The 66,832-nt window shown below is 40.5% G+C and overlaps 3 protein-coding genes and 1 pseudogene across 3 annotated transcripts; all 4 read right to left on the reverse strand.

The window, feature by feature from the left end:
- Positions 1 to 4,996: 4,996 nt before the first annotated feature.
- Positions 4,997 to 7,370, reverse strand: LOC113029634 (zinc finger protein 239-like). Its single transcript, XM_026180609.1, has 4 exons — positions 7,353 to 7,370; positions 6,956 to 7,206; positions 6,022 to 6,709; positions 4,997 to 5,549 (listed from the first exon to the last, which is right to left on the reverse strand). Exons 1-4 carry the CDS (start codon positions 7,368 to 7,370, stop codon positions 5,454 to 5,456), a joined length of 1,053 nt encoding a protein of 350 aa, XP_026036394.1. The 3' UTR covers positions 4,997 to 5,453.
- A 12,106-nt stretch (positions 7,371 to 19,476) lies between these two features.
- Positions 19,477 to 21,601, reverse strand: LOC113029635 (zinc finger protein 239-like). Its single transcript, XM_026180610.1, has 3 exons — positions 21,371 to 21,601; positions 20,419 to 21,267; positions 19,477 to 19,969 (listed from the first exon to the last, which is right to left on the reverse strand). Exons 1-3 carry the CDS (start codon positions 21,386 to 21,388, stop codon positions 19,883 to 19,885), a joined length of 954 nt encoding a protein of 317 aa, XP_026036395.1. The 5' UTR covers positions 21,389 to 21,601; the 3' UTR covers positions 19,477 to 19,882.
- A 10,265-nt stretch (positions 21,602 to 31,866) lies between these two features.
- On the reverse strand, positions 31,867 to 45,020 carry LOC113029630 (zinc finger protein 595-like). Its single transcript, XM_026180603.1, has 4 exons — positions 44,997 to 45,020; positions 38,479 to 38,577; positions 36,288 to 37,136; positions 31,867 to 32,858 (listed from the first exon to the last, which is right to left on the reverse strand). Exons 2-4 carry the CDS (start codon positions 38,494 to 38,496, stop codon positions 32,364 to 32,366), a joined length of 1,362 nt encoding a protein of 453 aa, XP_026036388.1. The 5' UTR covers positions 38,497 to 38,577; positions 44,997 to 45,020; the 3' UTR covers positions 31,867 to 32,363.
- A 9,181-nt stretch (positions 45,021 to 54,201) lies between these two features.
- Positions 54,202 to 57,252, reverse strand: LOC113029637 (zinc finger protein 616-like; annotated as a pseudogene).
- Between the last annotated feature and the right edge of the window lie 9,580 nt (positions 57,253 to 66,832).

The raw sequence follows: 66,832 nt of genomic DNA on the forward strand, positions 1-66,832 counted from the left end.
TTGATACTGAAGGGGGAAACCTGAGGTGTAATCTTATGCAAAACATTAGGAGCTATATATAGGCGGTGTAAATTTTTGTATTGGGTTTCTCGTAAGCGGTTGCAAGTAAAAGTAGATGTAGCTATGGGAATGGCTCCTTTCCAAGCCTCCTCTGTATACTCATTATTAAGATCCCCCTCCCATAACACTCAGTGTGCTGCTACTATGAGCATATAGTAAAGAATAAAAGGCAGAAATAAAATTAGTTGTCTTTTTGCTTTATAAGAAATGTCTCCAAATCATCATACGTAGCTGTTTCTGCAGATTGTGAAACTTTGGAATGAACAAGATTAGATTGATTAGCTGGAAAAAGTTTCTTTTTGTTACAACTAGGCTCCAAAGTTAAAAAGGTGAAGCAGACCAAGAGTCTAGGAGGGAATCAAAATTGAGATAACCATGTAACCACTTCCATAAAAAAAAAACGGGTATGGCCTGACCATTTATAGAAAATTAAATTTGACAACCTATGCCTCTCCTATGTGTAGGCAATTGTAAGAGTCTAATTTCTAATCCAGGTTTCTTCCATGTCAGATATATTTTGAAAAAACCTTTTCTATATCCCGAGAAACATTCGGGGTTATCCATAGAGGTAGCATTTGTATGGGCTCAAATTGTGGTCAGAAATATTTTGTACTTGTAAATCAGGATTTGTATGTGTAAAAGGAATTTGTGTGTAAAAAAGATATTTGTGTGTTGTTAAATATATATTTTTAGCACTTATTTTATGATTATATTGTTTTATGCATTTTAATAATAAAGGCTTGTAAAGCAAGGCCAGTTTTGACTCATAAACCAAGTGCTCAGCCAGACTGAAAAACAGGAAGTTTAGTGTGGAGCTGCAGAGGCATATTAATAAAATACAGGAAACCAGACAAAGCGGAACTAGTAACATACAAGCAGTTGTTTTTATCGAAACTATGTGTGGCGTGTAAAGGACCAAAATAACACCTATATGAGACACATTTTAGCTTCTAAATGCTAGAGCTGGCTTTGGGCTGTGCAGGGCTCTCTCTTCCGGAAGATGATTGAATAAAGGATCATAAATGTTTTGACCACTCCTGAGTCGGGTTTTCTCCGTTCTATCATGGGGATCAAAGAACCGGGTTTAATAGTGTCGACTTAGCCAAAAAAAATACGTGTGAAACTCTGCACTCAAGTTTCAAGTTAAAAGTACAAATTTTGACCCTAATTTTCTTCCGTTCATCTGATTGGCCAATGTCATGTCAATCACAAATGTAACTATCCAATCAGAGAATGGATGGGTTTGGCTGTCGGAGGGGCGCTCTTTGGAACTGCCAGTCCACACAAAAATCTTTTTTACACACACACAAATTCTTTTTACAAGTACAAAACTGATTTACAAGTACAAAATACTTGTGACCACAATTTGAGCCCATACATTTGTACTGGATATAACAAACAAGGGAGAATATTGATTTTAATTAGGCTCACATGGCTCCTAAAGAGAAAGCAGCAAACTTTGGCATCTGTCCAAATCTTTTCTCTCTTTTTTGTTTTTCCAATGAGAACTGGGGACAAGTTCAGTTTCCATCGGTCTTTAAGAATTTTTAGCCCAAGGTATGTGAGACCGCAAGAGGACCATTGAAAATTGCAAATATCTGTCAGAGAGTTAACCTGATCACCCAGCGGCATAACCTCTGAATTCCCTAAATGAATTCTGGAATCAGAGAACCAGCTGAACTTACATATAATAGACATAATGTCTGATATTGATAGTTCTGGTTTTAATAAGAACAAAATATCGACAGCATACAATCCAGTTTTATGATTTGCTCCACCCACTGTTATGCCATGCATATCTTGGCAAATGGCCTCAGGAGAGGTTCAAGTGCTAATGCAAAGATGCCTCATATCTCTTTTGTAGTGTGAAATGGTAAATGGCCTGTATTTGTATAGAGCTTTACTAGTTCCTAAGGACCCCAAAGCGCTTTATTTCATTCATTCAGTCATCCACCCATTAACACACTGGTGATGGCAGCTACATTGTAGCCACAGCCACAGCGCACCGACAGAGGCGAGGCTGCCGGACACTGGCCCTCTGACCACCACCAGTAGGCAACGGGTGAAGTGTCTTGCCCAAGGACACAACGACCGAGACTGTCCAAGCCGGGGCTCGAACCGGCAACCTTCCGATTACAAGGCGAACTCCCAACTCTTGAGCCACGAGAGTTGGAAGACTGATGATTGTACACCATTTGTTATAACATAGGCTTGTTGAGGTTTGCAGATAGTTTTAATCCATCCAATAAAACCCTTGCCTAAGCCAAATCTTTGTAATACGGTAAAAAAAAGCATGTCCACTCGATTCTGGCAAATGCCTTTTCAGAATCTAAAGATATAACATAAGCCATATAATTTGTCTGATTCGAATATTGTATAATATTTAACAATCGTCTAATATTTATAAATGAGAAATGATTGTGGACAAAGCTGTTTGATCAGGGTTTATAAGCAATGGGAGAATGCCCCCCAGTCTCATCGCTAATAGCTTAGAGAGTAATTTAGAATCGACATTGATGAGGCTGATCCGCCTATATGATCCAAACCTATCTGGTGATTAATTTTTATTTAAAATTAACGAAATATTAGCCTAAGTGTTGGGGAAAGACATTCATTCTTAAAAGAGTCTAAAAAAATATCCGTCAATGATCTGGCAAGAAGATGATGTAGTTTTTTAATAAAATTCTGAGCAGAAACCAACAAGTGCTGATGCTTTTCCTCCTTTAAAAGAACTGATAGCAAGTGGCACTTCCTCCTCAGTCACTGGGGTATTTAATGCTTCCCTTGGATTCTCTGATAACGATACAAAAAGTGCTTATCTAAAAATCCTGCCATCTTCCTATCTGTATTACTACACTCTGATGAGTACACATTCACTTAGAACTGCTTCATAATCAAGTTGATGCCTTTTTCTGCATTGTGGTATATGAACTAATACTACCCCTAAGATGGGCTTTGGCATTTATGATTTATTCAGACTGCTTGGCTTTATTTATTTCCCTTAATACATACAAACATTTTGTTTTTCAAAGTCTGTTTAATGAACTAAAGCACTTAATTGTAACACACATAAAAATCAGGAAGGGAGAAAATACTTTGCAGCTTTTAAATGTAAAATCCTGTACCAGTTACTGCAAAAACTAGTGTGAAATGATTTGGAGTTTTGAAAGAAATGGATTTAAGAACAGGGATTACCAAAGCACAAGTTTAAATATAAAAAAAACATTCAAATTTAACTGAGGTAACACAAGATAAATAGATGAAAAACAAGTTTATTAAAAAAAAAAAAAAAAAAGAAAGTTGAAATGAAAGAAATTGATGCATATAGCCATACACTGATATTTGGTACAATATAAGTTTGGTTAAAAAAAAAAAAAAAAAAAAAACATATTCACATAGCGTTTATATTACTTTAAAAAGTACAACTACTAAACACTGTTGTGTTCTAATTGAACAAAGATTAACATTTAACAGGGATAGAAATTTAGAGCATTAAATCCCTCAGGGGAGAAAACCTTGATTTTCAGGTCTATGCTTGCAGATTCCCAAATTTAAGATCCAGGATTATTCACTGCCGGTTCAGAAATCAGAGCTACCTCATAACATCCAAGTGTGACATCAGCTGCACTCTTTACAGGAGACTCAAGATGAACTCTGTGGAGCCTGATCTCAAAGTTTTTAAGTCTGACCCTGAAACCAGAAGAGGATCTTTCTGTCTCTGCAGAATCATTGTGATCCAGTGATTTCAGTCCTGCATGATCACGCTGATGCCTTTGGTCACAGCTGAAGTTCTCTTCCATGTGTGTACGTTCATGAAGGTTATGACTGCTCGATCGTGAAAAGCTTTTGTCACAGTGTCTGCACTTGTATGGTTTCTCTCCTGTGTGGACTCGTTTATGCACTTTAAGCTCACCTGCAGTGGTGAAGGATGACCCACACTGGTCACACACGTACTTTTTGACTCCACTGTGAATGAGTACATGCTTTTTTAATGCACTTGATGTGGGGAAGCCTCTCCCACATTCTTTGCAGTAGTTCATTTTGTCTCCAGTGTGTCTACGCTGATGTAATTTTAGGCTTTGTTGCCGAGTGAAAGTTTTTCCACAAAGGTCACAACGAAAGTCTTTCCCACCACCACAGTGACGACAGGGTTGACTACTGGATCCATCTGTGTCGCTCTGCTTCTAAACAAAGACACAAAGACAGTGTAAGTCAGGGAATTCCTTCAACATTTTTAGAACTTTTATTGTCATTGTGCAGTTTCTTGCACAGCGAAATTGGGTAGCATGTGGAAGGGATTAAGCACCATCACAGATTACAAAGCCAGAGACACTGCGCCGATCAATGCAGACTCTGCATTTACCAATGAGCTGAACGCGTTCTACACCAGTTTCGAGGTTAGCCAGGTGGCTAATGCTAACTACTGCCTTACAACAGAGGACGGTGATGTCAACGGCAAGGGACCGGTGATCCGTATCGTAAAGCACGCCGTCCATGCGTCGCTGAGAGTGAACACAAGGAAAGCGGCTAAGCCAGATAGCATCACCGGCCATCTGCTGCGTCTGTTCTGTGGACCAGCTAGCAAGTAAGCTCACTTCCATTTTCAGTGAGTCTCTGGCAAAGTCTGTGGCCCCCACATGCTTCAAGAGATCCACAATCATCCCTGCGCCCAAGAACAACAAGCCCTCATGCCTGAATGACTACCGGCCAGTTGCACTGACTTTGGTGGTAATGAAGGTGTTTGAGAGGCTGTGGAAAAACATCATCTCCTTCTCCACCACAAATACCACAGATCCACTCCACTTTGCTTACCAACCCAACAGATCCACAGAGGACGTCATCGTCCATATCCTGCACACCACTCTCAGCCATGTGGACAGGAAACAGGGTAACTATGTGAGTAGAGCAGTGGCGAGAGAACACAGGGGTGTGTTCTCTCGCCACTGCTCTACTCTGTCTATACTTCAGACTGCGTGGCCACTCATAGCTCTAATACCATTGTGATCTACTGACGACACAGTGGTGTTGGGTGCCATCTCCAACAACGATGAGGCGGCCTACATGGAGGAAATGAAGAATCTGTCATTGTGGTGCCAGGATAACCACCTCCAGCTGAACGTCTGCAACACCAAGGAGGTTGGTGTAAGTATCCCAGTGTCCACATCTCCTCAGGTATGACATGGTCTGCCCACATACAAAAAGGCTAGCCAGCACCTGTACAACTTCTGACAACTGAGGAAGTTCGGTGTCTGTCCAGGGATCCTCAGAACTTTCGATTCAGCCCCTGTGGAGAGCATCCTCACACAGAACATCTCATCCTGGTATGGGAACGGCTGTACTAAGGATGGCAGATTTATATATTAGATTGCTGCTGAAGGACTCCTCTCCTCTCCCTACAGGACATTTACACCAGGAGATGCTGGTCCAGAGCAGCTCAGACACTGAAGGACCCAGTCCATCCCAACAACAAACCGTTGCTCCACGCCATCCTGTCAAGAACAGAGAGACTCAAGACCAGCTTCTGGTTCAGGACATGCAGGTTAAAATAATTCTTCATTTTTGCATCCAGTTTATTTAAAACAAAAACAACTGTATCTAAGCAAAAAGTTATATCATATTCTTCATAAATACACATGAAAAGTTGCAACCAAATCGGTCTCGCTCCCAATTTAAAGCAACAATAACTGATTTTAGTTAGTAAAGAAGATAATAAGTCATCTAACACTGGCCAAATTGTAGCAGTCTTAACTATGGGAGAATGGGGAGATTGTGACTACAGAAGAGTTATTACTTACTGGTTTTATGACTATGGAAGAAATAAATAATAGCTGAGACTAAAATACAATAAGCACTGCTTTTATATGCAGTAGAATTACTAAGGAGTTATTACAGAAAGTTAACAAATTGAATGAGCAGAGTAGTTCCAAACAGTCAGGCTAAAATTAAAAGATAAATACATACCTCACAGTAACTGCACTTGTAGAGTTTCTTTCTGGTGTGGATCTCTTGGTGGAGTTTCAGGTGACGTGGAGATTTAAAAGCCTTATTGCACAGGTCACATTTATAAGGTCTCTCCTCAGTGTGGGTAAGCATGTGGCTTTGTAAGTGTGTGGCTGTTGTAAACAGTTTCCCACACTGATCACAGCAGAAAACATCCTGTCCGGTATGAATCCGTAAGTGAACATTGCGGTACCCTGGCGTGCTGAAGGATTTCCCACAAATGTCACAGCTGTACGCCTTAACTCCAGAGTGGGTAACTAGATGACATTGTAAGTTACTAATTTGAGCAAAAGTTTTACCACACTGATTACAGCTGTATGGTTTAACTCCACTGTGGATGTTTTTGTGTGTTTTTAAGCTTCTAGGATACGTAAAAGACTTTCCACACAACTCACAGCTGTATGCTTTAACTCCACTGTGGATGAGTTTGTGTGTTTTTAAGCTTTGAGAATGGGTAAAAGACTTTCCACACAAGTCACATCTGTGTGCTTTAACTGCACTGTGGATGATTCGGTGTGTTTTTAAGCTTCCAGCTTGGGTAAAAGACTTTCCACACAACTCACAGCTGTATGCTTTAACTCCACTGTGGATGAGTTTGTGTGTTTTTAAGCTTTCAGCTTGGGTAAAAGACTTTCCACACAACTCACAGCTGTATGGTTTAACTCCACTGTGAATTAGTTTGTGTGTTTTTAAGCTTCTAGGATAGGTAAAAGACTTTCCACACAATTCACAGTTGTACGCTTTAACTCCACTGTGAATTAGTTTGTGTGTTTTTAGATATCCTTTCTGACTAAAATATTTTCCACACAACTCACAATTGTATGCTTTAACTCCACGGTGCATGAGTTGGTGTCTTTTTAGGCTTCCAGGCTGGTTAAAAGACTTTTCACACAACTCACAGCTATATGGTTTAACTCCGCTGTGGATGAGTTGGTGTGCTTTTAAGTGTCCTTTCTGGGTAAAACATTTTCCACACAAGTCACACCTGTACGGTTTAACTCCACTGTGGATGTTTTGGTGTGTTTTTAAGCTCCCAGACTGGGTAAAATCCTTCCCACACTCATCACAGCTGTATTTCTTCTCTCCCTTTCTTCTGTGAGGTTTGTCAGCCTCCTGAGAGCGCTGACTTCTCGCTCCATGTTGGTCCTGCAGTGACAGAGATACAAACAGAGGCAGTGAGTGAAATGCAGTCGTGGAACAAACTGAAACTCCATTAGTGGAATCAAAGATGTCAACAAACACCAGCTGTGCACACAGTTTCAATAACAGTGTAACTGTCATACTTTTCTCACCTCCTGCGTTGAAGTCATTGTTTCCTCTGTAGTGGCTGAGCTGAGTCCAAATGGCTGAAACTGTTCCTCTGCTGCTCCACCAGACTCTTCTCCTCCTGTTACTCAGCTGGGACACAAAAAGTATAGATATGTATTTTATCCCTGACAAGAAGAAGCAGAGCAAATAAACATTACTACACTCAGTGACAACAATACCTATGAAGCTTCAAGGTGAAACCCCAGAAGCAAAAAGAAAGTCATCAGCTGCAACAAGAACTTGAAAGGGAAAAAGCCACTGAGCTCCCTGCATACCACCACCTTTACCCGATGGATGCTGCACCCTGTATATATGAACTTCCATAGATACACAAAGATGGAGTCCCACTCAGGCTCATTGGTAGCAGCATAAACTCAGCCACCTACAACATTTCCAAGCACCTCATCACCATCCTAGCTCCCCTTGTGGGGAACACACCCCATCACATCAAAAACTCTGCTGACTTCACCAACAAGGTCCACAAACTTACACTTGATCCAGATGAAACCAGAGTGTCCTTTGATGTGGTCTCACTTTTCACTTGTACACCTCCAACCGAGGCAGTGGAGACTGTCAGGAAACAACTACATCAAGACAGCTCCTTAAAACCAGAACCAGCTTCACCCTGATCAGGTCTGCACACTGTTAGACGTCTGCCTTACCACCACATATTTTAAATACAACGAGGGTTTCTACAGACACAAACATGGATGTGCTGTGAGCTCCCCAGTGTGTCCCATTGTAGCCAAACTTTACATGGAGGAGTCAAAGGAGCTTGCAAAGAAAAGCGTCTGGACTTCTTTAAGTTGCTTGAAGACGTTTCACCTCTCATCCGAGAAGCTTCTTCAGTTCTAAGGTCAAATGGTGGAGAGTCCCAGATATAAACCTAGTGGCAGTTTCCCCCCACAGAGGGACAAAAGGACCCCCTGATGATCCCCCCTGATGATCCTCTAATCGCCTGAGCCAAGGTGGGAAACTGGGCGTGGGTCCCAATCAGCCAGAATTTCGGGTGTGTTCATTGTGAAACCTGGCCCCACCTTATCATGTGAATTCCTGAGGTCAGATGGCCCAGGATGTGAGTGGGCGTTAAGGCGTCTGGGAAGGGATCTCAAAACTGGATTATAGATGAAAGATTATAGATGATTAAAGATTATAGATGAAAGAAGTCATCTATGTCCACTGTGAGTGACCATCTTTGAACAGAGGCGGGGTTTACGACACCAACTCTCTGCCATCTATAATCCAGTTTTGAGATCCCTTCCCAGACGCCTTAACGCCCACTCACATCCTGGGCCATCTGACCTCAGGAATTCGCATGATAAGGTGGGGCCAGGTTTCACAATGAACACACCCGAAACTCTGGCTGATTGGGACCCACGCCCAGTTTCACACCTTGGCTCAGGCGATTAGAGGATCATCAGGGGGTCCTTTTGTCCCTCTGTGGGGGGTTACTCCCACTAGGTTTATATCTGGGACTCTCCACCATTTGACCTTAGAACTGAAGAAGCTTCTCGGATGAGAGGTGAAACGTCTTCAAGCAACTTAAAGAAGTCCAGACACTTTTCTTTGCAAGCTCCTTTGACTACGAGGACCTGGATGACTGAGAACCTTCACAGACATATTTACATGGAGGAAGTGGAAAGAAAGGCTCTTGGCTCTTTAACAGGAAGACTCTAGACTAACTTTTTGCCAAGATTGCCCTGGTGTGCCTAACTTTTTTTCTTAGGTGCACCACAATTTTTCAACCACATCGTTGAACACCGCAGTTTTAACTGTGACTTTTTCTTTAAATTGCTGTGCTTACAGACAATATTGATTTGTAAATGATTAACTAACAATCTTGTCAAAACAAAGTTCTTTATTTGGAACACTGCTCTACAAGAAAGATATGTTACTGAAAAAGTGCTTGTGCTTAAAGTGCTTTGGCAGTTTTAGGTAATATTGTAGACAATGTTAAACTTAGTCATCACATCGGCCTCCTCCGTCGACCTGTTTGCTGCTGCCTGCCACTGAAAGCAGTGGGGAGTTGGGGCACTTGGACAATGCATTTATCACAACATATACGGTAATTGTTTTCTGGATACACTGTGCTTTTTCAGCGTTTCAATTAAGAGTCATGAATACAGAATTGCCGGGCATGGTCTTTCCACACTCACGACAGTAAACGCTAGTGGTGCAACGGATCACGGTTGATCCGAAATCCAAACCGATCCCTCTCCACGGTTCGGTACGCACGTGATCCGAAGATTCGAAAAAGAAAAGAAAAAAAAGTATGTGTTTGGTGCGCTTGATCAGTCTGTCAAGCAGTAGTTATGGTCAGCGCTAGCGGTCCAAGTGAAGGAGCAGAGGAGTTTGCGGCATTTAAGCAGCCTTTTGCTGCCCGATCCGACCGGGCTAAAGCTATTACTAAAGCTATTGGGGTGTTTAGCTGCAGACGGGAGGCCGTATTCCGTTGTGCAAAACAAGCGGTTTAAACTGTGATGAACGTGCTTGAGCCACGCTATGATATCTCGTTGTGCGTCCACTTCAGTGTGACAAGATGGTTCCAAGCATGTATGAGCAGGAGAAGTTTAAAGTCATGGCTGAACTGTCCCAGGCATCTTCTGTTGCTCTAACTACAAATGGGTGAAGCTCCAGGGCAACGGAAAGCCACGTGACCATGACTGCTCGTTATATCACAGCGGAGTGGTAGATACAAAGTCCTGCACTGCCCTATAGATTACATTAGATTAGATGGAACTTTATTTATCCCTCGGGTGGGTTCCTCCGGGAAATTCAGTTTCCAGTAGCACAGCACCGACAGAAGTCGCAGAATGTGAGCAGAAATATACCATATTTACACATATATAAATACAGAGAATACAAAAGGGATAAATAGAATAAATAGGAATAAGAATACAAGGGAACGGCACATTTCAAGTATTGTGAGTCTATTACACCGTTGGATATTAACAAAAACTATTGCACAGTGAAAAGGCACTACAGCTACTTGTTCCCCCCTTCTTTGTCCCCGTTTCCCCTCCCTCTCCCCTCCAGCGAGGAGTTAAACAGTTTGATGGCGTGTGGGACTTTTTAAGTCTGCTGGTCCTTGCCTTTGGGAGAAGCAACCTGTCACTGAACAGACTCCTCTGGTTGTTTATGGCCGTGTGCAGAGGCTGCAGAGGCTGCCCAGCCTGGTCCATAATGTCCATATTGCACCTTAATTTGTTTTTATATAAGTGCGTGGAATGAGTCTTCAGTTGATTAAATAAGTAAATGGCGAGTCGAATTTTTGTCTTTTTTTCTATTTTTGATGATCCAAAAATCGATCCGATCCGTGATTTAAAACCGTGATCCGATCCGTACCGTGAGATTTTTGATCTGTTGCACCACTAGTAAACGCAGTGCATTATGTTGTCAGCTTTACTGTATCACAGCCAGGGAAATTGGTCAAGCTACTCTATTCGAAATGTATTCACGTTCCCCCTTTTACTGTCAGTGGGCTGTGGCTCGGAGTCAATCATATGTGGCTCATTATTTGATGCGGTCTCTGAACCAGTGTTAAAAATAAGCTGAAAGGTTGATGGCTCCGTGTCAGAGCACTGGCTATGAATTTCAGACAGATCAGGCCTTAACTTAATGAAAAAGTTATCAATTGTTCTTTTCATCTTTCCTCATCACCCACAGCTACATCCCGTTCTTTCGAGCCTCGGCCTAGATTTCTATAATCCATTTGATTCTGATTCAGCAGGTCTGGACTTGATTCAATTCAATTTTGACTCACACAGTCAGAAATATTATAATTCTAGTAATTTATCAGTATCGACATTTGTCAGACTTCATCAGAGGTGTAAGCATTATGGCAGTCAAAGTATTTGAGGATAAAACACAGGAAAACATGAAGGACATTTCCCTGGCCTGGCTTTTTACAGCAGATAACCCGTTTTAGCTGTTTTGTGGTTGTTGAAGTAGTTTTGTGAGTTTTAACCTGAGATTCTGGCATTTCTGGCAAAATATATTTATATTTCAAAATCCATTTACGATTTAATAAATAGATATCGCATTGTTCATGCTAAAATCAATTTGAATCAGTTTTGAATCGATTTTCTAAACCCACCCCACCTCACACACCAGGGTGAGTTGGGGTGGGTTTAGAAAATCAATTCAAAATTGATTATCACTTCAAATAGAAATGAGGCTGTAGAGGTTTGGTGCAGGCAGAAAAACAGCTGCAGGGACAATGAAAAGACTTTTCTGCTGCAACTTCTCCCAGCATGCTGAGCTAATGATTAGTTGGTGTTTTTCTCCAAACACTCTCTCACTCTTCTCTCAACGTGTTCACAATAAACTGTGAACAGACACCGAGGAGAGCAGCAGAAGACCTCATTCAGGAGCTAAACTCAACATGAACTGAACTCACAGTAAAGTTAGCTCGGTGCTTACCTTTAGATGAGCCCACAAACCGAGAGAAACTCCGCGATGAAGCTGCAACTCTTTCCAAACACAGGAAACAGATCAGGGAGCAGAGACCCACGTGGTTCACGCTGATCTCAGCTACGATCCAGGAGACAAGGGTGGGCAGATCGATGCAGATATCGATCAGGACGTTGGTAGTGGTTTATGATCGATGCTTTAGTTTGTTTCTCTCCTCTAACTTCACTACTTTACTTCCGTTTCGTGAAAAAGCAGCTCTCTCTGCTCCTCTCCTGCGCACACACTTTGCTCCGCCCCCTTCTTCCTGCTTTCCCGTTATTAATCTTGCAAACAGCAACGCAGTCAGAGAGGGAAAGAATATCCAGGTCGCTCATTTAGTGCTGAAATGAAGTTTCAGTCATACCTGTAAACTAAAAGCTGACATTAAAAATAATATATTTTTTATATATTATATTAATCCCAATCAAATCTACCCTTTCACAGGGTAGAAGGGGGAGTGGATGCTGCCGCTGCTGACAGACCACGTGACTTTCGCGCATTGCATTGTGGGTACAAGTGGCAAAAAAATCAAAACACTGCATCAAGCGCTAGTATTTCCAGCACCGGTAATAATTAATTCTGCGGTTTTAATCCCTACTTGCATTTTATTTGCCCCAAAAACAGTGATGTACAAAACGCCGGAGAACACGGCAGGTCTGTACAAAGACAGACTTGACGAAAAGGCAAAAAAAAGTACTTTTGGACATATTTACTGTCAGATATTAGCACCAGCTGTTAGCCACTGGGCTGTTTTCGGATAGCTGGTGTTCTGGGAATCGATCCTACCTGGAAAAACATCCTACCCAATGTTTCCGCGCAGACGTGGCGCATGCGCACAAATCCAACAACGAATTAACTTTTTTCTCTCACCCATCCGGAATACTTCTTAAGGTTATGGTTATAGTATAACGTCATGCTAAGGTGCTGTTCTTCCTTCTGTGCCATTGTAAGGTGACCTTGAGGGTCTTAAAGGCGCCTATATATAAAATGTATTATTATTATTATCATAATCATCATTATTACTATTATTAGAATGTGTTAAATTACCACTTTTATTAGAATTTAACAATCCAACTTTAAACTTCAAGAATAAAGATGTCTGAACATAAAAACACTTTTTGTTTTTCTAGTCAAATTATTCTTATTTATGTAGCACATTTAAAAACAGCAGAAGTTAACCTAAAGTGTTTTTCAGACAACACATTATTCTCATGTATATATCTAATGTATATCTCATGCACATATCTTTCTTTCTACATGGCACTTTAATTCTTATTGTTTGCACTGAAGCACCACAGCAAATTCCTAATGTTGTAAACCTCAACATCTGGCAATAAACCCATTCTGATTCTGATTCTGATTCTGACATTCACATTCCATGTCTCCAAAGATCACAGTTTCACAACACATGATAAACTGTGAAAGCTGCATTTGGTTGATTTAATCAACAAAACAAAACAAAACAACGGTGGAAAGCAAAATTCACAAACATCATACAATGTTGATGAAGCATGGTGATTGTGACAGGGCAGCAAACTTCATAATAACTTCATACTGTCACTGGGTTCAAACTAAAGGAATGCTCACAAGAAATCATCAGAGTATCAAACTGTAACATTATAAACATTATTACTTAAAAAAATATTTTGTAGTATTTAGTTACTTTTATAATAGTGTAAATCAATTGTTAACTCAGTTACTTTTTTGAAGAAGTAACTATAACTAATTACTTCTTCAAAATAACTTGCCCAACACTGAAAACAACCCGATGAGATCCATGCCAGTGCACACAAACTGGACCTCCACTAATGGTAACATGCGCAAAGGTGGTTTTGGAATGGTTAGCCTTTATTTCATTAGTCACTGTAAAAGCTGCTCTTTAGAAACACAGGAGTGCACACTGCACTAATATTTTTTTTCAGCTTATCTTCCTGTAATCTCACTTCAGGTATTAACAATCACACAGTTTTGTGTTTGGACTTTGGAAGGAAAAATCATCTTTTTAGCATCTCAAACACGCCCTCTGCAAACTTCATACCCACAGCAGGTTTTTGCAAAAAACCCTGTTCACTGTGAGTGGAGAACAGCCAAGTCTCCTCCTTTGATAAACCTCCACATGTGCCACTGAAAACAGTTAAATTAGTTTGAATCTGAAATCCTGGCTCAAGCTATTTGTTGTGAGACAATTTCTTAATTTTACACACTAAACTGCTTATTTAGACACACTTTACACAGAGTTAATCAAATACAACTAATGCTTTAACAGCATAAGGATTTCATAATACAAACATCAAATCAACAAGAAAACAGCTTCAGAACATCTGGATCAAAACGCATTCACTAAAAATAACAAAATGTGGCCAATTTGTGGATACGGTAAACACACTAAAGTGAAAGGAGGAGCCAAAAGTAGAGGTTTGATGGAATTTTAATTACCTAAAATGTGATGTTTAAAATGGTCCTGATGTGTGCTGCTGTAGTGATGTGACGGTCGCGAACGAAACGGCTCTTAGAGCCGACTCTTTGAGTTGAGAGCCGGCTCGTGTTTTTTTTTTTCTTTCTTTCTCTCACCCTCTCTCTCGCACTTGTTTTCTGCTTCACTCCGCATGTAAGCCTTGTGCTTGCACAGGGCAGAGGGGGGAGGGGCAGTAGTTCCACTCGCAGTAGCACAGGAACAGAGCGGGAGGGAGAGAGAGGCCGTATCCCAATTCAGGGTCTGCAGCCTTAAAGGCCGCATTTTAAGGCCGATTACGTCACAGCGACGCGACCAAGGCTGTCCCAATTCAAAGGCTGCTCGAAATGCGGCCTCAAATGCATCCTTCATTTCCCTGAATTTTAAGGATGTGGCGGTGTAGACTTCGTGGCCCAACATATCCCAGACTTCATAGCGCGGAGGTGGGTGTGGATAATTTTGCCGAAAAAAACGGTGCAAGAGGAGCGGCCGAAGAGTAAACTTTTAAAAGTAAGTACTGAATATTATGTAACTTATTTATGCGCGAATGTTTAATAATGAAGAACATTAAAACATTCCTGTTGGCCACATGTCGGCAAAGTTATGTGACATTAGTGATGTTTGTACTAACTTGGTTTTAAAGCCTTTACTTTAAAATATACGCCGTTCAATAGCTGACCTTAATCTTACAGAGAATGTGATGATTTTATGGATAATTAAAGTCAGTCATATATCCACAAACACAACAGGCTGAAAGTCAGTGATGCTGCTCGGTTTGCAGTCCTGAATATCACGGCACAAGCAGGATTCACTGCATTGTTAATGTTAGCTGTGTTATATTGCTGCCTCTGTTCGGTGGTGTCGAGCCAAACAGACTTTAACGTGTGTTTGAACGAGCTGACGGTTCACTCGTTAAGCTGAAAGAAAGATGCTTTAATCACAGCAGTCACACATGTGTCCACTGCACCATCTGGGACTCTTCTTGTTTACACTCGTAATAACACAAACACTAAATCCTGCTTCTCTGTGCTGTTGTGTAGCAGTGTGTACACCTGAGACTGTCACCTGTCTGTCTGTCCTGCACTCTCTCTGTTTCTTTCTCTCTGATTGTGGAATAAAAGTATGAACATGTGTTTATAAGTTACACTTGTGTTTGAATCCTGCAGCTTATCACACATTTGATGTCCATGTGTGACAACTGCAAGTGTCCAGAGTGAGGACAGACTGAGGGACCCACTGCTGCACATCATCTGTGAGGCTTTGCAGCCCCGATGATCCACCAGGACAAACTCAGCAGTGTGTGAGGAAGAGGAGGAGGAAGAGCCAGCAGCAGCTGACAGATGGAGAGAATAGACAGACTGTTCCCTGTTTGTGAAGGACTGCTAGGAAAGTTTAACATAACTGTCTGTGCTGAATCAGTCTTATTAGGTAATGTTCAAATAATGTGATCATCCCAGTGTTTCCAGTGTGGGAGAAAGTACTCAGGGCCTTCAAGTTACACACTATGAAAGGCAGAAACAAGTTCACTGCTGTAATAACTAATAATGATTAACTATAATATTGGTCATATTATATTTACACTGACTTTAGTCTCAAGAACAACGTTAGCTAATTGTTATTTAATAGCTAATCTTAAAATGACTGTTCAGTACAGAAATGAAGCCCAACAATCATGTTTTGCAGTTCCGTGGTCTCAGCCTCAGATACTCCTCAAATCACACAAAGCTCTTGTAGCAACAAATAAACAAATGAACAAAATATGTTCTTCTTCATTTCTGTCAAATAAAGCTGTGTGAAACGTTTCCAGCTGTTGCTAGGCAACCTGGGCAGCACGACGGAGGCTAGACCGTCCCATTTCACAAGCCTCGCACTTCCGGTCTTAGTGGTCTTTGAGTACGCGGCCCTTGTGGACCGTTAAGGCTGCGTAGGTTAAGGCTGCAGAACCTGAATTGGGATACAGCCAGAGAGAAAGTGAGCCAGGGACAACAACGTCACATTAGAAAGGTATAGTAATTATCAAATCAACTATTTACAGTTGCGGATGATAAAGGATTCAGAAAGTTTATTCATGCAGGCGTATATGACAGAAAATGTGCATCTTCTTTTCTTTTGCATATTTTAATTTATATTTAATTGTATTGTGGTTTGCAGTGTTTTGTGTTGTTTCACTTTAAATGTGTTTAAATGGAAAAGGTTGAAAATTTAAATAGTTAAAAGTTGAAATGTAAATAGTTGTTTTTTGTATTTTATTACATTTTATGTGGAGTGAATAAATAAAATACCAATGACCTAATTTGGTGTGTGGTAGTAACAGGTGAACATTTTTAATCATAATTATTTGAATATATAAGAGTGCTTGTGTATAAATATACAAACAATACACATATGCTTTCAATTGTGTAATTTAAGTGATCTAGGTAGCTCTGTTTTGGAAGTTCAGTTAATGCTAGACATGTGTTTTGGAGTTTGTACATGCTTTGTCTCTAGAGGCCACCGTATATATTTCTATATAAACATATATAAATAAAACCACGTTTTATTTTAAACATTAGTAATTCCTTTTGTACATAATGTTATATCATTGTTAATGATAAATTAATTAAAGCAACAAAACTCTTCACCCTCCTGCCCTCTGGGAGGCGCCACAGGAGCCTCCGGACTAAGACCACCAGGTACCGGAACAGCTTCTTCCCCACAGCTGTCAGACTCCTGAACTCTGCCTCCTGACATCTGACCCACGTTAAACTCATGGACTGAACATACACACACCCACAATGGACAACTGTACCCTCAAACACAATAATAACATGGACTGAACCACCACTCACAACCACTAGCACTTTATATAGCCTCTGTAGAAACTATCTACACCCTCACTTATCTTAACTGCACTACTGTATAGCTCTGTGTAAATAATCATTCTGTACATTCGATAATTTTTAATCCTACAACTGTTTACAACTTGCATAGTTCCCATTTCTGTATAGCTGTATATCTCAGATTTCTGTAAAGTTATTTATTTCATATTCTGTATAGTTTTTCATATTTATATCCTGTTCATATCATGTACATAGCTTGTACTCACTACAGCCTGTACATACTTATAGTTATAGAATATTCACAACATACTTCATACCGTGTACATTATAACATACCATAATAGACCCATTTCTGTAATATACTCACATATCTATATTATTGCTAATATATATTGTAATATATCTATATCACTAAAGCACTTCTGGATGGATGCAAACTGCATTTCGTTGCCCTGTACCTGTGCATGTGCAATGACAATAAAGTTGAATTCTATTCTATTCTATTCTAAAACAACCTGAAGAGCCAGTTGGGAGCCGGTAAGCTGGCAATCTTTTTAGTGAGCTGAGCCAAAAGAGCCAGGGGCCCGTTCTTCGTACGTCGCTTACTACATCCAAGATCAAATGACACATCCAAGATCAAATCATCGCGCTAACCGTGAGCTCGCTAATCCGGTTCCCCGAACACACCTGCTGTTGACGATTACTACAGCTGGACGCAGGAATGTGACATCACTGGGTGTCGTAAAAGGGGCTACGCATCGATAGTAGAAACATTGATCGGCAACCCGCTGATTGGTCGGCGAAAATGTCGAAGGGGCGTGCTCGGTATTTTCCGGCAGCAGAGCAAGAACTCATGAGTGAGGGATTTCAGGAGTTTCAGAGTTTAATTAAAACGCAAGAGAACACTGCAAAGGCTGCAAAAGCAAGGAGAGAGGGCTGGCAGAAAGTTGCTGACAAATCAAACTCGTAGGTAATTTAATAATAATAATAATAATGGATTGGATTCATATAGCGCTTTCCAAGGCACCCAAAGCACTTTACGATACCACTATTCATTCACTCCCACATTCACACACTGGTGGAGGCAGCTACGGTTGTAGCCAGGCTGCCATATCGCGCCATCGGCCCCTCTGGCCAACACCAGTAGGCGGTAGGGTAGATCTATCATATGACACTATATTGTCCAATATCATATGGCATTATATTATATTATAATATGTTATATTATATCCCCTTTCACATTAGAGCCACAACAGGACCCACAAGAAAATGGGAACAAGTAAAAGTGGAATACAGGAGTATTCTACAGAATGGTAATATTTATCTCTTAGATTGCTTTGCGTCTCTTGGCAAGGTAATACTGGCCTGTAATACTCTGTTAGTTTGTTCATAACAGCAACCAAGAAAAGGGCAGAGGAAAAAAAGACAGGTGGTGGTCCTGCACCCCCTCGTCAACAAGTTGGTTAAGTAAATAATACCCTCACGGGAATATCGATATCTCTCTATGAGCACACTGTCGCGCTGAGGTAAAGGATCCTGTCTGTCCCGCAATATACGCTGAATTCTGAGGACTCTCCTTATCAATCTTGCACCTTCCGCAATGGGTTGGTCGCGTAAACGGACAGGACATGGCTGCGACAGGCTTCCCAAATCCACCTTCACTTTTATAGCCGTGGTCTCTCATCTTGATTACACGAAGTAATTTACAATTACTACTCTGAAATATGAATTACATCTGTAATAATCACATACATGTAATAGAATGTTAATAGTTCATTTCCCTTTTTTAGGAAATGACCTGTATGTATCTGTGTGACATCAATAAAAGGATCAAGTGCTGCATTACCTTTAGTTACATTGATAATATTTATTTATGGTGAAACAGTGGAAAAATATCGCTGTTGCTTTCGTATAAATGAAGCGGACATACCTGCGTGGCCGCGATCTAATCCTGTTTACATAAAGTAAACCTGCTCCCGAGCAGGTTTACGCTTACGGCTCTGTTGCTATGACAGCAAGTCCCGGATGAGCTTCGGGGAACCGACTGATCCAGGATCACGCGAAATCGTCAACAATCTAATCCGGCTAACCTACTTAGCGAGGTACGAAGAACGGGCCCCAGTTCTCTAAAAAGAGCCGGAATTCCCATCACTACTTTGTTGCCACTGTGAATAAGAGGTTACACTAACTCACTGCTCCATCTTCTGGTACAAACTGGTATTACATGAAAGTAAAGCCCAGAGAACAGAGGCGATTTTTAACCCCACTTGAGATCAGATCATGTTTTTTTAATTCACTTGGTTTGGGGAAGCCTCTCCCACATTCTGTTTAAATTAAGTCGTAAATATATTTGAAATATAATTCTGTGTTCTGATGGACTCTACATTCAAGATTCAGGAAGTTTATTGTTCATATACATCACAAAAAACCAAACGGTACTCAGAGCCATGAAATTCTTCCTTAGCAGGTTCCCTTCAATGTGTGTAATCTCATGACGTTTACAATGAGCCGATGTAGGAGGCTTCTGTCACAGTGTCTGCACTTGTATGGTTTCTCTCGTGTGGACTCATTTATGCACTTTAAGGTCACGTGCAGTAATGAAGGATGACTGACAATGGTCACAAAGGTGCTTTTGAATACCAGTGTGAAGGAGATAGTGCTTTATGGTTAATTGCTTTTTTATTAATTGACTTGATGTGGGGAAGCCTCTTCCACATTCGTTGAAGTAGTTCATTTTGTACCCAGTGTGTCTACACTGATGTGGTTTTAGGCTCTCTTGATGTTTGAAATGTTATGCACAAACAACGCAACGACACACTTTCCCACCACCACATTGACGACAGGGTTGAGAACTGGATCCATCTGTGTCGCTCTGCTTCTAAATAAAGACAGTGTAAGTCAGAGAATTCCTTTAACATTTTTATCCTGAACATTGCCTGAAATAAAGAGCATCTTTGCCAGTGTCCAATTACATTTTACTGTTTACATTATAACACTCAGCTTACTGGGCGAAAATGTCTCTTAATTCGTTGGAAATCTACTTAATGGGAAGATTGGATGTTAAACCCCTGGATGCTCTACTCTGCATGCCACAAGATAATAACCCCAAGGTACTCTCTAATGGATCCATTGGACTTTGAATGTTAGATACATAGAAATGAGACAAGGTTTAAAACTTTACTTTTTTCCAACATCAGTAAAGTTTCAGGAGATTTGTGTCAGAATTCACTGAGTTTTCATGTCTCATTTCGTTTCGAAATTAAACTAAATGCACATTGTACTTCAAAATAACTGCAACTGTAAAAAGAAAGAAATATAAATACATACCTCACAGTAACTGCACTTGTAGAGTTTCTTTCTGATGTGAATCTGTTGGTGGACTCTTAGGGAACGTGGCTCTTTAAAAGCCTTTACACATAGGTCACATTTATAAGGTCTCTCCTCAGTGTGGGTAAACATGTGCTGCTGTAAGTCTTTGTGTGTCACAAACAGTTTGCCACACTGATCACAGAAGCAAAAATCATTTTTGGTGTGAATCCGTACGTGTATATTTCGGTGCCCTGGCTGGGCAAAATTTTTTCCACAAATGTCGCAGCTGTACGGCTTGATTCCAGAGTGGGTAACTTGATGGCTTCTTAAGTGGCTACTGCGTGTAAAAGCTTTACCACACAAGTCACAGCTGTGTGCTTTAACTCCACTGTGGATGAGTTGGTGTGTTTTTAAGTGTCCAGGTTGGCTAAAAGATTTTCCACACAAGTCACAGCTGTACGCTTTAACGCCACTGTGGATAAGCTGGTGTGTTTTCAAGCTTCCGAGATGGGTAAAAGACTTTCCACACAAATCACACCTGAACGGTTTAACTCCACTGTGAATGAATTTGTGTGTTTTTAAACTTCCAGCCTGAGTAAAAGAATTTCCACATAAGTCACAGATGTACGGTTTAACTCCACTGTGGGTGATTTGGTGTGTTTTTAAGTGTCCAGCCTGGGTAAAAGATTTTCCACACTCAGCACAGCTGTACGATTTAATTCCTCTGTGGATGAGTTGGTGGGGTTTCAAGTTTTTAGGATGGCTAAAATCCTTCCCACACTCCTCACAGCTGTATTTTTTCTCTCTCTTTTTTCTGTGAGGTTTGTCGGCCTCCTGGGAGCGCTGACTTCTCGCTCCATGTTGGTCCTGCAGTGACAGAGATACAAACAGAGCTTTTAAAAAAACAAAAAACAAAAAAACAACCAGCTGTGCACAGTTTCAATAACAGTAACTGAGATATTTTTCTCACCTCCTGTGTTGAAGTCATTGTTTCTTCTGTAGTGGCTGAGCTGAGTCCAAATGGCTGAAACTGTTCCTCTGCTGCTCCACCAGACTCTTCTCCTCCTGTTACTCAGCTGGGACATAAAAAGTATAGATATGTATTTTATCCCTGACAAGAAGAAGCAGAGCAAATAAACATTACTACACTCAGTGACAACAATACCTATGAAGCTTCAAGGTGAAACCCCAGAAGCAAAAAGAAAGTCATCAGCTGCCTACAAGAAGTTGAAAGGGAAAAAGCCACTGAGCTCCCTGCATACCACCACCTTTACCCGGTGGATGCTGCACCCTGTATATATGAACTTCCATAGATACACAAAGGATTGGATTGGCAGCAGCATAAACTCAGCCACCTACAACATTTCCAAGCACCTCATCACCATCCTAGCTCCCCTTGTGGAGAACACACACCATCACATCAAAAACTCTGCTGACTTCACCAACAAGGTCCACAAACTTACACTTGATCCAGATGAAACCAGAGTTTTAAATACAACAACGGTTTCTACAGACAGAAACAGGGATATGCAATTAGCTCCCATGTTTTTACTCATTGTAGCCATCCTTTACATGGAATAAGTGGAAAGAAAGGCTCTTTGCTCTTTAATAGGGACAGCAGCTAACCACATGATAGGGTGAATCAAGGTTTGAAAATGGTTTCACTCAAAATCTCTGGTGATAACGACTCACGCTTTTTCCACACGTTTGTTCTTGCGTTACGAACAAACGCAAAAACGCTGAACGTGAGCTGATAGTAAGAGGGTCATCATCTCACAATACATAGGATTCTCAGACCTAATGCAGACCTAAGTCATGGTTTACTTGATGCCTGCAAACAGGCACAAACTGAAACTCTCTAAGGCTTTTGTAAAGACACTGAAGCAGTGGACTGATGAGGCTGTGGAGAATCTGCAGGTGTGTCTGGACTGCACCGACTGGCAGGTTTTCAGGATTGTTACCAACAGTTTGGATTATGTTACGGAATAAACATATATTCTTAATGCTTATTTTCTGATTATATTCTTTTATGTATGTTAATAATAAAGGCCTCTATAAAGCAAGGCCAGCTGTGAGAGAGAACTAGGTCAGAGGGTGACAGGTCGCCTTAGCAACAGAAGCTTAAGTTAGTGGAAGTTTAAAAAACAGGAAGTTTAGTGCAGAGCTGCACAGACATATTAATAAAATACAGGAAACCAGACAGAAAAAGTGGAACTAGTAACACAGAAGGAGGTTTTTTTTGATTGAAACTATGTGTGACATGTAAAGGACTAAAATAACACCTATATGATTGACATTTTTGGCTTCTAATGCTAGAGATTTTGCAACTGGCTTTTTGGGCTGTGCAGGTCTCTCTCTTCTGGGAGATAATTAAATAAAAATTATAAATATTTTGATTAACTGAGTCGTGTTCTCTCTATTCAGTAAGAGAATGACAAGAACCAGATTTAATAATTATTATAGAGATGCTGTGATAACCTGTGACGTCAGCTTCTGTGAGGACAGCTGCACAGCATCAAACACCAGGGTGAGTTAGAATAATGACGAGCTCTGGTTTACAGCTAAGCCAAAGCAGGCTGAGGCTGGAAAAGCAGGAAGTGTTTCAGAGTGGGGACAGAGACAGTTTGAAAGACTTTCAGGTCCAAAAACTGTTTTCAGCTAATGACTCTGCTTCAGTCTGGAAAACACTCCGACAGTGAACCAACCACAAGCCTGAAGACTCCACTCCACCAACAACTCCCCCACTTCAGGCTTTCAGTTGTTTACGAGCACTTCACTGACCCTCCAAGTGAGGCCTGTAAATCTTTGCCTCCAAATGCTAAAAGTTAACATGAAAATTACACCTGTTTTTACAGGCATGTTCAAGTTTGGGATATGCAGGACTTCAGCTGGTGCAACATCATCTATGATGTGATCCAAGCCCCTGGCCCTTACCTCAAGGATTGGTTTGTTAACCATACCACAGAAAGGGTTGATGTGTGGTAGCTATGCAGGGATGGCAAGCTGAGAGCTAGACTACCCTTTGAAGGGAAAGGAACCTGTGCATTAGTTTCTCTGCTCATGCCTTTCAACTTGTTCACACTAAAAGACTTTAAGCAGTTGCCCCAAATCGTAAAGGAGTGGGGCATAGAAACTAGAAACTGGGAGTTGTCTTCCCTAAAGTAACACTGATGTATTAGCAGAAAAACACTATTCACTGCATCTTGAGTAAATATTATAAAGGAGTGTAGCATAAACAGGAGTGAAATGACAGAAAAATGTAGTAAAGCTAGGCAACACTCTTTTCAGAAAACTGAAGGAATGCATCTCTCTGTCTTCATGTCCCTCGAATCAGTCTTTTTCCTCCGGCCTTGTTGTGACTCCTCTGCCATCCATTATCCAAAGCACGGAGAGAATCATGTACAGGTAGACCATGTAACTGAACTCTTTCTGTAAGAGCATCTCACACATATCTGTTCCCAGGATAATATTGTGTATGCCATTGCTTCCTTGCAACTAAATAAATGCATTGGAGCTTGCTGCTCATTAGTGAAGTTATCTAAAATTCTAACACTACAGCAGATTGCTCTAATCCATTTCCTGTTATCAATTCAAACAGGAACCACGGACATGCTATGGCTATTCATGGTGCCTTTAGGTGCACCTCATAATTTCAGCAATCCATACTCTTAAAGACATAAAGTTGTTTAAAAGAACATTTTGGGTTAATTTTGATTTGCTGGAATAAATTATAAGTTAGTTAATACAGTATCATAACCAAGCTGTTACCAACTATTAAGCCTGTATTTTTCTCAAAGCTGTCTTCAGAAATGTGAAATTATTACATCCAGAAATTACAAGAATTCCCACATTCACGGCTGTAGCAGCATATATTCAAAGATTCATAATTAAAATCACCTTGAGGTGACTGTTGTTGTGACTTGTTGCTGTATAATTGAAATTGAATTCAAATAAAATGTTTCCTGCAAACCTTAAACATGTTCTCTTGTACACTTGTGATCATTTTCAAATTGTATGGCTGTAAAAATGTGACATTTTCTCCCAAAGTCACAGTATCAGCCCATTCCCCTGTGTAGAGACAGGCATTTTTTTATTCATTTATATTCTTTACACTCCCAACCAGTATTGTTCGGCTCAGTCACTGGGTACATTTCTGATTATTTTACATCTGGTTAAGCATCTCTATTAAGGGGTCAAAGGTCTCTCTCGTACTTTCAGCGCTGCCAAATCTGGATGTAAGTCCTCACTGCACTGTGTGTGTCTGTTCCCTGATTCAGTAAAACACGTGCAGCTCTCCCAAAATGTGACAGCATCACTGTTTTTGTCCTCCTCTTCTCCATGAATCTTATCAGTATACAAGGCTCACACCAATGCTAATGGAAAATGTAATGCTAGTGTCATGCTAATCAACAATGTCTGTGAAGGTTCTCAGTCATTCAGGTCATCGTAATCGAAAGAGCTTAGAAAGAAAGCGACTGGACTTCTTGAAGACGTTTTACCTCTCATCTGAGAAGACAGATGATAATAAATTATAATAAAAACGCTAAGAATTATGTGTCATTTTAGTCTCTTTAATTGTCCTTAACTAAAAGCACAAGAATAAAAACAAATGCTCAGAAAACACAAGTCTTGAGAATAGAGGCTCAAATTTGATCCTATAATTGAAAATACTATAATATCATAATTATTGTTAGCTATAGATGTTGCAAATTTAAGGGATACATATACAGCAGGTGGAGAAATACTCTGATCATTGCTTTCGGTCCTCTTTGGATGCTGACTGTCTTTTGTTCTATTAAAAGTATTTCGACAGACACACAAAGCTGGACATCTTTAGTTCTGAGTATAAGAAGGTTAGAAAAAAGTGACTGAAAATCTTGTGCAAATCTCTGCAAATGTTTCACCTCTCATATATACAGTGTAAGAGTCATTTACAGGGACTTCATGTTCTATGTGAGGTAACTTGTTTGATGCATATTCTGAAATTTGATGTTTGATAATACTGTATATTGTCATTATTTTTGGTTTATTTTGAAAAGTCTCAACAGGATCTTTAACTTTATTGTGAAAGGGTTATATGAAAAATAAATAAGCGGTCGGCTGAGCCACACGATGGTTTTACTGTCTTTGCTGACGAACCGACGCTTATCCGTCCGTAGTGTGGTTATTTTAACTGTAGGAGAAAGAAATTAATATAATAACTACAGACAGTTATGACTGAATTATATAAAGCACTGCATGAAAAACACCAACGACGTGATTACAGATATGCTGATCCCAGCAAAGAAGAACCGAAACAAAACAGCCTTTTAAATAACCGTGGATGTGGTGACCGTGGTAAACACAAACGAGGCTGTAGAGGTTTGGTGCAGGCAGAAAAACAGCTGCAGGGACAATGAAAAGACTTTTCTGCTCCAACTTCTCCCAGCATGCTGAGCTAATGATTAGTTGGTGTTTTTCTCCAAACACTCTCTCACTCTTCTCTCAACGTGTTCACAATAAACTGTGAACAGACACCGAGGAGAGCAGCAGAAGACCTCATTCAGGAGCTAAACTCAACATGAACTGAACTCACAGTAAAGTTAGCTCGGTGCTTACCTTTAGATGAGCCCACAAACCGAGAGAAACTCCGCGATGAAGCTGCAACTCTTTCCAAACACAGGAAACAGATCAGGGAGCAGAGACCCACGTGGTTCACGCTGATCTCAGCTACGATCCAGGAGACAAGGGTGGGCAGATCGATGCAGATATCGATCAGGACGTTGGTAGTGGTTTATGATCGATACTTTAGTTCGTTTCTCTCCTCTAAGTTCACTACTTTACTCCCGTTTCACGACAAAGCAGCTCTCTCTGCTCGACTCCTCTCCTGCGCGCACAGTGTGCTCCGCCCCCTCTTCCTTCTCTGCTGTGGTTCGTTGCTGTGCGGTCACTGCGCACACGTGGGGTGCGTTCCATCTCCTATCTCCTTTTCCTAGCTTCTTTTCCTTAGCCTCTATAAAAACGTCGTGGAAAAGAGACTCAGGAAAAGAGAAGAACTGAAAACTACATTGAAACTACAATGTGCAGAAGATGCACTAAAAAAAAACATTTCACTTTGTCACAATGTGTTCTAGCCCAGCTTTTTTTAAATTAGATTAGATTAGATAAAACTTTATTAATCCCTCGGGTGGGTTGCTCCGGGAAATTCGGTTTCCAATAGTACAGCACCAATAGAAGTTACAGACTGTGAGCAGAAATCTAACATATATACACAGAGTATTCAAAATGGATAAATAGATTAAATAGGAATATGAATACAAGGGAATTGCGCATTCCAAGTATTGAAGTCTATTGTACTGTTGTATATTAACAAAACGTATTGTACAGTGAGGTGAAGAGGCACTACAGCTTAGTTGTTCCCCCCTCCTTTGTCCCCCTGTTTCCCCTCCCTCTCCCCTCCAGAGAGGAGTTAAACAGTCTGATGGCGTGTGGGACAAAGGAGTTTTTAAGTCTGTTAGTTCTTGTCTTGGGGAGAAGCAACCTGTCACTGAACAGACTCTTATGGTTGTTAATGGCCGTGTGCAGAGGATGCCCAGCATTGTCCATAATGTCCATCAGTTTCTTTAATGTCCTTTTCTCTGCCACTGTCACCAGAGTGTCCAGCTTCATGCCGACCACAGAGCCAGCCTTCCTGATCAGTTTCTCCAGCCTGGATGAGTCCTTCTTTGCTGTGCTGCTCCCCCAGCACACCACAGCATAGAAAAGTACTCCAGCAACCACCGACTGGTAAAACATCCTCAGGAGCTTCCTGCAGATGTTAAAAGACCTCAGCCTCCTGAGGAAGTACAGTCGGCTTTGGCCTTTTTTATACAGGTGCTCTGTGTTGCATGACCAGTCCAGTTTGTTGTCCACCCACAGCCTGAGGTACTTGTACTTGTTGACCACCTCCACCTCCTCCCCCTCTATCTGAACTGGACCTGTGGACCTGCTCTGGACCTCCCAAAGTCCACAACCAAATAAACAAGAACAGCTTGTTATAATTTAGGGTCAGATTTACTAACGTCTGCAGCAAATGAAAGACTTCTGGTGTTAAAAAGCTGCTGGATTTACTGGGGAGGCTCAGGGTCAGCTTGTGACTCAAAGGTTATGGCATATGTATTTTTAAGTGTTTCACTTTCAGAAGAAGATTTAAATGAGCCACACAAATGTGATTTACACAAAATTTCACATAGTATATTTCTCCTAAAATGGCTTTTATTCATTGGCTCACTGATTTAGGAAGGTGTTCATCTAGCAGCAGGGTTAGACACCGTTTTGCCCTACAGTCAACATTCTCTAAGGAGTAAGAGCATGTATGGATGTAGGTTATAGGCACTACTGAGATTTTTGTTTATAAGGCAGGTAACTTTGACCAGCTAAGCCACAGTGTTACGTGTTATACAGGTTGTTATTGCTGGTTTTGACTAAGTAGTGGAAACAGGAAGAAGACTTAAACTAGCAAAACAGTCACTTGGAGGACTCAAATGGAATAGTTCAGAAGGTTAAATGAACAATGTGCAGTGGTCTGAAAATAAAGAATGTTTGAAGACAACAACAACAAATCAACTCAGGTGTAAGCGCTTCTTTAGGTAAGTCTAAGGGGGAATACATTGCTAGGAAGCAGGGTACCAGGAGGTAATGCGCACAGGAATCAAAAATTCCCCTCTTTGGTTGGCTGTAGCTCAGGTAGTAGAGCAGGTCAGCTACTGATCAGAAGGTTGGTGGTTCAATTCCTGGCTTCCCCTAGTCTGCATGCCAAATATTCTTGGGCAAGATACTAACCCCAAATTGCTCTCCAATGCATCCATCGGAGTATGAATGTGTGTGAATGTCAGTTAGAAAGCACCTAGGAAAGAAATGTGCTGGTGTGAATGGGTGAATGTACAAGTTGTATAAAGTGCGTTGAGTGCTCAGAAGAGTAGAAAAGCACAACATAAGAACCAGTCCATTTACCATTTTTCCACAGGATAACTTTTTATTAATTCTTTTATTATAAAATGAATGGGAATGAGATTTATTAAAAATGTCGTTTCCAATAGAGACCAGGCATCATGGCAGCAAAAAACACGTGCACCAAATAATAATGTAATTAAAACAAATACAATGTTCCATACATCCCAAAAGGTTGAGTCTGTTCATCTGGATGTAACGTTTTCAGTGGCATATATATATATATATATATAGATATATATATATAAAAATTCCCTGCTTGCCCCTGTGGGCGGTCAATCCTTCAAGCTCGGGTCCTCTACCAGAGGCCTGGGAGCTTGAGGGTCCTGCGCAGTATCTTAGCTGTTCCCAGGACTGCGCTTTTCTGGACAGAGATCTCCGATGTTGTTCCCGGGATCTGCTGGAGCCACTCGCTTAGCTTGGGAGTCACTGCACCTAGTGCTCCGATTACCACGGGGACCACCGTTACCTTCACCCTCCACATCTTCTCGAGCTCTTCTCTGAGCCCTTGGTATGTCTCGAGCTCAAAAGCTATATATACACATCCTGCCTCAGAGTGATGCTGAAAAACTAGTTCATGCATTTATTACTTCCAGGCTGGACGACTGTAATTCATTATTATCAGGAAGTCCTAAAAACTCCATGAAAAGCCTTCAGCTAATCCAAAACGCTGCAGCAAGAGTCCTGACAGGGACTAGAAAGAGAGAGCAGATTTCTCCTGTTTTGGCTTCCCTTCATTGGCTTCCTGTTAAATCCAGAATTGAACATCGAAATCCTGTTTCTCAAATACAAGGTCTTAAATAATCAGGCCCCATCTTATCTTAATGACCTCGTAGTACCATATCACCCTATATAATTGCTCTCGCACTGCAGGCTTACTTGTTGTTCCTAGAGTATTTAAAAGTAGAAGGGGGGGGGAGAGCTTTCAGTTTTCAGGCCCCTCTTCTCTGGAACCAGCTTCCCGCTTGGATTTTAAGATTAGGCTTCAAACTTTCCTTTTTGCTAAAGCATATAGTTAGGGCTCGATCAGGTAACCCCGAATCCTCCCTTAGTTATGGTGCAATAGATGTAGACTGCTGGGGGATTCCCGTGATGCATTGAGTTTTTCCTTTTCAGTCACCTTTCTCACTCACTATGTATTAACAGACCTCTCTGTATTGAATCATATCTGTTATTAACCTCTGTCTCTCTTCCACAGCATGTCTATGTCCTGTCTTCCTTCTCTCAACCCAACCAATCACAGCAGATGGCCCCGCCCCTCCCTGAGCCTGGTTCTGCCAGAGGTTTCTTCCTGTTAAAAGGGAGTTTTTCCTTCCCACTGTCGCCAAAGTGCTTGCTCATAGGGGGTCATATGATTGTTGGGTTTTTTCTCTGGATGTATTATTGTAGGGCCTACCATAAAATATAAAGCGCCTTGAGGCGACTCTTGTTGTGATTTGGTGCTATAAAAATAAAATTGAATTGAACGTCAACTGGTCTGAAACAGTTTAGTGTTCATGGACTCTAACTAGAATAACATTTTTGGCCATTAACAATGCTAAAAGAAACATGATCTTTACTCATACTTTCCTAACCCTAACCTTCAAACAATCAATCTGAATCTTAACTCAAATCTCAAACTACTTGTTGTGAGACCATCTCTTTATTTTTCACACCAAAGTGTTTTATAAAACAAACTTTACAGAGAGTTCATCAAATATAACTAATGGTTTAACAGAATGAGGATTTGACAATACAAACTTAAAATCAACAAGAAAAAAGCTGCAGAACGTGGATCAAAATGCATCCAATAACAAACAACATGTGGACGTCAAAGATACAGTAAATAAACTAAAGGTTACACTGACTCACTGCTGTATCTTCTGGTACAAACCAGTTGACAGATTTAGTTCATACTGGAAGCTTTAAGAGCAACTCGTGTGACATTATTTGGAGTTTGGGAAGAAACACTTTTAAGAGCACAGATTACCACAGCATAAGAAGATTAAATAGAAAAACAATTAAAATTTTACTGAGGTAACAGATAAAATAAATACAGTGGAACCCCGACTCACGAATACCCCGTTTAACGAAAAATTCAAGTTATGAAGGCACTGAACGACAATATTTCTGCCCGTGTTACGGCAAAATGCCCGGGTAACGAAATCCACTGGCTCTGATTGGCTGAGCCTACAATGCCCACAATGCCTTCCGACTCATGTGACAACCCCTTGGGTTCCGTACTTGCGCTTCGCTGTTCCACTTGAACGACGTATTGTTGTTCTAGTTAACAATTAGCCTATAGCCTATTGTTCAGCATCGCCTCACTCAAAATGCGCAATGGGTGCTTCGACTTACGAAAATTTTCGACTTACAAAAGACCCTTGGGAACAAATTAATTTCGTAAGTTGTGGTTCCACTGTACATACAAATACATAGAAAGAAGTTAGATTTGGAAAAAAGCAAGAAAGTTATAATGAAAAAAATATATACACATGTATATACAGTTGCCTGGCGCTATAACATGGTTCACTTTTCCTGGTCTGATTTTTTTGTGTGCAAATTTGCATGTTTTTTTATTTATTTAATTTTTTTTAACAGCGGATTATGTTCTGGGTACTGATTGTAGACCACTGTGACTCAAGGTCTTAAATAATCAGACCTTGAGTCACAGTGGTCTGCCGTGTCTCCTGTCAAATTTACATAAATCTTCGATCGCTAGTAGTGCGACTGTGAGATGCTGTACTGTCTGTTTGTAAGTTTTTGTCATGGTCCCCATGTCTGCCTGGCGGACCCAGGTTGGCTACATATGTTTCTGGTTCTCCCTCACGCTCACCATGTGTCGCCTGGGCGGAGCTCATTGCAGGCTTCCGATCCTGCCCTTCGCACCTGTGGCTCATCACTTCACCAGCGTCCACTACTTAAGGCAGTGGCTGGAAACATCTCATGGTTGGACTATTGAGTAACCTCGGTTGTAAGCTTCCGTACCCTAGTTTCAAGTTGTCTCTTCGTTTTATCTTTCTGGATTAACCGCTTGTTCCTGTGCGCAGGATTCTCTTTCCCTTAAAACCCTGGGCGAGTGGAGTTGCTGGTGTGTTGTGTTTTGGAACTGTGTGACGATTTCCTCATGTGTAAAGAGCCCCTATTTCTGGACGTCCCCTGTGCCCCTCTGGATCCCCCCCCCTCTCTCACCTATATATAGTTGCACCTGGTGTTGTGTGTTAATAAAAGGAACTGCATTTAGCTTCCCTTGTCTGCGCATGAGTCCATCCCGCCTCGTGACAGTTTTCTTCCCAAAAAACACAATGTTGACGAAATGTTTTGCACCATCAAAGGCATCTGTGAGTGCCTGTGGTTTCATTCTATAATACTGGACGTCTTTTTCTACGAAGGTTTGAACTTTCACAAGAGAAGTGTGAAAATTGTCCATGTCTGTCTGACAAAAATGTATGAAGTGTGTAGTGGGGTGTTTTACAGTCTTAAAACATCTATAATCTATAATAATTGTAAAAAATAAAGTTGGATACTTTGCGGATTTCACCTATCGTGGGTTATTTTTAGAACATAACTCCTGCGATAAATGACCACTGTATGTAAAATTGCTGCTTGGTATTTTGTTTGAAAATGCTTTATGAAGTTATTATTATCCACATCTGCAGTTTTCATGCAATATCAGTTTGGTAAAAAACACATTCCTATAACTTTTATAATACAATAAAAAGTACAACTACTACACACTACTGTGTACTAAGGGAACAAAGATTAAAATGTGACAGGGATAAAAAGCACTAATATCGCTCAAAGGAATATAAACTTTATGTTTATCTCCATACTACCTAAATTTAACATTCAGTGTGTTTACTGCAGGTCCAGAAATCAGAGCTACCTCATCAGATCCAAGTGTGACATCAGCTGCACTCTTTACAGGAGACTCCAGCTGAACTCTGTGGAGCCTGATCTCAAGGTGTTTAAGTCTGACCCTGAAACCAGGAGAGGATCTTTCTGTCTCTGCAGATTCATTGTGATCCAGCGATGGGAATAATTTCATGATCACGCTGATGTTTGCACAGAGCAGATAATGAAGTGAATGTTTTTGCACATTGGTAACAGTGAAACAGTTTATTTGCAGCGTGGGATCGTTTGTGTCTGGTGTATGAACTGAGATTTCTGAAGGTCTTGTCACACTGGTCACAGCTGAAGTTCCCTTTAACGTGTGTACGTTCATGTGTTTTACAATGAGCTGATTGTGAGAAGCTTTTGTCACAGTGTCTGCACTTGTATGGTTTCTCTCTTGTGTGGACTCGTTTATGCAGGTTTAGGTCACCTGCAGTAGTGAAGCCTCTCCCACATTCGTTGCAGTAGTTCATTTTGCCTCCAGTGTGTCTAAGTTGATGTTTTCTTAGGCTCCCACGATTACTGAAAGTTCTTCCACAAAGGTCACAAAGAAACTCTTTCCCACCACCACAGTGCTCACAGGGTTGAGAACTGGATCCATCTGTGTCGCTCTGCTTCTAAACAAAGACACAAACACAGTGTAAGTCAGGGAATCCTTCCAACATTTTTATTCTGAACGTCGCCTGAAATAAAGAGCAGCCTAATTACATTTTACTGTTTACATTATAACACTCAGCTTACTGGGCGAAGTTAGAAATAAAATGATTAAACAATGCTGTTTTTTATGTACACATTGCTATGTGCTCATTAAAGAGTTGGCACTCCATGTAGTGATGGTCAAAACCTTCATTCAGCACTATGAATTATTGCGACTGACATGCTGAGTTGCGGAGGGTTCTGCAAACATGCTTACACATCACACTGGTTAAAGTCAGGGAGATACTTTTGCTTGACCAAGGGAGACCGAACATGTCCTGAGCTTAGATAATAACTAGAAACGGTATGCTGAAAATTGCTAGATAATTTTAAATGCAGCAAAGATAGGTTGGGGAGGTGATTTTTCGTTCTCCATCTTATTCCAGGAAGAGGGATGATACAAGACGAGGTCAAATGTGAATGAGGTGCAAGAGGAGAACCAGCCAGGAGAAGCCAGAAGAAAATAGTCATAACAATACATTTTTCTTTTAGCATAAAACTGCGCGGCCCTCCTCTAAGGGCATCCTTTGTGAGAAAACAGACCGCTGATTTCACATCAATGTTCAGCACTGTAACTTTTAATTTCAACTGCTGAAGCAAATTAAATCTTTTAAAAGAATAGACGCTCTGACATACATTATCAGTAAGCAGTCTCTGTTACTGTCAGTGGCTTCATCCATCTGCAGAGAAAAGTGTTTATCATGCACCTTATCATTAGGCTGTTCCACTATGTCCTCTGACATATAATAATAATAATAATAATAATAATAATAATAATAATAATAATAATAATAATAATAATAAATGTGTACTTTATTGATCCCTGTGGGGAAATTACTCTCTCTGCATTTGACCCATTCACTCAGTGAAGCCGTGGGCAGCCACTAAGGAGGTGCACCAGGGAGCAGTGTGTAGGGACGGTATCTTGCTCAGGGGTACCTCAGGGTAGCTGTTCAGGGGATTTGAATGTCGGACCTTCTGATCATGGGGTTCTACTAGAGCTGGGCGACAGAACGATAACGATATGTATTGCGAAATAACTTTTTTTCGATAGAAAAATTAAACTATTGCGATAGACCTCATCTCTCTTGTCGTCTTAACAATAAAATAAATAAATAAATAAATAAATAAAAAAAAAAAATAAAAAAAAGAACAGCCAATCCAAATTAAGTAGTGCAGAGCCGAACCAATCACAGCTGCAGCGTCACATCACGTGACTTATTACGTACAGCACAAGTGCCAAGCCACACACGTGTATTTGTTTGGGAAGCAGCCAGCCGCCGTGCCGCCCGGGTAATGGAGGAAATGAGTGTGCCGACTGGAAAAATCAACCGAGCGTGACCGAAGGTTACCGAAGAGAAAACAGGTGACGGTTCCAATGCCGGAGAGATTGTCGAACGGAAGAGCCATAGAAGCTCCATAGTGTGAAGGTATTTCGGCTATTTCAAGTCTGACAAAAACAGAGTAGCGTGCACTGTAAATTGTGCCGAAAGCAAGTCTGGAAATACAATAAAGCGGTGCAGCTCAGTCTCTGATTGGAAGCGCTAATTCGTCATTCGGCTTTTGTCAGACTAAAGTAACTGTTAAAACTGTTTGAAAAGCTCAGCTATACAACAAGGAGAGATTAAGAATTTCCTTTTAGTTCTCAGTTTATTTGATATTGACAAAAGTTAGTCAGTTTTGTCTGTTCTTCTGTAAAACAAACTAAGATTTATTTTTAGAATTAATATTTTGTTTCTAAGTGGAATTGACAGTTTAGTCTGTTTCGTTTGTTCTATTTTGAAACTTAAACGCTTTAGCGGCTGCCTTTTGTGTAGTTTGCAATATTTGCCTTTATTTATCTGAAAAAGTCTCATGTTCCTTAAGTACATCTACCCTGTTGAACTTATTATGGGAAATAAATATTTAAATAAAAACAAGCTGCTGATTATGTCTGTGAAGGTTCTCAGTCATCCAGGTCATCGTAGTCAAAGGAGCTTGCAAAGAAAAGCGTCTGGACTTCTTTACAAATATTTGTAAAGAAGTCCAGACGCTTTTCTTTGCAAGCTCCTTTGACCAAGCTGCTGATTATTTCACATTTTACTTGTGAGCAACGGCACATTTAAATCTTACAAATATAGTTATTTGGCTTATATCGTGATAGATATCGTTATCGCCTGAAATGAAAAAAACATATCGTGATATGAAAAAAATCTCATATCGCCCAGCTCTAGGCTCTACCTACTGAGCTTTCCCTGCCCCCATATCATAAATATGCTGATGCTATTAATTCCTCCGCAATTGCGTGTGGCTTTTTTACACTGTGCCACTTGATAGGCAACTTTATAAGAGCAGAGGTAAGCATTTGCTGGCACGGATGCAGCTTTATTAAAAAGACACTGCTAAGGACAACTATTCACAAATTTTTGTTTAAAAAAAGTAAACTGACTTGTCTTTGTGCTGTGGATGTTTTGTCTCCAAGTGGCATTTAGCTTGTTTGGCTTTAAACTGTCCTCATTATCCACCATTGTAAAGGTGAAGACAAAGGTAAGATAGGCTTCATCAAATTTCTACTCTTTGGCTTGAAAGAGATTGGTTTGAAAACATATTTGGTGATGCTTCTGTTCTCTACTATGCTAGCAGTGCCTTTTTTTTTAAAATTTATACCCACCCGCAATGGCTCTACTCTACCTCAGCACTCAAAGAGCTTTTTACAACATGCCTCATATACGATAGAAATGATATAAATTTTGCCAACGATAGAGATTTTGACTATATCGCTCTATCGCGATAGTGCATGTTGATGATGTCACCAAGCTGCGCCTGTTTTGGTCGAAAGCATCGCAGCGGCTACAACCATCATCATCTGCAATTTATCATTATTTCATCTGCGCTTCCTCCACTTCCGTAACATTGATTCATTAATGTTGAATTCTCTCGCAGCTGCTCTATTCCCATGTTGTTGCAGTATATTAATAACTAACCTCGTATTGTGGATGAATGATCTCAGTTGTTCTCCTGACTGAAGTTTGGCCCGTGTATAGCATCCTGCTATCTGATTGCATTGATATTAAAATTAGTTCAAAAAAATGCTTCAAATGAATTGCAACTCTAAATCCGATTATGGATACAAAGTAACAGTGATCATTGTTTTTAGATAGATGACTTATGTTCTTTACTGACACTTGCCAAATTCCAGCAGAAATGGCAAATGTAACATGGGCCTGTATATGGTACAAAGTGGATACTGTGTCTACAGAGAATTAGTTATTCAGTGTTTTTGTAAGGATCATGGAAGCAAACCTCTGAACTGAAATTCAAGTGTGATAAATCCAAACAGTCCAGGGTAAAATAAAAATATAAATACATACCTCACAGTAACTGCACTTGTAGAGTTTCTTTCTAGTGTGGAGCTGTTGGTGGACTCTGAGGGATCGTGGAGATTTAAAAGCCTTATCACACAGGTCACATTTATAAAGTTTCTCCTCAGCGTGTGTAAACATGTGTTGTTTTAAGCTGTTGTATGTCATAAACAGTTTGCCACACTGATCACAGTAGCACACGTCATTTTTGGTGTGAATGCGTAGGTGTTTATTTCGGCTCTGTTTGCCGCTGAAGTGTCTTCCACAAATTCCACAACCGTACGCCTTAATTCCAGAGTGGGTAACTTGATGAAGCCGTAAATAGCTACTGTAAGGAAAATCTTTACCACACTGATCACAGGTGTACGGTTTAACTCCACTGTGGATTAGCTGGTGTCTTTTTAGGTTTCCAGCCTGGGTAAAAGTCTTTCCACACAAGTCACAGTTGTATGGTCTCTCCCCAGTGTGGATGCGTCGATGTTTTGTCAAATACTCAGCAAGGATAAAAGATTTTCCACACAAGTCACAGCTGAATGGTCTCTCCCCAATGTGTCTAAGCCGATGTGTTTTTAGTGAATCCTTTCGAGAAAAATCTTTCCCACACTCATCACAGCTGTACGCTTTAACACCACTGTGGATGATTTGGTGTGTTTTTAAGTGTCCAGCCTGGGTATAAGATTTTTCACACAACTCACAGCTGTAAGATTTAACTCCACTGTGGATGGATTGGTGTGTTTTTAGGCCTCTAGGACGGGTAAACCCCTTCCCACACTCGTCACAGCTGTATTTTTTCTCTCCCTTTCTTCTGTTAGGTTTGTCGGCCTCCTGAGAGCGCTGACTTCTCGCTCCATGTTGGTCCTGCAGTGACAGAGATACAAACAGAGGCAGTGAGTGAAATGCAGTCGTGGAACAAACTCAACCTTCCAACTTCCTCCATTAGTGGAGTCAAAGATGTCACTAAACACACTGCAGTCAAGTCAAGACAGATTTCTTTGTATAGAACATTTAAAAGACATCAAGTGTCAGCGAAAGTGTTGAACAGAGAGATAATCTAAGGAAATAAAAAAAATAAATGAGGTAAAGACAATACTACAAGATTCATTATGCCAATTTACTGTTTATAAGGTTGGGGAAACCTGCAGTCAGCTGAGACTGAAGAAGTCACTTGGATGAGTGACGAAACGTTTCTCCCACAAAACGCTACGTGCAGATGAACAGAATCAACTTTTGGAGCAATAACTTGGTTATGGCGTTCCATGTTTGTCCTGCCAGCATCGTGCACCCTGCTGTTAAGTGCTGGAGTCAACTTTACACCCTCTTCACCTAGGGTCTTGCCTGGTATAATAGACCCCATTCTCTATCGAGCATAGAGCATGCTCCTGTGCTGCCATGATTAGTGCCTCTGTGCTGTCTTTCAGTCCAGCTTTGTCCAGCCACTGGTAGGACTTCTGGATGTCAGCCACTTCCTCTATCTGCTGGTGGTACATACCGTGCAGGGGCCTGTCCTCCCATTATGGTTCCTCCTCTTCCTTGGATTTCTGCTGCCCGAGGAACTCACTGAGCATGCGTTTAAAAAAAAAACAACTCAGTTTTTGGTGATTCGAAACGCCGTTTACGTGTGGACGAAACAGCTGCGTTTTCCAAAATACCCGTGTAGGTGCGGACGCAGCGTAAAAGAGTTAGTAGTTTATTTTATTACTACCTGTAATTTATTGCAGATTACTTGTATTTGCTTAATTGTTTACTAAATGTTTGAGGTGTGAAACAAACCACAATGGAGCAAAATATGGGCGTGTGTGGTTGGAGGGTGTTTGTTCACGCGCGAGAAGGGGGGGCGCGAACATTTTTCTTGTAAAACAAGGGGGGCCCAGCAAAAAAGTTTGGGAATCACTGCTCTACAGGGTACACTCCTATATGTGCCAGACATGGGCTCCTTCAATTCATGGTCCTACACAGATTACATACCTCAAGTTAGCAAGATTCGATACAGGAGCTGCCCCCTGTGTAACAGACTGCCATGTGTGTGCATGTGTGCTGATAAAATATGATCTTTGTATTTTCTTGTAACTTCTGTGGTTTTTGTTTGTGAACGTAGATTCTCTATTTATGGAGGAGCCCAGGATGGAAAAGATAAAGCTGCTGTTAACAACCAGCTGTGCACACAGTTTCAATAACAGCGTAACTGAGATATATTTCTCACCTTTTGTGTTAAAGTCATCGTTTCCTCTGTAGTGGCTGAGCTGAGTCCAAATGGCTGAAATTAGCTGCTCCACCAGACTCTTCTCCTCCCGTTACTCAGCTGGGACACAAAAAAAAGTATAGATATGTATTTTATCCCTGACAAAAAGAAGCAGACCAAAATCTTATATCCCAATATAAGACATTCCTCATCCTGATAACAATATATATCCAAAATAGTGCATTTTCTTTAAATTCTGTAAATGTCGGGCAACTTGACTTTTGTGAAGTGTTTTCAGCTGAGCATTGTGTACATGGAGTTGAGTGTTTTGACCAATGCATGAAACTAGATATTTTTAGACATCATTTATTACATGGCATACTGTGGGGAACAGCCGGTTCTAATGTTTGAGTCTAAGGTTCATTTTGAGCACCTGACGGTTGTTTCTTGTATTTTGCAAACTGGTGTTGCTTGTGAACCTTGTGTGATACCCACCAACGTGTGATCACATTTTTGTGAATTCGTTTATGTTTAAGCAAGTGACATTTTCATTTGAAAATGCCCTAAATTAACTAGTTTTAATAGGAGACCTGGTAACTAGTCCGGGATATTTGTAGCATATGATTCATTTTTGAACCAGTAGGTGGCAGTGTGAGACCATGGTTTGGCCTGTTGTTAGCAGTCAGAAGTCTATGATCCGCACTGTTTTCTCATAATGGTGGAGTATTCAGGAACGACATGCCACGTCTCCCTGTCTGATCATGTTTGTCCTGCTTGCCGGCCAGCATCGTGCCAGAAATATAAAGTAAAAGCAGTCACACCCGATATATTTCATAGATTAGTTATAAAAGTCGGAAACTGAAAGCGCACAACATTGCGTAGTATAATACATTAGATTTTTGTAAGTATTTGTTTACGGCTTTAGCAGCATGCTATGGGTAGCACATTAGTTTGGATCGCACACCCCCAACATTCTGTAATGTTACTGTTCGGCTCCATCATGTATTGTTTTAGTCGCTTTTTCTGCCATAAAGCGTTTCCTTAAATTCATCACACATATTGAGATGGTGCTGATTACATAATTCTTTCAGAATATTTGGGATTTATGGATTTATCTTTTTAGCATTTGTTTTGAAGAAAGCTTGATAAGAAAACTAGGTATGTCTATGACAGTGAAATATGTTGATTCTCTTTGTCTAGCTAATAACAGAATACATATATGGAATACGGAACAGGTAAATACACGGTTGTAATACTGTACTGTAACAAAAAGTGCATACGTGTGAAACTCTGCACTCAAGTTTCAAGTACAAATTTTGACCCTATTTTTCTTCCTTTCATCTAATTGGCCAATGTCATGTCAATCACAAATTTAACTATCCAATCAGAGAATAGATGGGTTTGGCTGTCGGAGGGGTGTAAAGGTGTTGAGGACCTTTCGGACATTCTTCATTCTACCTGCACTGATATCTTGGACTCTATTGCTCCGCTCAGGACTGTGCGCGCTAAGCATTTATCAGAGCCGTTGTTGAACGAACATACGCGCTTCCCTTAGACGTGACTACAGACGCGCCGAAAGGAGATGGAAAAAGGACAGATTGCACGTTTCCCTACAGATTTTAAGGACTTGTTTTTCTGCTTACCAAGAAGCTGTAAAAGCTGCAAAGACACGGTTTGTCTCAAACTTAGTGTCAGTAAACAGTCACAGGCATCAGGTACTTTTTAATGTCCTTAACCCTTTAAGACCTACCATAGAACCAAGTCCGCCAGAGCTTATATTATATTTTTACATGTTGTAGTGCCATTTTTGGAGCATTTCAAGTTGCTATACATCAATACAACAATACAATACAACCGGGGTGGCTGTAGCTCAGGTGGCAGAGCAGGTCAGCCACTAATCAGAAGGTCGGTGGTTCGATCCTAGGCTGCCTCCTGGCTGCATGCCAAATATCCTTGGGCAAGTTTCTAACCCCATGTTTGCCTACTGGTGGTGGTCAGAGGGCCCGGTGGCGCCAGTGTCCGGCAGCCTCGCCTCTGTCAGTGCGCCCCAGGGTGGCTGTGGCTACAATGTAGCTGCCATCACCAGTGTGTGGATGACTGAATGTAGTGTGAAGCGCTTTGGGGTCCTTAGGGACTGAGTAAAGCGCTATACAAATGCAGGCCATTTACCATTTATAGCCCAAATTTGAATATATACATTAATTGCATAGTAATTACATAAATTGCAATAAACTACAAAAAAGTTGAAAATCGTTTTGTTTTTTTAACATATATTTCTAGTTAGAGAAATTTAAGAGGCTTATCCCTCAAAACTGTAAATACAAAAAAGTTGCACAAAATAGTTTCCCACCAAAGATAATTTATTTTAAGTGTCTTCATAGTTTTATTATTGAAATACACCAATTTTTATATACTGCAGGAAAAACAAAAATAAATATTATACTGCAAATTTGCAAAAAACAAAAAAAACAAAAAAACAAACAGCATATGCATCAAAACAAACGATTTCCAGCGGTGCAATTTGACTTTAAGAATCCCAGAAATGACACAGAAAGTCATAAAATCAAACATAACTTTTAAAAACACCAGTATAGGCTTACAAGACACTGATGAAAAAAACAAAACTACATTTTCGCGAAAATGACGCGGAAAATCACGAAAATGAGTGCTGCCCTTTTATTGTTGGACTTGTCAGCAGCTTTTGACACGGTTGACCACGACATCCTGTTATCACGGCTAGAATTTCATGCTGGCCTAAAAGGATCTGCCTCACAGTGGTTTCGGTCCTATTTGTCAGAAAGGTCTTTTTTATGTCAATATAGGCCCCCACAACTCCAAAATAGCCCCTCTTAAATACGGTGTACCTCAAGGCTCTCTTTTGGATCCTGCCCTGTTCGCACTCTATTTGTTGTTGTTGTTGTTGTTGTTGTTGGGCTCCATCTTCTCGTGCTACAGCATTTAATTTCACTGTTTTGCTGATGATTTCCAGATTTATCTACCTTTAAAAGCAGGATCAGACCGTCCCCAGCTCTTATTACGCTGCCTTGATGATGTCAAACAGTGGTTGTCATTAAATTCTTTTAAAGCTAAATGAAAATAAAACTGAGGTTGTCATTTTTGGCAACTTTAATCATATCAACAGCACTCTGGGCACCCTTTCCTTCTATTGTAAAACACATGTAAAAAACCTCGGAGTCAACCTTGATGGTTCTTTTAAATTGAATAAGCAGGTGAGTGCAGTAGTTCAGTCCTGCTTTTTTCAGTTAAGACAGCTAGCCAAGGTAAAGCCATACCTCCCGGCTAATTATTGTGGACTTCAGGAAGCACACAGCTCCACTCCCCCCCATCATCCTGACTGACACCCCCATCACCTCTGTGGACTCATTCCGCTTCCTGGGTACCACCATCACCCAGGACCTGAAGTGGGAGCCCACCATCACCTCCGTCATCAAGAAAGCCCAGCAGAGGATGTACTTCCTGAGGCAGCTGAAGAAATTCAACCTGCCAACACGGACGATGATGCAGTTCTACACTGCAATCATCGAGTCCATCCTCACCTCCTCCATCACCGTGTGGTACGCTGGAGCCACTATCAGGGACAAACAGACACTGCAGCGTGTTGTGCGCTCTGCTGAGAAGGTGATTGGCTGCAGACTCCCATCTCTGCAGGACCTGTACACCTCCAGGACACTGGGGCGTGCAGCTCGGATCTCAGCTGACCCTTCTCACCCTGGACACAGTCTGTTTGACCTGCTCCCCTCAGGCAGGAGGCTCCGGTCCATTCACACCAGAACCTCTCGCCATAAGAACAGTTTCTTCCCCTCTGCTGTTGGACACATGAACAATAACCATATGACTGTTCCCACCACTAACACATGACCCTACGCTGTGTTCACTGCATCATTCTATGTTTGGCACTGATCACCACCTGCACTCATGTATATATCATGTATATATCTATCCACTTAGCACTTTTAATTCTTATTCTTATTTTCATGTCTATTTAAGCTTAATTTATAACAGTATTTATAACAGTATGTTTGCACTGAAGCACCGCAGCAATTTCCTAATGTTTTAAACCCGCTCAACATTTGGCAATAAAACCCTTTCTGATTCTGATTCTAACGTCTTTGAGCGTGTTATTCACCTTTTCCTTACTGGCAGATTAGACTACTGCAATTCATTGTATTATGGTCTAGATCAGGCCACCATCCATCGTCTTCAGATGGTTCAAAATGCAGCTGCTCGACTCCTAACTGGTACCAAATGGAGAGCGCATATAACCCAAGTTTTAGCTTCTTTACACTGGCTTCCTGTCTCCTACAGGATCAAATTTAAACTTTTACCTTTTGTTTTTAAGTCACTTAATGCCCGAGCCCCTCCTTACCTGTCTGAGCTCCTCTCTGCCTATGCTCCAGGAAAAACCACGAGGTCTAGCTCAAAACTAATGCTGTCCATCCCACGGACTAACCTCGTGGTGATAGATCCTTCTCTGTGGCAGGTCCCAGACTTTGAAATAGTCTCCCCTTAAATATTAGATCTGCACAAACACTTGAGCAATTTAAATCATTACTGAAGACACATTTCTATGCCCTGGCTTTTAACACACTATGACCCAAGCATTTTGGTCTTATTTGAATTAGTTTTAGTTATTGTTTTAATTCTCTTACTGTCCTATTATTGTTTTATACAGTTATTATTGCATTACATTGTTGCTTTTTAATGCCATTTTTATATTGTTAAGCACTTTGTGCAGCATCAGCTGTTTGAAATGTGCCATATCAATAAATTTGACCTTGACAAGCTCATTGACTGAACCTCTGGACAGGTGAGGTGTTAATGGGAAGACCTGGTTAAAGATGTCACTACTGTCTTCAGTTATACACGTTTTATATTTAAAATCGATTCAGGATTTAATACCTCGATCAGAAAATTGATTATTGAAACCTACTTTAAAAAAGTCATTAATTACTAATTACTTAGTCAATATTGTATTTAAAATACTTATCTAATTACTGTGTCAGAAAAGTAACTTAATTACTAAATAAGTAATTTAACTAAATACTTCTTAAAATCCCTGTAAACCTTCAGTGGGCAAACAATAGAAATTAAACTCTTTAAATAATAAAAAAAAATTTTAAAGACGGAGACTCTACAGTACGCAGCGGTAGCATCTCTTCCACAATGTAGCCTGCAATCATTTTTTAAGCTCACCTTCAGACGCTTTCTGTGCTGCTGAAGTAAAATTAGGTTTTGCCTGCTTAGCAGGAGTTGCCGCGGTGTTATCCGTGGATGATGAACAAGGATCATAGCTTACATATTACTGTAATGTTCTGGTCTGCTTGTTTCAGAAAAGTGAAGAGACGGGAATATGTCCATTTCATAAGACAGCCACTCGCTTCAGCCGAGTCCGACATCTTCTGCTTTAGAATACGACTGTGCAGCAAACTGGCGCGGAATGACGCGCAGCTACACTACAGCGATGTTAAAGCGGCAGAGTTTACTTCTACCTTTAGAAGATAAATTATTGAAGTTAAATAATGATATTCTGCGAGTTTAATTATTTTACAATGTAACACAAGTACATTGTAAGTAACTGTAATTAAAATACCTAAAAATGAACAGTAATTAGTTACTCTACTTTTTCAGTGGAAAAATAATTTAATTATAGTAACGCATTACACCCAACACCACAATTGTGCAAGTGAAGCAAAAGGTAAGATACACGTCATCATATTTTCTACTCTTTGGCTTAGAAGGATGTTGGTTTGGAAGCATATTTGGCGATCTTCATCTTCTGCTTTAGGTTTGCACGTGAGCCTCATCAAAAACTTGCCCATTATGCTGGCAGTGTCCAAGCATTTTTTTTTTACTCATAGCGTAACATCTGGTAACATAACATCTCTATTAAGGGAGAAGTTCAAAAGTCAAAGATCTCTGTATAATTTTCAGTGCTGCCAAATGTGGATTTAATTCCTCACTGCACTGTGTGTGTCTGTTTATAGATTCAATAAAACACATGTAGTTCTCCCAAAATCCTTCCCCTTCTCATCAGACTATGCCCAACCCAAAAACAACCCCAAACTAATGAAATATGTAATTTTGAGAGTATTTTATTTGTTATATTAGCTTTTGGGATAAAACCAAGTAATATGATGATAATAAAATAATAAAAACACTAAGAATAACTTAACATTTTAGTTTCTTTACTTTAACTAAAAGAATAATAATAAAAACAAACGACCAAAATATAAGCTCCAAATTTGATCTTAGTACTGAAAATACCTTATTACTATTATTAAATTATTACTATTAGCTATGGTTGTGACTACTGTAAGGAATACATATGCAGCAGGCCCCTAATATTCCGGCCATCCTCGTAAAGGAGAAGAAAACTACAGGATCATTTAAACAACCTTGTGAGTTTAGGTGTACAGTTTCCTGAATTTACGAGGTGCACCGAAAGGTACTGTTGAATAGCGATGCCCGCACTGAACTGTACATAATGCTTTTTTAACCCTGAATGTGATGGTGCTTACCTTTAAATGAGCCCACAAACCGAGAGAAACTCCGTGATGAAGCTGCAACTCTTTCCAAACACAGGAAACAGATCAGGGAGCAGAGACCCACGTGGTTCACGCTGATCGCAGCTACGATCCAGGAGACAAGGGTGGGCAGATCGAAGCAGATATCGATCAGGACGTTGGTAGTGGTTTATGATCGATACTTTAGTTTTTTTCTCTCCTCTAAGTTCACTACTTTACTCCCGTTTCATGAAAAAGCAGCTCTCTCTGCTCGGCTCCTCTCCTGCACACACACTGTGCTCCGCCCCCTTCTTCTTCTTTTTCCTTCTTCTTCTTCTTCTTCTTCTTCTGCCGTATAGGGTTTACTGGCGGTTGGCAAACAGCAAAAGGGTGCATTGCCGCCACCAACTGGTGTGGAGTGCGGACCGGAATGTCAAAAAAAATAAAAAAATAAAAAATAAAATCCTCTCGAACAAATGGGTCTGCCTTAAAAACCAAAATACAGCCTGATAACTTTCACTTAAAGAGGTCGTGCGAAACAGATCAATCAAGTCCAACTTCACTTCCATACCGTCCAGCTTTTTGATCAGTTGTCTCCTTTCAATATCAAACCTCTGACAATTCAAGAAACATGTTCTATTGTTTCCTGTTCCCTACTGCAGTCACTCCCCTGTACAGTGTTTACCTATTAAAAACAAGGTGCTATTTGAACCAGTGTGTCCGAATCTCAGTCGAGATATAATCGTATCCTCTATCATGTTTCGGCCTGTACTTCTCATTTTCCCCACTTTCCTTTAGATTTTATAAAACCATCGCCCTTTCCTCTCTTCCTCCCATTGCTTTTGCCACCTTTCCTTCATTTTGTATCGTACTGTACTCTTGAGCTCCGTCCTACTCACACTAATAACCATATCTACCATCGGTCTCCTTGTTGCGACTTTTGCTGTCCTATCTGCCATTTCATTTCCTTTACCTCCACGATGCGCTGGTACCCATAAGAATGTGACCATAAGCCCCATCATAACAAGTCTGAACAATGTTTGCTGGATCTCTATCAGAATGTCAGGTCTGCAGTCTGAGTGACAGTCTTGCAGACTGGCCAGTGAGGAGCTCGAGTCTGAAAATGTCACAGATCTTAGTGGTTTTGTTTCTTCAACCCACTGGACAGCTAACAATAATGAAACCATTTCACCCGTGTACACTGATAAATCGTCACTGATCCTTTTCCCCACCTTGATATTAAATTCAGGAACAATAAAGGCTATCCCGCTTTGGTTGGCTGTATTCTTTGATGCATCTGTGTGGATTTTGACATAACTATAATACTGATTAATATATTCCTGTGCTGTATGTAGATTTAAGATAAACCCCTCTCCTTGTTCTTTTTGTTTAACAATGTGAAATATGCTACTGCATCAGGGAGCATCCATGGTGGTATTGTAGGCAACGGTGCTGTTTGACTTATGTTTATCTTGTCCAGATTAAGTTCAGCTGCTTTCTGTCCCACTGTCCACCCAAAGCTCTTCAGTTCATGTTTCTCTTTTTCCCAGCACGGTTGGAAAACTGTTTTTGTCGGATGATCCTGACCACGTCCTTGTAAACCTGCCCAGTAATTCAATGCCAGTTGCTCTCTTCTTATTTGTAATGGCATTTCTCCCATTTCTACCTGTACAGCTGCTGCAGATGTTGTTTTGAATGCGCCTGAGCAAAGTCTTAACGCTTGATATTGGATACCATCCAACTTACAAAGACTTGTTCTGACAGCAGAATTATATACGACACACCCATAATCCAATACTGACCTAATCAACCCAGTATATAAAGCTTTTAAAGATTTCCTATCAGCCCCCCAGTCAGTTCCCACTAAGCACCTCATTATATTCAACACTTTCTTGTAGTGATGGCCCGCTTGAAGCTGAAGCTCTGGTGCGTGTGTCAAAAAAATCAGCACACTGCTTCAGAAGCACTGTGTCGAAGTTTGCTTCGTTTGGCCAGAGCCATGTGATCAGTGACGTCCGAAGCTTCATTTAGAACCTAACTGCTTCGGTAGAAAAACTTCCACTTGACTCTTTACATGTAATGTTGTAAAAATATATATTTTATTGTTTAATTAATCTGAAAATGTTAGTCTGCCAAATGTGCAGCAATTTAATGTATTTATTCTCTTTAGCTGATAGTTTGTGGGGCCCAGGTAGACTGTATAACTGCATCTCCACCAGTTTCTCTGCGCTCCAGCATCCTCTGGGCCATGTGAAGGGATTTTCCTTAATGCAGGGGAAATTATCTCCACGAAAAGGAACAGTTTCGACCATCGCACAGTGGAACAAATTCTCTTCTTAAATAAAAATGAAAAAGGGTTACCTTAAATGCATCATGCTTTTAGTTTGCAAGTTCATAAGCATTTTCCCTTTCACAATCAATTCTACCCCCAGGTCAAAAACATGTATAGGAAAATTTCCCTAATATAATATTATTTATATATATACCAGTCTAGCGGTTAATTGCATAAGTGCATGGAGGCAGGACCTCACAGCAGAAGCATATTCCATAATGTGTTGTACATTATCATATGTAACGTGGTATTTTTCAATTATTGTATTTACCAACATCAAGAAGTCTCAAGCAAAGAAAGACCACACCATGGTGCATGTTTAAACAAGGAGAGTTTACTGGTCAAAATTATTTATTAAACAAATAAACCATTTTTTTTAACCACCAAAAAAATAAAATAAAATACACGTTCAAAGCAACACAACGGCGGCCCAATATCAGATAGAATTCCACTCTGTAGAGTGAGTGGGCAATCTTAATGAAGCAGTTGGTTTTATTTTGTGGATTCAAGCTGCTCTTCATATTTTTGGCCACCAGATGTCACCAGAGAGGACTGTGTTGAAAAGCTTCGAGTAATGAACCGTTTTTCAATACAAGCTTCAGAAAGCTTCATTTGGCCATCACTACTTTCTTGCATTGGTCTATTATTTTCTGAATATGTACAGTCCATGTCACCTGTGACAAAGTGGGTGAAAGTACGATTTGTCCATATTCTTAGTTAACATTCTTGTTTTGATTTAACCATATTTCGCATGTAATCTGCAATAGGCAAACATCTAATATCCCGGGTTTGTTTATGTTTTGCACTTTTACAGATTATATAATATAACATCTTGGTTTAAATCAATTCATACAAGTTTGTTAAGTTAACATGTTATTTACTTCAAATGTTAATTTGTATTGTTTAGAACCTACCTTACCTACCTGTCTTCCAGAAACAAAAGGAGGAAATGTAGTTTTACTTCCTGCTTTATAGCTTCTGGGTTCATCTGAGGTCACAGGAAGAGACCAAGTGCAGAAGGGGAAGAACTCTTATAATTTAATAAAGTTGATTTTAGAGGGTTTATGGATAAATACATTTATTGATGTAATATGTATTGATTACACCATAGAGTTTATGTTGCTAGTAAAGAGTGGCAGTAGAGGTTTGAATATAATCATGTTCATCTTACCTACCTACTGAATGGAATAGTCGAGAGGAGAAATTGTTTGGTTAAGTGGACTATTTAAGCAGAACTCAGGTGTTTGAGGAGAAAGGTTCAATCGGTGTAGCTGTGTGCAGTTTGACCTTAATTTCCGTTGATTTAAGTTCACTTATGTTTATTTGAACTGAGTTAATTTGAGTTTCTTATTTGTTTCTTTGTAAATATTATTTGGGTCACAAAATGGTGAATAAATCACTTGCTACACTGGACAGCATCAGCCTCCTGCACTTCTTTGGCCGCTTAAGTCAAGTCCTACCACATCACCCTTTCATCAATCCACAACCACCAAAATTTAAACTGTTTTACCCTTTCTAATTCTTATCAATATAATCTGACCCTGATGTCAACACCAACTCTTTTTCTTGTAAAAACCATTATTTTAGTCTTATCAGCTGAGAATTTAAACCCCCATTTATATGACCACTGTTCTATTTCTGTGATTGCCCCCTGCACTTTCTTTACCAAAAAGTCTAACCTTCGTCCTCTTGCCCACATTGCCCCATCCCACCCTCTATGTTCTTAAACACATCATTTATCAGCAGTGAAAACAATAACGGGCTAACTATGCTTCCTTGTGGCGTTCCATTTTCTATCGGCAAACTCTCCGAATAACTCCTCCCAATCCTCACTATTATTCGTCGGCCTTCCAAAAAATCCTTAATCCATCTGAACATTCGACCATTTATACCCATTTACCTCATTTTTATTAATAGACCTTCCCTCCACATCATATCATACGCTTTCTCTATATCAAAAAAGACTCCGCCCCCTTCTTCCTGCTCTGCGGTGATTTGTTGCAGTGCGGTGGCGTGACACAACTTCGCTGAACACACACAAAGTACCTGCTCTTTCGTTTCCCTAATCCGGTCTTTAAGTGATGACGTGACAAATCCTACTTCCGGGCCTAAAGTAGTCTGCGTTTAATATGGCTTTTGTGTTGTTAACATGTTTAATGTTTTGTATTTTCTTCTATTTAATCTCAAAAAGCTCCTAAAAACAGTCAGTGATCATTGTTGACCTCCCTCGGCTTTTATTACTGCTAATCATTTATTTAAGCTCAGTTTTTAAAACCTTAGGATGTAACTACAGCCCAGCCCATGCAGCAGTATATGAATGACTAACCCAACTACCGCCTAGCTCGTGCAGCAGTACATTAAGAACGAACCACTTATTATGAATGAATTATCTCAGTTGTTCTCCTGGCTGAAGTTTGGTCCGTTTACAGCATCCTGCCATGCGATTACATTTGGTCCTCCTGACCACCGAGAATCCTCACGTTAACTTTTATTGAGTGGAAAAAAGTTAGCTTGTTTATATTATGCTAACATAGCTGTGTCGCTAGCGGTCACGTAGCACATTATTATATACCAGCTAGCCAAACTCCAGTAATCCTACAAACGTCACTGCTGTTTTGTTTTCTGTCTTCATTTATGTTGGAAGTGATAGCAGAGCTGTACGTCTTAATTTGTTTCGAAAATCCCGCAGTCAGGACATGCTATATTATATTTAGATGGAAGCTAGCGAGCTAACTTCCTGCTAATTTCTAACTGCGTTAAATGTCATAAATTCCATTTTCATGGATGACTGGATGTTAAACTCAATTGTTACACCTGGAAGAGCAGAACGCTGATCATTTTATTACAGATGAAAGAATTTAGACAGTTTTTCAACTCTCCGTGATGCCACACTGATCGTTAGGGACCTGCAGCGGAGTTTGAGCCCAAACACGGCTAGTGACGTCAGACTTAAAGAACGGATAGAGATCAATGACTGTAGAAAACATGGATGACACGACAGCGCGTCCTCCTATAGGGCTTTGTAGCGTGATGTCACAGGGGTGGGCGTGGAAAGGATTTTGGCCTGATGCGCCATTTTCGGGGTCAAAGCAAAGCGCAAGCAAAAAAGGAGCGAAGGCACACACAACAGCCATGGTTCGTTCTTGCTGTGTGGTCGGCTGCAATGTTCGATCACACGACCAGCAAGACAATAAGCTTGAAAAGGGTTTATCTTTTCATTCTTTCCCAACCTGGAAGCAACATGAGGCAGCTCGTGTATCGATGTTACCAAACGAAGGCGTCTAGCCTGGATAGCAGCTGTGAGACGAGCTGACGTGCAGTTCTCTTCCATCTCCAAATATCTGTTGGTGCTCCTGACATTTTCATTCCGGTAAGTTCTAAACATGTTCATATCACTCTTTATAGTCTATTAGTTTTATTTTCTATGCACTCTGAGCTCATAGCAAATTAGAACAAACATCCTACTGAGTGATTTTGCAGAACTACCTTCTATTTATAGAGTTGCTAATTATTTGGCATTATTGCAGTAAACCAGCCGATGAAATGGGTGAAGCACATCATGACTGGGTTCCAGCTCTACACAAGGGACCTGCTTCAAACATACTACCATGCCAATCAGATTACTTCTTCCATGTGAGGGTGAAGAGGTGACCCTTCTGGATAAGATGGTGAAGGTTTCCTGCGTTTGTTGAACAGTGTGATAATAAAACCAGGGAAAAATGAAACCTGCTCCTGTTAAATATTCTTGTGCTGTCTAAATAGCGGTAATTTTTCAAAAGATACAGTAATTAAAGTAATGTTAGTAGTGGGTGATATCATGTAAACTGTCATGATTTTGTGTAAACATTTTGTCATTTGTAAACTATAAATGATATGGATTCTACATTATAGAACATCACATCAGTTACAAAGTGGTTTTAATTTTTTTTTTTTTTTAAAAGGCAAAAATTATTGTTTCTTTATTCAACGGAATTACAAGCAGTACAACATTTTGCGGCAACGACAGACTTATGGTCGATTCAAACTATGGAGCCTTACATGAGCCTGACAGTCCATTATGTTACCAGGGACTTCACCATGAAAAGTCGGTGCTTACAAACTGCCTTTTTCCCCGAGGATCACACAGGCGAGACTCTAGCACATGGATTAAAGGAGGGCCTTATCTCTTGGAGTAGGAAAAAATGGTGTGCATAACAACAGACAGTGGAGCCAACATTGTGAAAGCAGCATCCCTTAACTGGACAAAGCGTCAGTGTTTTGGCCACAGACTACATCTTGCTGCTCTTGTAAGTTGATAATTTTTTTTTTTTTAAAAAAAACAAAAACAAAAAAAACAATAGCTGTATGCTAGTATGATGTATATTATAAACAACAATAGCAGCATTAATAATACTACAAAAATAGTTCATATTAATACAGCTGTATGTTTTAAACAACAATAATAATTAGGCAATAATGATATTGATAATGATACTGTAAGATTTTAAATATAATAATAAATTAGTTCATGACAAGAACTGATTCAAATTTTATTTTTTCTTGTTAGAGAATGCAATGAAAGATCCAAGAATTGATCGTGCTGTAGGTCTCTGCAAAAAGCTTGCTGGCTAAGGCTTCAGAAATAAGAAAGTAGTCGATTCTAGTATAAACATTATGAGGTGGAGAGTAAAAGGAATACTCCCTGTCTTCTGGATGCATTGTCTGCCAAATATCATTCAGACCTAAATCTGAGGTCATCTGCCTTATGGCAACTACAGATTTACTCTCTGTGCCTCTCCTAGGAAGTGATCTATCTAGGTCTTGATCCAGTATTTGATTAAAATCTCCTCCTACCACTATTTGTGCACCTTCTAATTCCAAAATATACTGTGACAGGTTATGAAAAAAGGCGGGTATGTCTGCATTAGGTGCATAGATATTACATAAAATTGTGGGCTGCTTCAGTTACAGTTGGAGACGGAAGAGGGAACTTGCTGAGGCCCAAAATGAGCTTAAGCTACCAGAGCACAAGCTTAAAATGGAGTGTCCAACAAGATGTGGCTCCAGACAAGCTATGGTCCAGAGGGTACTTGAACAGCTACCTGCTATTTCACATGTTCTCTCCTCTGATCGGAAGACTAGACACCTGGTTCCAACATGGCAGGATGTTGAAGTTCTCGAGGCACTCAACAAAACACTCAGCCCACTGACAGACTTCACTGATGCCCTGTCAGGAGAGCAATATGTGAACATCTCAGTGAAACCGGTTCTCCACCTCTTTGAAACATCAGTTGTGGCTGTGCAGGAAGATGACTTGGATCTCACACGATCAATTAAGTCCAAAGTCCTGGGGTACCTTCAGGAAAAGTACAGTGATCCAAACACACAGGAGCTGTTAGACATTGCCACATCTCTGGATCCAAGATGGACTACATCCATGAGGACAAAAAAAAAAAAAAAAGCCAGACTGACACATGAGATGACTAGCATAATAATAATGATAATAATGGATACTTTATTGATCCCCATGGGGAAATTACTTGTTTTTCTCTGCATTTGACCCATTCACTCAGTGAAGCAGTGGGCAGCCCACTAAGCAGGCGCCCGGGGAGCAGTGTGTAGGGACGGTACCTTGCTCAGGGGTACCTCAGGGTAGCCGTTAAGTGGATTCGAACCGCCGACCTTCCGATCATGGGGCGACCACTTTACCTACTGAGCTATCCCTGCCCACATGAGATGACTAGCATAAATTCAGTTGTGGTAATTATGTTTACATCAGATCACATCAGACTCATAATGATATTCACACATTTTAAATTCTTAGAAAAATTTTTATATTGTACTTTATTATTTTAAAGGTATTACTGTGGTGTGGAACAGAATGTTAAGATTAGTTTAGTTCCACCTCAACTGCATCCCCGGCTGCCCCCATGAAGAAGAGCCGAAAGACCTTAGGCAGCTTCCTTAAAGCAGCAAAAGGCAATGAGACACCATCCCAGCCTGAGCAAGATGTCGTCTCAGAACTACTGTCATATTTGCTCTTAAGCAACATTGATAGTGAAGCGGACCCCTCAGTCTGGTGGAGGGAACACAAGGGAGAATTTCCAAGACTGTCCATACTGGCAAAAAAATACCTCTGTATTCCTGCCACAAGTTCCCTTTCTGAAAGGGTGTTCAGCACAGGGGGGACATTGTAACGTGTCTCCGTTCCTCACTGAAGCCTCAAAATGTTGACCGACTTGTGTTCTTGGCAAAACACCTTTAAGCAGCTGGCTGCATAAAAAAAGGACTACGTTCTCTGTTGTGGTCCTGCCATGGTCAACTATCATATCGTCATGTCAAGCGTTATATTTTGTTAATATTTGTGGTTTACATTTTAAGAAACATACCTATTACCTACCTCTCTCATCACCTTACACACGCAAAGAATACTGTTCAAAATGTTATTGTTAAAGTATTGTAAATATTAAATATTTTGTACGCAAGCGTAGACAAGTGAGACATTTATTGTTTTTATGTTCAGTCTCAACTGTTACGAAGTTGATGTGCAGTTAATAAGTGCGATAAATATTTATATTGGAAAAAAAAAAAAAAATCGAGAGAGAATCGTGATCTCAATTCTAAGCAAAAAAAAATCGTGACTCTCATTTTATGCAAAATGGTGCAGCCCTACGTACAAGTACTGAAAAATTATTTACTAGTACTCACCTATCATGTGACTGGAGAGCGCAAACTCCGCTCTTGTCGTTTTCCATCAAACACTCATTAAAACAGCAACCTGCAGGTATGTTAGCGCACTCATTCCCAGCTATTGACGCCAGAATTAAAGACTGAATAATGGTTGTAGTGAGTCATTTCTCCAACTGCTGGCACAAACTGGTTTTACATGAAAGTACAGCCCAACACAAATTTAGCTTGAATTTTTTTTTATTTTTAATTTATTTTCGGTATCAAGTCACATCAGTCGTTGTTTCAAAGCCTGTTGACCAATTTAGTTCATATTAGAAGCTTCACGAGCAACTGGTGTAAAATTATTTGGACTTTTGGGAGAAAAGCAATTTAAGAGCACAGATTACAAAACAGGAGGATTAAACATGAACATGGAATTCAACTGAGGTAACTTATGAAATGAATAAATAAATAAAAAACATTCATGTTGAAACAGAGCATCAAAGGTAATCAAAGAAAAATAAAAACTTGACGTACATATTTATAATTTCAGCTTCCTGAGTGTAACATTCAGGATTACTCACTGCAGGTCCGGAAATAAGAGCTACCTCATCAGATCCAAGTGTGAAATCAGCTGAACTCTGTGGAGCCTGATCAAGGTTTTTAAGTCTGACCCTCCAAACAGGACTTTGCTGTCTCTTCAGATTCATTGTGATCCAGAGACTCCAGGTCTGCATGATGACGCTGATGATTGCACAGAGCAGATAATGAAGTGAATGTTTTTGCACATTGGTAACAGTGAAACTGTTTATTTGCAGCGTGGTATCGTTTGTGTTTGGAGTATGAACTGAGATTCTTGAAGCTCTTGTCACACTGGTCACAGCTGAAGTTCTCTTCCATGTGTGTACTCTCATGATCGTTACGACTAGTTGAACGCGAGAAGGTTCTGTCACAGTGTCTGCATTTGTATGGTTTCTCTCCTGTGTGGACTTGTTTATGACTTTTAAGGTGACCTGCAGTGGTGAAGGATGACCCACACTGGTCACAGACATGCTTTTTAACCCCACTGTGAATAAGTTCATGTATTTTTAATATACTTGGCGTGGGGAAGCCTCTCCCACATTCTTTGCAGTAGCTCATTTTGTCTCCAGTGTGTCTACGTTGATGTAGTTCTAGACTTCAATGATGGCTGAACGTTTTTCCACAAAGGTCACAGCGAAAGTCTTTCCCACCACCACAGTGACGACAGGGTTGAGAAGTGGATCCATCTGTGTCGCTCTGCTTCTAAACAAAGACACAAAGACAGTGTGAGTCAGTCCTTCAACATTTTTATCCTGAACATCACCTGAAATAAAGAGCAGCTCTGCCAATATTCGGTTACCTTTTACTGTTTACATTATAACACTCAACTTACTGGGTGAAAATGTCTCATCATTTGTAGGTAATCTACTTAATGGAAAGACTGATTTTTAAACCTAAGGATGCGCTACTCTGCATGCCACAAGAAAGTAACCCAAAGCTGCTCTCCAATGTATCCACTGGAGTGTGATTGTTAGATAGAAAAGGAAGAATCTTTAAAAACATATTTTTTTCCAACATCAGGAAAGTTTCAGAAGGTTTGTGTGAGGTTTGACTGAATATTCTGTACATTAAGTTTTTATGTCTCATTTAGCTTTGAAATTAAACTATATTCACATAATACTTCAAAATAAGTGCAAGTCTAAAAAGAAAAATACATACCTCACAGTAACTGCACTTGTAGAGTTTTTTTCTGGTGTGGATCTGTTGGTGTTTTTTCAGGGAACTTGGCTCTTTAAAAGCCTTATCACACAGGTCACATTTATAAGGTCTCTCCTCAGTGTGGCTAAACATGTGGCTTTGTAACTGTGCATCTGTTGTAAACAGTTTGCCACACTGATCACAGCAGTAAACATCATTGCCCGTGTGAATCCGTAGGTGAATATTTCTGTACCCTACATGGCTGAAAGTTTTTCCACAAATGTCACAGCTGTACGCCTTAATTCCAGAGTGGGTAACTTGATGTTTTTTTAAGTTTTGGGACTGGGTAAATGATTTTCCACACAACTTACAGCTGAATGCCTTAATTCCACTGTGAATGAGTTGGTGTGTTTTTAAGCTTGCAGCCTGGCTAAAAGACTTTCCACACAAGTCACAGTTGTATGCTTTAACTCCACTGTGGGTGACTTTGTGTATTTTTAAGCTTTCAAGGTGGGTAAAAGACTTTCCACACAAGTCACATCTGTATGCTTTAACTCCACTGTGGATGAGTTGATGTCTTTTTAGGCTTCCAGGATGGGTAAAAGACTTTTCACACAAGTCACATTTGAACGCTTTAACTCCAACGTGGATGAGCTGATGTGATTTTAAGTCTGCAGCCTGGGTAAAAGGCTTTTCACAGAACTCACAACAGTACGGTTTAACTCCACTGTGGATGAGTTGGTGTCTTTTTAAGTTTGCAGGACAAATAAAATCCTTCCCACACTCCTCACAGCTGTATTTCTTCTCCCCCTTTCTTCTGTGAGGTTTGTCGGCCTCCTGAGAGCGCTGACTTCTCGCTCCGTGTTGGTCCTGCAGTGACAGAGATACAAACAGAGGCAGTGAGTGAAATGCAGTCGTGGAACAAACTGAAACTCCATTAGTGGAATTAAAGTTGTCAACAAACACATTGTAGTTGTTTTACCGCCACCTTCTGGTGATAGTATCACATTGCAATGATGTGCTACAATGAAGAAATATTGATCACTGGAAAAAAGCTGTTACATGTTTAAATCATGCTTTTTATTTGTTTTTGTTTCTAATGTCTCTGTAAAGCACTTTGAATCACCTTGTTGTTGAATTGTGCTATACAAATAAATTTGCCTTACTTCATAAAAAAGAAAAACAACAAAAAAAAAAAAAAAAACTGAGTTCAACTGATAATAAAGAAAATGGAAAGAAAACATTATTGAAGAAATTGTTTGTTGGGAAAAAATATTTCCTCTTTGGAAAAGTTTGAGTTGAACTGATGACATTGTTCCCCCCCCCCCCAATTGTGTGCTGATAAAATATGATCTCCGTATTTTCTTGTAACTTCTGTGGTTTCTGTTTGTGACGTACATTCTGCATGTGTGGAGGAGCCCAGGATGGAAAATATAAAGCTGCTGTTAACAACCAGCTGTGCACACAGTTTTAATAACAGTGTAGCTGAGATATTTTCTCACCTCCTGTGTTGAAGTCATCGTTTCCTCTGTAGTGGCTGAGCTGAGTCCAAATGGCTGAAACTGTTCCTCTGCTGCTCCACCAGACTCTTCTCCTCCTGTTACTCAGCTGGGACACAAAAGTATAGATATGTATTTTATCCCTGACAAGAAGAAGCAGAGCAAATAAACATTACTACACTCAGTGACAACAATACCTATGAAGCTTCAAGGTGAAACCCCAGAAGCAACTACAAAAAGAAAGTCATCAGCTGCAACAAGAACTTGAAAAAGTCACTGAGCTCCCTGCATACCACCACCTTTACCCAGGGGATGCTGCACCCTGTATATATGGACTTCCATATATACACACAAAGAAGGAGTCCCACTCAAACAAACTTACACTTGATCCAGATGAAACTAAAGTTCCCTTTGATGTAATCTCGCTTTTCACTTATATAGGGCTTTGTAGCGTGATGTCACGGGGGTGGGCGTGGAAAGGATTTTGGCCTGATGCGCCATTTTTGGGGTCAAAGCAAAGTGCAAGCGAAAAAGGAGCGAAGGCACACACAACAGCCATGGTTCGTATTTGCTGGGTGGTTGGCTGCAATGTTCGATCGCACGACCAGCAAGACAATAAGCTTGAAAAGGGTTTATCTTTTCATTCTTTCCCAACCTGGAAGCAACATGAGGCAGCTCGTGTATCGATGTTACCAAACGAAGGCGTCCAGCCTGGATAGCAGCTGTGAGACGAGCTGATATCCAGTTCTCTTCCATCTCCAAATATCTGTTGGTGTGCTCCAGACATTTTCAGTCAGGGTGAAGAGGTGACCCTTCTGGATAAGATGGTGAAGGTTTGCTGCCGTTTTGGTGAACAGTATGGTGGTAAAACCAGATAAAATGAAACTTGCTCCTGTTGAATATTCTTGTGCTGTCTAAATAGCGGTAATTTTTCAAAAGATACAGTAATTAAAGTAATGTTAGTAGTGGGTGATATCATGTAAACTGTCATGATTTTGTGTAAACATTTTGTCATTTGTAAACTATAAATGACATGGATTCTACATTATAGAACATCACATCAGTTACAAAGTGGTTTTAATTTTTTTTTAAAAAGGCAAAAATTATTGTTTCTTTATTCAACGGAATTACAAGCAGTACAACATTTTGCGGCAACGACAGACTTATGGTCGAGTCAAACTATGGAGCCTTACATGAGCCTGACAGTCCATTATGTTACCAGGGACTTCACCATGAAAAGTTGGTGCTTACAAACTGCCTTTTTCCCCGAGGATCACACAGGCGAGACTCTAGCACATGGATTAAAGGAGGGTCTTATCTCTTGGAGTTTGGAGGAGGAAAAAATGGTGTGCATAACAACAGACAGTGGAGACAAACTGACTGAACGCCAACTTTTTTTCCACTCATTAAAAGTTAACGTGAGGGATTCTGGTGGTCAGGGACAAATGCAATCGCATAGCAGGATGCTGTACACGGGCCAAACTTCAGTCAGGAGAACAACTGAGATTATTCATCCACAATACGAGGTTAGTCATTAATATACTGCAACAACATGGGAATAGAGCAGCTGCGAGAGAATTCAACATTAATGAATCAGTGTTACGGAAGTAGAGGAAGCGCAGTTTTTGGCTTTCCCCATATTTCTAAAGTGCTTCATCTCTTTGCTATGACTGTCGCCATAATTTGCAGATGATAATGGTTGTAGCCGCTGCGATGCTTTCGACCAAAACAGGCACAGCTTGATGACATCATCAACATGCGCTATCTCGATAGAGCGATATAGTCAAAATCTCTATCGTTGGTCAAATTTATATCGTTTATATCATATATCATTTATATCGCCCACCCCTATATTGTACCTTAATTTGTTTTTATATAAGTGCGTGGAATGAGTCTTCAGTTGAATGTTTTTTAAGAGGCAAAAATACTTAAGTAAATGGCGAGTCGAATTTTTGTCTTTTTTTTCCTGTTTTTGCTGATCCAATTCGTGACTTAAAACCGTGATCCGATCCGAACCGTGAGATTTTTGACCCGTTGCACCACTAACAGTGACCATCAAATCGATGAGAAAATATTGCTGAAAACGGTGTGCTGGGAGTCCGCTGTTCTCACCGGCTCTAGTGATCCTCGATCTCCCGGTCAGCTATGGAGCTGGTGGGTAAAAGACATCCCCAAAAATGTCGGATCACTTTGGAAATGTATATCTTGCTGAATCGAGCAGATATCTGAAGCTTACACAGCTACATTCACATTAAAATAACTTTTATTTTGTGATTTTAGATATAGAGTAATATTTAAGTTTTAGCCGCGCTCATCTACCATTGCCGTGTTTGGCGTTTGGATGAAATGCATTCTAGGATATTTAGCTGTACTAAGTACACACAAGTCACCACCAATGCATGCTTGATAAAACAGGAGGAACGAGAACACATCTAGGAATTTTTCACGTTCTCAGCTCGATGCGTACTTTAAATCAAGTCTTCAATGGCTAATTCCAGGCCCAAACTACTTCGCCTTTAATAAGGCTTTTGTGTTTTTAACATGGTTTATTGCTTTATATCTTGTTCTACTTTATCTCAAAAAGCCCCTAAAAACACTCAGTGATCACTGTCGGCCTCTCTTGGTCTTTATTACCACTAATCATTTTAAAGCTCAGTTTTTAAAACCTTATGATGCAACTACCGCCTAACTTGTGCAGCAGTACATTAAAAACGAACCACTTATTATGGATGGATTATCTCAGTTGTTCTCCTGACTGAAGTTTGGCCTGTGTATAGCATCCTGCTATGTGATTGCTTTTGTCCCTAACCACCAGAATCCCTCACGTTAACTTTTATCAAGTGGAAAAAAGTTAGTGTTCGTCCTTCAGCTTCACTGTGCTAATGTTATGCTAACGTACCTGTGTCGCTAGCGATCGCGTAGCACAATATATAGCAAATAGTCCAACTTCAGTAACCCTGCAAACATCACTGCTGTTTAGTTTTCCGTCTTCATTTATGTTGAAAGTGATAGCATGGCTGTACATTTTAATTTGTTTCACTAATATCTCAGTCAGAACATGCTATATCATGCTTAGGTGGAAACTAGCGAGCTAACTTCCTGCTAACTTCTAACTCTGTTGAATTTCATAAATTCGGTTTTCATGATGCCTGGTGTGGAGATACAGAAATTCTTTTATTGCTGCCATATAATCTGCATCATTATAATTGCATTAATAACATTCTTTACAGCATTATTTCATGTAATAATATTTCTCACAGTATTGATATTGCATTACAGTTGTTTATTGAAGATGTCCATTTGAGGATCCTTCCATTATGTTAACTTTTATTACAAGTGCGGTTAGAAGTATTTTATACACATTGCATATCTGTGCTTATTTTGAGTTGATGTTCGGTTCATTAAGGGTCTTAAGCTTCACTGGCGTGACTGTCCAGGTGATACATGCTGAGGGAAACTAGAACATAGAAGGATGATTGCATGCATGCTTAAAATACATATAACACATATAATCTAGGAATGTGTCCGGCCTGAGGCCTTAACTCATTTGGTGTCTCACTATATTTTACTCTACTTGCCAACAGATGACCAGAGTCAATAATTAGCCCCAGAGACCCTGAGGGCTTGAAGCTTATTACCTTGTATGGAAGGTGTTATAGAAAAGAGAAGTTCTATGTCTGTTTATAGCCATTAAAGATGTACAAGATGCACCATTAACTGTGACTAATGTCTGGAACCTATTTTAATCTGTCATTCCCACTGCTTTAGTCAGAAGACATATGTTGATCTTTTCTCCGGGCTGTTAATAAACTCATCGTTTGATTGCACTTTCCTGGGGCCTCCGTGGTTTGTGACACTGCTCTAGATTGATTGATTTTGCGACACTGGATGTTAGACTTAATTGTTACACCTGGCGGAGCAGCAACACTGATCATTTTATTACAGATGAAAGAATTTAGACAGTTTTTAAACTCTCAGTATGCCGCAGCGTTCATTTGACTTTGGGACCTGAAGAGATGGAATTTAGGACCCAGATAACTCGCGTGGCTCCTGACTCCATCAAGCAATGTGCCTTCATAACTTACCAAAGTCGTACTAAAACATTCTTTGAAAGATTTCTGCACGCCATGTGCTATGTATAATCGGTCAGTAAGCACAACCATAATTCATACAAAGCACACTGTCGATTTTTAAGAAAATTAAAGGATTTTAAGTGTGACTTTAAAGTGTGTAAAGTACATTATATAGAAGAAAGAATATACTATATCGTCATATATATCATTACCGCACATGCTTCAAATTATACCGTGATATAGATTTTAGACCTTATCGCCCAGCCTTAAGTGAATCCTGCTTGTGTCGTGTTATTCAGGATTGCAAACCGAGCAGTATTCACTGGCTTTCAATTTGTTGTGTTTGTGGATATATTACTGAATTTAATTCTCCATAAAATCATCCCATTCTCCATAAGATTAAGGTCAACCATTGAACGGCATACATTTTAAAGTAAAGGCTTTAAAACAGAGTTAGTACAAACATCATTAATGTCACATAACTTTGTCGACATGTGGCCACCATCAATACTTTAATGTTCTTCATTATTAAGCATTTGCACATATAGTGGGGCAAAAAAGTATTTAGTCAACCACCGATTGTGCAAGTTCCCCCACCTAAAATGATGACAGAGGTCAGTAATTTGCACCAGAGCTACACTTCAACTGTGAGAGACAGAATGTGAAAAAAAAAAAAAAATCCATGAATCCACATGGTAGGATTTGTAAAGAATTTATTCGTAAATCAGGGTGGAAAATAAGTATTTGGTCAATAACAAAAATACAACTCAATACTTTGTAACATAACCTTTGTTGGCAATAACAGAGGTCAAACGTTTACTATAGGTCTTTACCAGGTTTGCACACACAGTAGCTGGTATTTTGGCCCATTCCTCCATGCAGATCTTCTCGAGAGCAGTGATGTTTTGGGGCTGTCGCCGAGCAACACGGACTTTCAACTCCCGCCACAGATTTTCTATGGGGTTGAGGTCTGGAGACTGGCTAGGCCACTCCAGGACTTTCAAATGCTTCTTACGGAGCCACTCCTTTGTTGCCTGGGCGGTGTGTTTTGGATCATTGTCATGTTGGAAGACCCAGCCTCGCTTCATCTTCAAAGTTCTCACTGATGGAAGGAGGTTTTGGCTCAAAATCTCACGATACATGGCCCCATTCATTCTGTCCTTAACACGGATCAGTCGTCCTGTCCCCTTGGCAGAAAAACAGCCCCATAGCATGATGTTTCCACCCCCATGCTTCACAGTAGGTATGGTGTTCTTGGGATGCAACTCAGTATTCTTCTTCCTCCAAACACGACGAGTTGAGTTTATACCAAAAAGTTCTACTTTGGTTTCATCTGACCACATGACATTCTCCCAATCCTCTGCTGTATCATCCATGTGCTCTCTGGCAAACTTCAGACGGGCCTGGACATGCACTGGCTTCAGCAGCGGAACACGTCTGGCACTGCGGGATTTGATTCCCTGCCGTTGTAGTGTGTTACTGATGGTGACCTTTGTTACTTTGGTCCCAGCTCTCTGCAGGTCATTCACCAGGTCCCCCCGTGTGGTTCTGGGATCTTTGCTCACCGTTCTCATGATCATTTTGACCCCACGGGATGAGATCTTGCGTGGAGCCCCAGATCGAGGGAGATTATCAGTGGTCTTGTATGTCTTCCATTTTCTGATGATTGCTCCCACAGTTGATTTTTTCCACACCAAGCTGCTTACCTATTGTAGATTCACTCTTCCCAGTCTGGTGCAGGTCTACAATACTTTTCCTGGTGTCCTTCGAAAGCTCTTTGGTCTTGGCCATGGCGGAGTTTGGAGTCTGACTGTTTGAGGCTGTGGACAGGTGTCTTTTATACAGATGAGTTCAAACAGGTGCCATTCATACAGGTAACGAGTGGGGGACAGAAAAGCTTCTTACAGAAGACGTTACAGGTCTGTGAGAGCCAGAGATTTTCCTTGTTTGAGGTGACCAAATACTTATTTTCCACCCTAATTTACGAATAAGTTCTTTACAAATCCTACCATGTGGATTCATGGATTTTTTTTCACATTCTGTCTCTCACAGTTGAAGTGTACCTCTGGTGCAAATTACTGACCTCTGTCATCATTTTAAGTGGGGGAACTTGCACAATCGGTGGCTGACTAAATACTTTTTTGCCCCACTGTAAATAAGTGACATAATACTCAGTACTTCCTTTTGAAAGTTTACTCCTCGGCCACCCACTTCAGCCGTCACACATATTTTCGTGGCAAAATTATCCACATCCTCCACAGCGCTATGAATTGTGGGATATATGGGACCATGAAGTCTACACCAGACCACACTTCAAATTTGGGGCCATCGTTGGCGCATTGGTCGACCGCATTTGGAGTACCACTTCGAGTTGGGACAGCTGTCGCTGTGACGTAATTGGTCTCCAAATGCGCACTACGAAGAGTGTGGTTGCTGGATTGGAACACAGCCCTAGGGACTTGCAGCGGAGCTTGGGCCCAGGCACGGCTAATGATGTCAAAATTAAAGACCGGATTGGAAAACTACTTGGTCTCCGACTGATGGCGTACCATGAGTACGGAAGTATGCACAAGTACGCATAAAATGTCATTTCCGGGATAAAACCGCAAAGGATTGTAGGTGCGAGTGGCAAGCGGTACTAGCGCAGAGAGGCTTTCACAAGTAAAGTCACACAACGATAAAAAGAAACATGAAGAATGGGAATGGGAAGAAGCTGTTGCATTATTGTTGCATTAACTGGCAAGGGCCAGTTGCATGACAGCCACTGGAAGCCGATGGGTAAAGAGAACGGTTTTTATTGGATTCCGATGTGGAAGAGAAATTGTTCAAGCCATGTTTCCGAAGTAACAAAGAGTCGACGAATGTCGACGTAATCATGGCAGCCCTAGCTGCTACCACAGCAAGATTTGATCAGTTAAGAAAAAGAGAGCAATATCAAAACAGCCACGAAAAGTCAAGCACATATGTGCCCAAGTGTTGTATTGAAGCAATCAAGTGATGAATAACTGTTTTCCAGTAAGTTGTTTTGATATGTTTTTTTTTATTGCATTGTTGATTATTTTTTCACCGAAGCAGCTAATAAAGTATGACGGAATACAATTTAGCCTCTTTTTTGGAAGATTCTATAATAGAATGAAACAATAATGCCAGTTATGAATAAAGACAATAAATTGAATGAATTACGAAACTCATTTTATTTCTATTAGATCTGAAAATGTTGTGTAACACTACAACCTGAAACAACAATTAGATTGCGTTGGCCTGTACAGGAGATAAAGGACAAAAATGTAACAACAGCTGTGAAATGGAATAGTCCAAATCACCAAAGTAAACTGGACCTGGGCTTGTTGCAGGGATCTGAAGTCACTAAACATTTTGTGAGTGTATGCACTCACACTTAGGACCATATAATAGTAAATATGTGCGTGATGAAAGCTGGGCAGCAGGCTAACGTCCTTACTCCACTCTGTATGCTTGTATGGGTCTGACTCTTTCACTCCTCTGATTTTGTTCCTCTTTTTTTTTTTTTTTTTTTTTTTTTGCCTTTTCGTGAAGTCTGGCTTTGTACGGACCTGCCGTGTTCACATATATGTTTTTGGGGCAAATAAAATGCAAGTAGGGATTAGGACCGCAGAATGAATGATCACCGGTGCTGGAAATGCTAGCGATTGATGGAGTTTTTTGATTTTGTTGCCACCCACAATGCAATGCGCCAAAGTCACGTGGTCTGTCAATCTCTATTGAGACAGGCCCAGAGTGATATGAAACGATAGATGTTTTCCTATCGTCAACCGATATGTTTCGTTATAACGAGCAGCCCCACACCATGGTTTGGACTCTGTGTGGCCGTGGGCCGCTGTAAGCTATCGCGTCGCCATTCCAAAAATACACTGCAATACACTCTCTCTCTCTTCTCTCAACGTGTTCACATTAAACCGTGAACAGACACCGAGGAGAGCAGCAGAAGACCTCATTCAGGAGCTAAACTCAACATGAACTGAACTCACAGTAAAGTTAGCTCGGTGCTTACCTTTAGATGAGCCCACAAACCGAGAGAAACTCCGCGATGAAGCTGCAACTCTTTCCAAACACAGGAAACAGATCAGCGTGAACCGACGTGGTTCACGCTGATCTCAGCTACTAGCCAGGAGACAAGGGTGGGCAGATGGCTGTAGATATCGATACAAACGTTGGTAGTGGTATATGATCGGTACTTCGGTTTTTTCTCTCCTCTAAGTTCAGTACTTTACTCCCGTTTCATGAAAAAGGAGCTCTTTCTGCTCGTCTCCTCTGCGGTACACTTTACTCCGCCCCCTTAGTTCCTGCTCTGCTGTTATTCGTTTCTGTGCGGTCACATGATGGAGCTACGCTGAGAAATCACATTTTTGAGATGAGAGCGTGAGAAAGAGTATGGAACGCCAGGACTGCCATAATGAATTAATTAAATACACCATTAAATAATTAATTAAATTTGGAATTAATTAAAAGAGGAGCCCCATGTGGAAATACTTTATGGCTGGAAGTGAAAACACTGAGATAAAAACAAATCTAATAACTTCATACTGTCACTGGGTTCAAACTAAAGAAGTGCTCACGACAAATCATGAGTGAATGAAACCGTGACATAATAAAATGTTTGTTAAAGCAACCAAGAATGTCATCTTTGTGATAAGTTTGGTGTGAATCTTTGGTAATTCATGGGGTTTGCTTTGTCTTTGTCGGCTTTCTCACCCGATGGCACGTAGACCAACAAAGCTCAGAATGGACTGCAAAAAAAAAAAAGTGCACATGTAAAACTGCAGTGTTAAGTGATGCGGTTGTAAAGTTTGAGTGCACGTCTCTGGAATGGTTGGCAGTATTAAGGATGATTTTTGTTAAAATCATATTGATATGACCCCGTGAATTATTCGTAGATGACCATTAGATTAGTTTGATGGGTTAACACAGAGAGCTGAAGATATCGTGGATATGCTGACCTCGCTCCGTGGTATACAGGGCCGTTTACCCTCATGATTAATATTCACAATAAAAATATTAGCCGAACATCATGAAGTCTGTATGTGTTTCATACTGTCGAACAACCTTTGTACAGTTAAAGCCAGCAGTTACTACATGATGGAAACACCAACGTTATTTCTTTTAATACAGTTTGTGTTTCGGTGTGTCGGACAGGGTCGTCTGCAGTACGGGGGCCCCACAGGGAACGGTTCTGGCTCCGTTCCTCTTCACCATCTACACTGCAGACTTCTCCCACAATTCCACCCAGTGCTTCCTGCAGAAGTTCTCTGATGACTCTGCAATAGTCGGCCTCATCACTGATGGGGACGACAAGGAGTACAGAGGACTGACTCAAGACTTTGTGGACTGGTGCCAGCTGAACTACCTCCAGATCAACGCCAGTAAAACCAAGGAGCTGGTGGTAGACTTCCGCAGGCACAAGCATTCTCCACTGCAACCACTGAACATCCAGGGTATGGACATTGAGGCTGTGGACAGCTACAGGTACCTTGGTGTTCATCTGAACAACAGACTGGACTGGACTCATAACTCAGACGCCCTCTACAGGAAAGGGCAGAGCAG

The sequence above is a fragment of the Astatotilapia calliptera genome, chromosome 9 (genome assembly GCF_900246225.1).
Source record: "Astatotilapia calliptera chromosome 9, fAstCal1.2, whole genome shotgun sequence".
In the NCBI taxonomy this organism is placed as follows: domain Eukaryota; kingdom Metazoa; phylum Chordata; class Actinopteri; order Cichliformes; family Cichlidae; genus Astatotilapia; species Astatotilapia calliptera.

Excerpts from the sequence above, each read along its gene's own strand:
- LOC113029635 (XM_026180610.1), bottom strand. Across the intron at positions 19,970-20,418 it reads ACAAGTGCAGTTACTGTGAG|AAGCAGAGCGACACAGATGG; the intron begins GTATGTATTTAT and ends GTCTTTATTTAG.
- LOC113029630 (XM_026180603.1), bottom strand. Across the intron at positions 32,859-36,287 it reads ACAAGTGCAGTTACTGTGAG|AAGCAGAGCGACACAGATGG; the intron begins GTATGTATTTAT and ends GTCTTTGTTTAG.
- LOC113029634 (XM_026180609.1), bottom strand. Across the intron at positions 6,710-6,955 it reads GTTAAACCATATAGCTGTGA|CTGTGAGTTGTGTGGAAAGT; the intron begins GTTGTGTGAAAA and ends TAAACCATACAG. Across the intron at positions 5,550-6,021 it reads ACAAGTGCAGTTACTGTGAG|GATGGCGTGGAGCAACGGTT; the intron begins GTATGTATTTAT and ends TGTTCTTGACAG.